Source organism: Lissotriton helveticus, chromosome 11 (assembly GCF_964261635.1).
Source record: "Lissotriton helveticus chromosome 11, aLisHel1.1, whole genome shotgun sequence".
Classification (NCBI taxonomy): Eukaryota; Metazoa; Chordata; class Amphibia; order Caudata; family Salamandridae; genus Lissotriton; species Lissotriton helveticus.
In genome coordinates this window covers 1,179,234,060-1,179,306,148 of record NC_136072.1, presented here as the reverse complement: position 1 = coordinate 1,179,306,148, position 72,089 = coordinate 1,179,234,060, and the positions used below count along the sequence as shown (strand labels likewise).

The 72,089-nt window shown below is 46.7% G+C and overlaps 1 long non-coding RNA gene across 1 annotated transcript; it reads right to left on the bottom strand.

Moving 5' to 3' along the window:
- Positions 1-35,809: 35,809 nt before the first annotated feature.
- LOC144792803 (uncharacterized) lies at positions 35,810-47,220 on the bottom strand. Its single transcript, XR_013602622.1, has 4 exons — positions 47,015-47,220; positions 43,052-43,241; positions 41,155-41,328; positions 35,810-36,432 (listed from the first exon to the last, which is right to left on the bottom strand). It is a non-coding gene; the product is annotated as an uncharacterized LOC144792803 (long non-coding RNA).
- Positions 47,221-72,089: the final 24,869 nt, after the last annotated feature.

Here is a 72,089-nt window from a genome sequence, read left to right as displayed (position 1 = left end):
ATGCAACAGTGGCACAAACGTGTTGCAAGGGGGTAGTAAATCTGCCCCTAGGAGCCTCGAGCACTTTGCAGTACAGCTTGTGAAATCGGCCATGGTTACTCCACATTATCAATGAATTTAAGGACCTGCAGAGAGTATTGCAGGACTACAACCCAATGAGTCTACAATGCCCGACTGTCTCTCTATGATCCATGCCTTTGTGGGACTACACATCTGCCATTTTTGGCCAAAAGGAACACAGAGATCTTCCTCATATGCCCATGTCTCAAGGCAATGTCCACTTGGCTGAAACCCAATGCTTTAAGCGCTGACTTAGGAACCAGTAGGATTTGATCTCCACTAAACTGCATGCCAGTGCCCCAGACACTGCCTATTGTTTCTCTGGCTTTTAAGAGGACGCAAAGACTCCTTCTGATTGTCAGAACTTTCCATTTGGCTCTCCAGGCTAAGTCATTTTGGGTAGCAGACCCTTGGGTGAATTCACTTTTGGTCCTCTTTTGCATATTCTCAGACTCCTGGTATAATATTTTTGACTCAGTTGATGAAAAGCTGGGACTAAGGGCATACGTATCATCACAAGCTCGATGATGTGTAATGCTCCGTCTTGTACCTTTACCGCATTGATTACCTACCGTACACAGAGTCCACAGTAGAAGACTTGAGACTTAGGAGATCCAAAGTCAACCTTTTCGCCATAGAATGAGATTGGACTCAAAATCCTTGTAATTGTGTGTGTTGTACAGTACTAGTGATTCAAACCCATACAGCCTACAGCCTTGATTGATTCTGATCACTAGGCTTGGTGAGTTAAGCAACTGCCTTGATGGTGCTCAGTAGCAGTGGACATATTAGGACTAGGTGATATGATCACTCTTCACATACAATCAGTAGCTACTCCAAGAATGTACACCTATTCACAGAAGCAGCACCACATCTCAGTACTCATCCTTGCACGTACAACCAAAACCCTCCAACAAGGATATCACACCTGTGTTCTCTGCTTTTTCACTAAGTGCCTGTCTAACTGGCACCTTGTCTGTAGCGAACACGTGTTGAGTGTGTGTCCTCATATCATCTGAAAGTCCTACTGGCATCTTCTGTGTCTTTGCTTTGTTACACTTAAAAAAAGTGGGTCACAAGGACACTGTCTTCTTGGTTTTATTCTTTATTGATTACCTTCTGATATTTATTGTCATTTTCCTCTTCAGCACCACCAGTGTCAGTGATGCAAATGCTCTGGAATGATGCTGTGTTATCAATCTAACTCAACTACTCTCAGGGAAAGGAACCCAAGGAAGGTCACCCAGCTCCCCATGATGGAAGCCTCACACTGTGCTAGATTGGCTGTTGTTCCAGCTCCTCCTATAACCATGGATCCTGCGATCCCATAACAGCATCCCATAAAAGACAAACTAGCATCTGTACTGAAGGAACTCTCATGGACAGATGTGGTGCGTGCATCATGCTATGAATTACTACAGAGTCCCTTTCATTCATACGTTGCTGTAAAACTCTCTGCAGTGTCCATTTCAAGCGGACAGAGGAAGGTCAGGAAAAAAAGTCTGTGTGGCTATTCCTAAACAGTGGTACCTTAAAGAAGGTTCTTAATGTAGCCAGTTCTCTATGTAAGCCTGTAAAGGGCTCTGGTGATATCAGAGACGTTTCTGGCACAATGTTTAGTGAGGCAGTATCAGGACTAATGAAGGGGACAACTGAGCAGTGATGGGTTCAGGGAACTAGGACATTTTGGCCAATTCGGTTTTGCATCTCAGAGGCTCAATGATGGTCAGTTCAAGGGGAAGGCGTATCTACAGACTAATTGGTGGTGTTAGTAGCTCAGATGACACTCACTAGAGGATTTCTGGTTGTGTCTGGAAGGGAGTTCTGAGGTCCAGCTCAGGATGCCTAACACACCACATGAAAAGAAAGAACTATGAAACCTTAGCCTCTCTCTCAATAGTTCAACTGTGATTATTCTTACAATTCAGCCTCTGCATGAGCATGCTTACTCAGAGCACACTACACCACATTCTCAGTGCTCAGCAGCCATCTTAAGTGTGTGGCTAGGGTAATTGCCCCGTCACAAAAAAGAAATAGGGAACTTTGACTTTCATGGGGGATTAGCCATGAACAAGAATCCCAAAAGAGTATTAATGCTAACAACAGCTCTGTCTTAATCTTCTACATGGAAACCATTGAAGAGAATGCATTCACCACTCATAAAGGATATGACGTTGAGAGTTCAACCGAACGACATTGGTGTAGATCAGAAAAATTCTCAGCAATCTTTTTATACCAAAGTTCTAGGTTTAGAGACCTGTTGCATTCTGATTTTTTTCTGTCTTTTCATATTACCAAATCTTCTTTCATGAAATCCTACTGGCATGATCTTTGGGGCCGATTCACAGAACTAACTTACGACAAAATCCTAAACTTACTACTTTTGGTATTCAGAGAAGTCATTTAGTAGTCTTAAGTTAGGATTATGTCTTAAATTAGGATTTTGTCTTAAATTAGGATTTTGTCTTAAGTTAGGATTTTGTCTTAAATTACGATTTTGTGTTAAATTTAACTTAAGACAAACTTAAAGTCAACTTAAGTTTAACTTAAGCCAAATCATAATTTAGGACAAAATCGTAACTTAAGATACAATCCTAACTTAAGACTACTAAATACCCTACTGTGAATACCAAAAGTAGTAAGTTTAGGATTTTGTCGTAAATTAGTTCTGTGAATAGGGCCCTTTGTGTGTGGCCATGGCGGTAGGAGGGATTTCCAAAGATATGTAGGTACTACTTATAAGCTCCCTTCTAAATGATCCTTGTCGCCCACTTTTTTAGCTTTTATCAGAGTCACGCCTTTGTTTGAGAACGGGTTATTGGTGAACTAAGGGTTCAGTCATAACCTTCATGAGTTAAAAAAAAAAACACTTCCAGAAATACCATTGTCTGGTCCCATGGTAACTCAAGTCATAGAAAATAGTGTCTTCTAGAACTAGAAGGCACATGGCAAAAACATTCTAAGTGCAAATCTTTTCACAGTAGTGCTGGAGTTGAACTTGTGTTTTTATTGAATGCAGTGACATTTGTTTTCCTTGAATGCAGTAACATCCAGAAGATCTACTTCAATGATTTAATACGGTTGGCACCGGGCAAATTCTCAGGCAGGATTGGGACAGTTTTTTACTATCAGAAATAACATGGGAGCCTGCAAGGAATCCTTGGTTCACCTTTTGTGAAATGACCTTCACGGATGCAGACTTGGTGGGACATAGCACCGCTGGTTTCTGAGGATACTCCTTCAGTTGTGTTCCCCCAAGATCTGGAACATCATCCCTACATTCATTAGGATTGCTCAAACTCAGCTCCAAGTAACACCATCGATCAAGCCACAAATGGAAGCAGAATGCTGTTCAAGGCAAGCTAGTACTGCATCAACCCCTGCCGGACCCACCTGGTCCTCACTTTACAGAGAAGTGCAATGTCATCAACCTCATCTTCAGTGATAAAATACAGAAAATGCAACAATACAGCGAAAACATCAAACCTGCTTCACTTCATGCATCAACCCCTTCTTGCAGAATCCCATAATATTCAGCCTTCAATTTCTCCCAGATATCGCTGACCATTTCAACTTCCTCAAAGTCACTTCCTATGAGGATCATGTCTCACCTCTGTCCTTCATCAGAGCTCTCTCTGGGTATATTCTCTTACTTTTACTTACCATTGTCAATCTCTCCTTCATTCAAGGCAACTTCCCAGAAGCTTCCAAGACATTCCACATCTTAACACTCCCAAAAAAAAACCTACTCTAAACCCTGATGGCCGTGTAAAGTACTGGTCCACATCTTACCTACCATTCATCAGCAAGATCATTGAAAAATCAGTCTATGTTCAACTTCAAGACCACATCAATTCGAACCATCTCCTGCATGACTACCAGTCTGGCATCCAATCCCACTGCAGCACAGAGATCACTACCTTACACATCATCGATGATACCCTCTTGAACACAGATGAAGATGACCTTTGTCTTGTGATATTCTGGACCTCTCAGCTCCTTCAACACGCTTGATCATACCACTCTCATACACACCCTGGAGTTTTGAATGGGATACACGGGCATTGTCCTTCATTGGTTTTCATCCTACATTTCAAACTGACACATGTTCACATGGGCACCTTCAAGTCACAAAATATTCCTATTATCTATGGAGTGCCCCAGGTTTCCCTACTGTCTACTGTCATCTTAAATCTTCACTTGGAGCCACTTGATGATTTTGTCACAGAAAACAGCATCAATATTCACCAATATGCCGATGATAAACAGCTCTTCTTGAAAGTCTGCTCTACTTCAGGCATTCAGCATTTCAAATACTGCTTACACATTATCCAGCCCTGGATGTCCAACACCTTCTCAAAGCTCAACCCAATCAAGACAGAATTTCTTGTATTTACGAAGAACAGCAAACAAGATACACTAAAAACCTGGCTCAATGACCTCGTCCTTCACAGTGTTAAATCCCAACTTTCTCAGATTGCCAAGTCACTTAGATTTAACCTGGACACCAAGGTAGCCTTCAAGGAACACACTACCAAAAAACCACACAGATGGTCTTGTACCAGCTTTCTCATGTAAAGGAGATCAAATTGTTTCTTCCAGAAAGTGACTTAAGAATTTCTGTTACAGTTCTCATATTCTCGCTACTGGATCTTGAAAATGCCCTACTCCATTGCCTTCCAGACTCTACACTGGCACCCGCTGGGGCATCCGTCCCACCACAGCACATCTCATCCAGGGCTCGAAAAAATATAATCACATCACTCCATCCTAATGGAACTCCATTAGGTCCATTTGCTGGCTTGCACCATCTTCGAAAGAAGCTGCATCATTTATAAAGCCATCATGAACTTATCTTGAAGACAAGCTCAACATCTCTGTGTCCAGCAAGACTGCCCCAATGCTCCTCCAGCTCAGGAAAGAGGTGAAAACTCACCTCTTTAAAGAACACTACATCACAATGCATTAACCATCCACAACTTAGCTTCCTCTCTTCTTACTTGTGGACCTAATCTTGTCTTTTACCATATACAGTGCTTGGTTGCCTTTTGGCTAGGATTTAAATATAGAAATACCATATACATACTGTGAAAATTTGGCCTGATATATGATGCTCACTAGTTCTAGTGATCACCTTGTATCATGCCAAGCAACCCTTATGGTGGAGGTTGTAAAGTCAACCTTATAGACAAGCTATCCTAGGGGTAGCATGGACTAAGCAGTCTTAGGCCAAACTCTGTAAAGGCATATGAAGCAAGGTGTTTTACCATACACAATCCCCTTGAATACCAAATGAAAGGACACCACACAGATATATATTGAAAATATATATAGATTTATTTCTACAAGTATCCCCTATACTCTTTATGAGCACAGAAGCAAATGCGTTAAAACAAAACACAGTTTAAATATACAAATGTTGCAAAAATATGGATGAGCCCTAGGGGCCACCTAAACCATATACTAAAATAGTGGTATAAGAACCACTATGGGGAAAATGAAGAGGCCTAGGGCCTGGGGAATCGGTGGAGCTGTTCGAGACTAGCAGTGATGAAGTTGGCAAAGGCCCGTGGGACTCGGGTGCAGTGCTCAAAGTGCACGCATGCACCAATGTTAAGTCAATGGTGCGTAAAAGTTACAAAGTTAGTGTTTAAGGAACCTTCCGATGGACCTATAAGGATAAAACTTTAGACACAGGCACTAGAGGTGTATACCAGAGTGGGAACACCGGCGTTGCTGAGTTACCTCACCCACAGGAAGCGGGTGCACAGGTGCGAAGTAGTGTCGGGTTTCGTCACGCAGGTCGATGGTGCTTGGAGCTGAAGATGCTGCAGGCGGGTCGTCGAGAAGAGTTCCGGTGGATCTGAAGAGGTGAAGACCTGAAAGCAGAGGGGACAATGTTCAAAGTCACTAGCCAGTGACTACCATGGAACCAGGATGGAACCAGGCAATGTCGGGTGCAAACAGGTGAAGAAGTGAAGATTGTCTCTGCAGCCACGTGGACACGAAGAGGTCAAGGACGTCCAGGAGTCGATCACGAGCTGTCCGACGATGGCTCTCGCTGATGGCGGTGTCGGCAACTTGATTGGAGCAAACACGCCTTGGCAAAAGCAAGTCACGCAGGAATCGATTCAAGCTTCTCACTCGGACCAGCAAGGTCAGAGCGGGTGCAAGTGGCCGGGATGGCGCGTCGAGTGGCAAAGTGCAAAAGGGCCCCACGCAGATCGTGGAGATGCTGGGGGGCTGATCTTCGGTGCAAATGCTGCTCGGTGTCGGGGCTTCTCAAACTCCAAAGCACAGTGTCAAGGGTGCTTCGGGTGCTGCGCAGTCAGCTTCTCGGGGGTTTTCCAAGATGTCCGGTCCTACGTCTCTCGGTACCTCCACGGGTCTCTTGGATCGAGCTCTGAGATGTCTGGGAGGTTGGGTCTTGTTGTCAGGCTCTGGGCTCAGGCTCCAGCGGGAGGCGGCGGCAAAGCAGACGTCGAGTTGCTGATTGGTGCCTGTATTCACAGGGTGGTCACTCCTTGGCCACAAGGGAGATTCTATTCAGTCTTCTGTGCAGCAGAATGTCGAAGTCCAAGTTTCTTCTGTATTTCAAGTCGAGTTCAGGATGATCTGAAGTCTAAGGACACAGCTCCTACTCTTATTCCAAATCTGGGGGCCGGATCACCTACTAGGTCCCTCCTCTGGGTGGGACCAGGAAGGGGGGTGGTTACACCCCCTTTCCTTTGTCTGTCCAGCTTCGCGCCAAGACTGGGGCTGGAAAGCCCCAGCACCGGTTTGAACTGGCATATGCACAGGGACACCTTGTGTGCCCCAGGCATGTCTGATTCTATTCTGCCCTGTCCTACCCAATACACAAAATCCTGTCTGGGGTGGTGCTAGCACCTCCCAAGGCAGGAAACCCTTTGTCCAAGCTGCCCTCACTGGAAGGACTCCCAGCAGCAGGAGGTCAGACTTGTGTCTGTGGTGGCAGCATCCATTTTGTGATGCTGAGGCTCTGTTTAACTTTAACCGGGGTTCAGGCTAGGTACATGTCGTGTCCCTCTAGAAGGGTGGAATTCTACCCCCGTCGCCAGAACTGGCGAGGGGGTAGTATTCCAGTTCGTATGACACCTTACTCGACATGTTTTGATAAAGCCAAACCAAAGATAGCATTTAACCGCGAGGATTATAATGCACTTAAGTGTATATGGTATGGCAGTATCATGGAACAGCTAAAGGACATGGTTCCGAAAGCTGCAGACAGGCTCAGCTCATGCCAGAGCACCATCTCACATATTTCCAAGCACTCTGCCTCTAGGATTGATGAGGCCTTCCATAGGAGTGGCTGATAGGAACATATGTGTCCATTTTGGGGTTAGGTATAAGCATACTACACCTAAGTAAGGGGTGGTTACACCGACTTACCCCAGCTGAGTTATCAGCCAGTTGTGTCAAATATGGAGGCCAGGCCAGGGGTGGCACAATACGTGCTGCAGCCCCTGGTAGGCCTTGGAAGCACCTATGCCCTGGGTACCTGGGGTACACTGTTACAGGGGCCAATAAGGTGAACCAGTTCCAATTGGGTATGTACCTAAGGTACATGGAGTCCATTTTAAGGGGAGAGCAATTAGCCTGGGGCCCTGAATAGCAGGATCCCAGGCCAACTAAGTCAAAAACCAGTTAAACACTAGGCAACAAGTTTGGGGGTAACCATAGTCAGATATCCACCTTCCTACACATACATACAACCCCCATTATGGTTTCAGGTAAACATGCCTACTAAACGGTGCAATAAAGATACTATGGGGGTGATTTCGATGTCGGGTGGAATCACTTCCGCCCGACTTCCACCCTTAAGTTTACTTGCCAGCTTCTGACTGGCAGATGGGCGCTCCGAGCCCACCAGAAGCCAGCCAGAATGACCGGCAGGTTTACTTTCCAACCGCCTCCAACATAATGAGGAGGTCAGAAAGTAAACCAAACGGCCCATTACGATGCAGCCCTAAAGGCTCTGACCACAGGTCAGAGCGTTAACAGGCTGTATTGTAATCGGCTCCTAAGTGTTCACCCTAAACCCTTATTACATTTTATTTTACAAGGTTATAATCCTTTGGCCAATGCCCAGCTGATCTGGTGAGAGTGAGAATTGAAATGCAGCAACGTGTTGGGCAGGTGCTGCCTTTTACCTTGAATCTTTCATGGAGGTGCGGGAGGGAGGCTCAGCTAGCTGGTGACATGAAACATCTGCTCCCTTTATCAAAGGCAAATGTGTCTTAGTGAGCACTTCTCTTTAGCGCAAATTTATAAATGTCTATTCCCTAATTTGCTCATTTGTCTAATTTAAAATGAATTTAGAATTAATTCTATCTTTCATAATAGCACGCTTGCTTCAAAATTCATGCAAATTTCCTTTTAATTTGAAATGTGTCGACAGCTGGAGAATAATGTATTTTTTATGTATTTCAGAATGCCTTTATGATTTGTGGGAGTGCTGGACCTTGATGGGATATTTTGTAATGAGATCCCAGTCAGGGATTTCCAGTGGGTTGTACAGAAGCACCGTGGTTTCAATATTTTAGGAGCACCGTGCGCTTTCTATATTTTAGGATACAGGATGCTCTGTGCCTCTGAATGTTCAAATAGGACTTGGCCAGAGCAATGGAGCCTTGAAGCATCAAGACAACAGCAATGCATGTGGCATGTCATGACGCCCTACCACAAAGATGCAGATGGAGCAGAGAAGGTTGGCAGTGATGTCATTCAGTGAGGCTCAGCCCAGAAACCTCTTTTACAGGCCTCCAGGAGGAGCCAGTTCATATGAAGAGGTGGGTTCAAACCAGCCTTGGTGGACTGGCACATCCAGGTAAGGTACCAGAAGATCCACATCAAAATGTAGTTGGACAGACATATTGTCTCCCAAATATCCTTTACTAATGCATATTGCCCCATTGAAGTTAATAATAGAAAGTCTACACCTAAAAGAACACTATTTTTGTAAATCATATTTAGTAAACAATATTTCTATTAGACCATATTTGTTACCAATATTCTGACATAGAACCCCTCCTTGGTCTAACTGGAGAATGAACAAATCCCAATGACTGTGTGTTCAAGTGGCAATGCCTCTGGAACAAAGAACTACACCCTCCAGGCAAGGAAGTTGGAAACATTTCTGACTCCCAAAATGGGATTAGTATATAAGAAAATAATATATATTGCAGTGTTTGTGACCATTAAAAGGTTATTACAATCTGGCCCCAAATCTTGTAAATAACTAGCATTCTCTAAGCAAAGATGGGAGTTTTGTCTCAGCATGGTCCCACAGAGATCTGCATCTGAGATCTGCATCACACAGGCATGCAGCAAAAACACATATATATTCTACATACACACTGTTGAGAGAAGAGACCAACCAAACCATGACAGGGTTTGAGGGCTAGAAGATTTTACACAAATATGGGCACTGCATCTCTTTCATAAAATCAGTTAATTTAAAAGTGATCTTTTCATTCATAAGTATGATTTAACCACACATGTTTAAATCACCTTCTATGCGTCTATGCTTCTATGGCAACCAGTATTGTTGTCATAGAAGCACCAGAAGTCAGTATTCTGATTGTTCCACTGAAGTCAGCTGAAGCTGGATCTGGGATGCTGATGGTATGTGGATGATGTGCTCTGAATAAAGGGCCTTCTAAATCTTTCCTGGGGTGGACATCTATTTCTAAAGAAGGTTTAAAATATATGCCTTTGGAAGCAACCCAAAGTTTCAAAACTGAAGAGTGCAGATGACCGTGTGATAGAGCAGTGAAAGCCAATCTAGCCAGTCTAAACACTACTTCCCCATTAGTAAAATGTACCATGGGCAAGACATCCTGAGCCAATAAATTCAAAGGACACCCAAGACAACCACAGTAAACTCTCCTTTAGCAGAATGAAGCCTTTTGAGGTAGCGGGGCGGTGCAAATGGTGGGGCGCGAGAATCAGGTTCTCAGTGGGAGCTCAGATCATAGCTGTTTGAAATGGGGTACCCATTATAAGTCAACTAGCAATGGGCAAATGCAGGGAATGTAGGAATTATTTGCCCACATGTGGAGGCCTAGTAAAGAGGGCATACAAATGCTGATAATACTGGAACCTCCCTGTTTAAAACTGTGTGAGTTTCATAAATTACAAAACTGAAAAGTTTTTTTTATTATTTCAAGAAAATGTTGTTTCACAAATCGAAGAGCTATGCACATCCCTACTATTTACTTATTAGAGTACGATAAGACAGATTCACAAAACCATTCACACATACTTTCTTACTCTGTATAGTGTCACATTATATTATTTCTTGATCCTGTTAAATAGCCTTTCCTGGGTTTGTAAAGGATATTATATTTTTCATGTTTATATTAAAACCAGCCCAAGATATGTTTCCAATGGAAACTCATATATTGACCCATATAATCGCCTTCCCACCCAATGGACCACAAGAACTTCAGAACCAGGCGTGTGTGAGGAGTTTGAAGTTGACTCTTTTGTTGACTGAGAGCTAGTGGAAGCATTCTGAATGTTCTGCAGTTTATTGAGGAATTTCTGGGTGATGCCGGCGTAGAGTGCATTGTCATAGTGGATTCTGCTACTGATGAGTACCTGGTTGACGGTCTTTATGGACTCTGTGGGGATCCACTTGATGATGAAGCAGGCGGTGCATGTAGAAGCAGGAGGATGAAACAGCATTCATTTGGTGTTTTTATTGAGAACGAAGAGTCCAGGATGATTTCAAGGCGTTGCGCATTGTCCTTGGGTAGGAGGGTGTTACGAGCGCTGCAGGCCTCCATTAGTCATCCCAGGCGGAAGTGGTGGAGCCCAGGATGAGACTTTGGTCTTGTCTGAGTTAAGCATGAGGGAGTTGTCCTTCATCCAGGTGGGGATTGCCTTCATCCCATTGTGAAAGTTGTTCTTGGTCTCTGTGGATTCGTCTGCGAGAGAGAGAAGGAGCTGGGTGTCGCCGGCGTAGGAGGCGATGCTGAGTACATGGATTTTGACGATGTCTGCAAGCAGGGCCAAGTAGATGTTGAAGAGGGTGGGACTCTGGGTGGATCTCTGTGGGTTCTGAATTGAATGGTGGAAGTCTGACTCTCTGTGTTTGGCCGGTGAGGAACAAGCAGATCCATTCTAGGGATTTGTTGCAGATGTCGGCATTAATGAGTCTTGCGCTGAGGGTGTGAGGGGAGACAGTGTTGAAGGCAGCTAATAGGTCCAGGAGGATGAGGGTTGTAGTTTTGCCTCGATCATGGAGGGTGCAAATGTCATCTTTAGTGCAGAGGAGAGTGGTCCCGGTGCTGTGGTTGCTTCTTAATCCCGATTAGGAGAGGTCTAGGATGTGGTTTGTTTCGATGAACTCAGAGAGTTGGGTGTTGATGGCTTTCTCAATGGCTTTGGCTGGGAGGGGTGCAGAGAAATGGGTCTGTAGTCCTTGAGGTCTGTTGAGTTGGCAGAGGGTGTAGTAAGCAAGGGTTTGATTGCTGCATTTTACTAGTCTTCCAGGACCGTGGCGGACTTGATGGAGCAGTTGATGGTGTGGCAGAGTTGAGGTGCAATGGAGGTTCCGGCACGGACGAAGATGTGATGAGGGCAGAGATCCGAGGGGGCTATGGAGTAGATGCTCTTCACGATCCTGAGGGTGTCATCAGAGGTGAGGGTGGTCCAGTTGAGTAAGGTCTGATGGGGTCTGGAGCCATTGGGTGTTGTGGTTGCGGGTAGAATGGGTGGGTTTTCGGTAGCAATGCTGTTGTAGATCTCTGTGATCTTGTGGTGGAAGAAGGTGGCGAGGTTGTCACAGAGGTCTTGAGAGGGGGGAATGTCTGTTGTCTCTTTGCTGGGTTTGGCAAATTCTTTGACCGCGAAGAAGAGTTGTTTGCTGTTGTGTACATTGGCGTTGATGTGTTCCTGGATGGCTGCTTTCTTTGTTGTTCTGCTGAGGTGGCGGTGTGTGGTGATGGCAGCTTTGAAAGTTGCGTGGTCTGCCAAGATCTTACTGCTCCTCCATCTTTTCGCGATCCATCTGCAGGTGCACCTGAACTCTTGGAAGGTGGGGGAGAACCAGCTGGCTTCCTTGGAAGGCTGCTCGCCTGAGGGTTCCCTGAGGGGAGCCAGCGTGTTGGCGCCGCCGGAGATCCAGCGGTGGAGGTTGCATGCTGAGGTGTTAGCGCCCATGTATGTCAGTGGTGGGCTTTTGCTGTGGTGAGCTGGTCTTGTTCCAGCTTCTACTAGGATTGTGGGGGGCATGGTGGCATATGATGGGTTAGGTGAGGAAGAAGTGGACGCAGTGGTGGTCAGTCCAGTGCGGTCGGAGGAGTGGCTGAAGGTGATTTAATTGTTTGTGGAGAAGATAGGGTCATGCATGTTTCCTGCTGAGTGGGTTGGCATTATGACTAGTTGTTTGAGTCCGATGGTGGCGAGGCTCTGCGGTAGGGATGAGGTGTTGTGGCCATCCAGGTTGCACAAATAGGGTCGTTTCCAAAGCATGTTACAGATGTGAAGCTTTGAATTTTAGATGTAATCTAAGGTGGACCCAGTCGGATTTCCTTCTCACAAAGTAATTACTCTCTAAGCATGAATATGCATGTAGATAATAAAGCATAAACCCAGTGCTCAGCTAAGTAACCCCTCTCCTGAGTTTAATCTGTATGTTCTCCCGAAAGGCAGGCAAATCCTCAATATTTTTTCATGTGAATATTTTACTAATCTCAATGTGAGTTCATCAATTGCAACGAGAGACAAATCTTCGATTCACCTTGCATTGAAGAGTACAGCTTCAAAATCTCTCACTTCAAGAGGCAAATGTCTTCTGTTGCTCATTCTGAATGACGTCACGGAACAGCTTCCAATTTTTAAGAGGTAATCAACCAGAAAAGTCCATTATTTAACCTGCTGTTTTCCCTGAGTATGTACCTGTTTGGAAGCATGCATTTTTAAAGGTCATTGCACCACAATAAACATGTTATATATGCAATAGTTAACATAATGTAGAACACCCCAGGGCTCTGCTCACGTCGACTCCCCGCTCTGCACTGGGGTTGGGCTGCCTCTGAGAAGGCGCGTCGGGCTTTGCATTGAATTATTTCAGCCCTAAAGGAGAACTGAAGGTCAAATGAACGGTATCAGAGGAGAACAAAGGCAGGTGGGACCCCAGGGAGCGGCTTCCAGACTCCATCATTGATTCCCTCTCTTTGTGGTACTCCTTCGGAGCCTGCCTCTTTGAAAACGTCATCACCACCTCTGGGACCCTGCTCTGATGGAAAACGTAAAGCAAGGGGGGGGAGGGGGAGAAGAGGGTCAGTGCTGCCTGAATGACCTTGTGAAACTGGTGACCTAGAAAAGCACCAAGTAATCATATAATAAATCTATGTATTCATTCACACAATCATTCACCTTATGAGGTCATATTAATGGCATTACAACAGATATGTTACATAATTCTATTTGAGTTATACGATTAAAAAGGGGAACATCCTTTGCAACGTAACTTTTACAACGCACTACCATTACGACACAACTTTTACAACGCAAGTTATTACAACGCATTGCGCTGGGGGGCGCTCTAGGATAGGGAATAGTTTTAATTTACTATCCAACACCTTCTCTACTATCCACGGGGACTGGAGTTGGAATAGTAAATTAAACTATTCACTATCCAGCGCCCCCCAACACAAGTCGTTTTAATGACTTGCGTTGTAAAACCTGCGTCGTAATGGCATACGTTGTAAAAGCATGCGTTGAAATGTCATACATCCGATTAAAAACAATTAAAACAAGTACAGAAATCAAATGGGAAGTTTCTAGGTGGCCAGGACAAAAAGGCTTAAATTGCCATGGAACACAGGAGAAAAAGATTAGGGTTTGGTTTTCTTGATCTATATTATTACAAGTGATTATTTGCTCTAAAAAAGTTTTCAAAATGGTTTTCTGGGAGCAAATGCAATAATTATAACTGTATGAAATAAATCATATACAATGAAATAAACTTCCTTAGTCATATATTTCTGCAGTATTAAATTCAGGTAAACTATATTCCACACTAGGCGGACTGTATGGGGCATCTTTACATGGAGAGTGAATCGATCGAGAAACATGCTTCCATCGCCTACATCTTAATAACAAGGCATTGGGTGAATGAGTGATACAATGTTACCCATATCATATTGCATACATTAATCTTTGGAGTTACACAAAAAAGCTGTGGCTGTATCCTGTAAAATCATAGATGGGCTCGAACTGTGTGATTTTCCTTCAGAGAAATATGCTTTTTTTTCATTAAATTAAACATATATGAAATATGTGTTACCCGTATCACGAGTCACTGTGCTTTTTTAGTGTATACCTCGGATTTTTTTTTAATCCTGTTATGTAATCTCAATATTTTTGTTGCTACACACAGTAGATTAATTGTAGCCTGGAAGGGATTCACGTTATTTGTCAATGGAGAGGAAAGTAGTGTGGCTCACTGGTTAGAGGCGGCAGACCCGAGAGCAGAGGACGGCCCGGGACCAGGGTTCGATTCCCGACGCGGCAGGTTTCTGGACCAGGGTCAGCGGACTCGATAATTCTCTCGCCTCGGTGCCCACTCTGATCAGCGATCACACTCGGCAACTCTGGGCACTAGCTTGCCTCCTCTTCACTAACGGCCCCACCAGACCGCCGGGGATGCCTGGTCTCACCCTGGAGATACCCATTAAGGGACCATCTCTCAGGGAAGCCAGGAAGGGTTTCGCAGCGGTCGAAGCGCGGAGGTACCCCTTCGGGAGTGATTCCAGCGCTATATAAGCACATAATTAATTAATTTAAAAAAAAAAAAGCTGCCAGGCGTCCCTCATCCCTCCCACAGAGTTGAGCACAAAGTAAATAGGGGAGTTAGGAGTGAGACAGCCCAGTAAGACAATGTCTTGCATCTGTGGGCGATATTACAGAGCACACACCGGAACCCTAGAATTAGTATGCACACGAAGAATAGTGTTCTATAAAATATTGGAAATCATGATGTCTTTCTTGCATAACGCGTGCAAAGCAGAATTACCAACACAATGATACACATCTCAGCCCCTAAAAAAAGAAAGAAGGGTGAAAGCTGGATGCAGCCCAAACACTGTTCATACTCATCACACAAACCTAACCTATCAACATCTCCGCGATCTCCACAGGCTCTGCAACAAAATAGAATAACCTTCAAGCTCCTCAACCCGCTCACAAGACCCTCCACAACATAGGACCAACAGACCTAAAGAACCGCCTCGCCTTCCACGCACCCAAGAGACACCTCCGATCAGCTGACCTCTCTCTGGCCACCATCCCACGCATCTACAAGACCAGAACGGGAGGGAAGTCCTTCTACATCGCAGCCAAGGCCTGGAATGACCTACACCCCTGGCAAACCCCCACACTCCCCCAGTTCAGGAAAGACCTCAAGACCTGGCTCTTCGGATGACCCCAGCGCACTACAGAGCCCGCCCTCCTTTTTACAACACCTTGATTGATTGCACATATCTTCTATCTATATTAGATTCACCTGACTCGCAGTTAGATGAATTAATTTATCATATCATTTGTCATTTAATGTCCCCTGAATTCCTGTATCCCATTAGGCCTCAGCTAAGGACTCCAGTGTTCTGCATGCTGGCGCTGACCTCAGACGAAGGAGACGCATGATGACGCGTGGGAGGAGGCGGGGCAACTCAGCGAGTAGGTGAGCCAGCAGGTCGGCAGAGGAGCCATGCACACCCAGACATCACCAAGCCTTTGAGGAGTCGGCCATTTGGGCTCCGACCCTGCTGCAGCCCACTGCTGCCCACTGCTACCACTAACCCGTCACACCTCCAGACCTTTAGTCGGCGGCGCTGAGAGAGGTCCAAGGTGTCCTACGGAGGCGGCCTGGGTAGTTCCGGGTGCAGCCTGCAGTTCAAACCTGGTGGCCCCACTCAAATACTCAGCCCCAAGAAGCACCTGGTGTGCACAAGAAGTGCAAGGATAACAACGGGCACATCACCCTCTGCCCCCACCATTTTACCACTTCACCATTCCCTTCCCAGCCCCTCCCTAGCACCTCACCTCCTCACCCACCAGGCACAAGGCAGAGTGCTGCAGATGGGAACAAAGAGGACCAGGGGGTATGGAGGTAGGGAAAGAGGGGCTGGGGCAGGTTGAGCGGAGGACCAGGATAAAGACCGAAGGCATGTTCAGTGTCCAGTCTCTGCCATCACCACCCCTTGTTGTAAATAATTTTGTCCACCCTAAGCGTGGAAGGGTATACTCAGATGTGAGTCCCTTGCTCATTGCACCATCAGGATTCAAGCAAGCCGGGCCGAAGACGCCTGAAATGGCAGAAACCGGTCCCCGGAAGCTTGTTTCCTTCCCAGTGTAAGAATTGGCTTTTGTAGTCTGGTCTGCCCTGTTCCCATGATGCACTGGGCCAGGGACAGACTAATTTGCATACAGCCAGGTTCTGAACTGGGATGGTGCAATGAGCTAAAAAACGGTGTTGGATCTAGCCCTGATCTCTTGACTGGGTGAGAGTACTCTGCTTAATTCAGAGACTCTGTCCATCACCACCCCTTGTTGTAAATAATTTTGTCCACCCTAAGCGTGGAAGGGTATACTCAGATGGAGTCCCTTGCTCATCGCACCATCAGGATTCAAGCAAGCCGGGCCGAAGACGCCTGAAATGGCAGAAACCGGTCCCCGGAAGCTTGTTTCCTTCCCAGTGTAAGAATTGGCTTTTGTAGTCTGGTCTGCCCTGTTCCCATGATGCACTGTGCCAGGGACAGACTAATTTGCATACAGCCAGGTTCTGAAACTGGGATGGTGCAATGAGCTAAAAAACGGTGTTGGATCTAGCCCTGATCTCTTGACTGGGTGAGAGTACTCTGCTTAATTCAGAGACTCTGTCCATCACCACCCCTTGTTGTAAATAATCAGTCTCTGCCCAAGGCACACTGGGTCTGGGACCAAGAACAACAGGAAAGACCCGCGGAGCCCTAATAAGCCCATCAGCACCAGTAAGTGCCACAACAATGCACATGTAACACACCTGCAACAAAACTGACCTAACCCCGGCCGAAGAGGACCTCAGGACTTGGGAGCAGAGCAGAGCGGAACAGAGGAGGGCAAAGGGGAGGGACACAGGAACACAGAAACTCAGACACAAAGTTTGTGGGCACCAGTCTTCCTCCCAGGGCGCTAGAGAAGGTGAAGAGCGGTATCGAAGCAGAAAACAATAGCCATCGAACAGGCCTATACAGGGGGGCAAAGAGACAGAGAGTCACATAATATCAGTCGCCGGCCTAAGTAAGCAGGGAACCACAGTTTGCCCTAGCTCCATCTGCAAGAGAAGAGTTTGGTGGGGAAACACACTCTAAGACCCAGAAGAGCAAGGGCCAACACCGCAGACTCAATGGAGCCCAAGTACCAGAAGACCCAGTCCGACTCGGATGTAGATGCAAACCAGGACGCAAACCAGGAGAAACAACCCAACTCTGCGACTCCCTGCTCCCCAGAGGCTTCAGTTGACCCTCAGAGTTTTCCAGCAGAAAACCATCAGCTTGCCCTCAAAATAAGGATCAAGGATTGCTTCCAACGCTCTGCAACCCAAGCTTTAGTCAGGAACCCAAAGATCCCAAAACCAGACGCCGCAGAAAACACCAACCACCTCAGCTATCATGTTGATTCCAGCTACACCAGCACCTCGGGCCCTGGCACTTCCATCTGGCCTAATCTTAGCATTAGCTCTGGAACAAACCGACCCTCCGATGGATGGCCCTCTGGCTACATGAAGTAGTATATATCCTCAGCCACTGGAGCAAGATTCGAGCACACCATCCCAGGTAGGGCTAACAGCTGTCATGCCAACCTCCCAGCCGGGAACTCTAATTTCATTGTCAAGCAACGAGGACTGAATGCTACTAAACGGCCCCTCGGATCCACGGGTACATCACCAGTAGCACCTACAGCTCACCCAGTTAATGTGAACAGAAGATGTGCACCAGACACTTTTTGATCAACGGGCCAAACAGCCCTATCAGGCCACACGTCTCGATCCAACTCAGACATGGAACTCTTAGACTACAGCAACAACCTACATGCAACAAACTAATTGCCTCAAGTCAAGCCAGCCCAGCAGGCCCTGGCAAAAGCAAAGTCAGAAAGAATCTACAACATGAGGAAGCCCAGAATCAGGCTCTACAGGTGAGCATGCAAATGTTCACCAGACCTCAGAGAGGAAAGGTGTGAGTGCAAATGATGCACAAAAGGCGAATACCTCACGATCAAACTCATGATCTCCCAGCTCAACCCATCAGTCATACGCTCCAGGCTCCCCCTTATCCGCATCAAGCCCCCTTGAACAAGTAGAGTTTGGATCAGGCTTTCGGAAGCCCATACAAACTAAGGGGCCGATTAGGATGGCGGACGGATCGCCACTGCCATGCAGGAGGTGGCGATCCGTCCACCATCCGCCACCTATTTCCCCCCTGCCATATTAAAATGGTGGGGGGACCGTGGCCGACGGAAACACCGTCCGCCGCTTTTCCACCCCAGTCGCCTTGCGGCCGGGGTGGAAAAGGGTTTATATGGCTGGCGGTGTCTTCCAGACACCGCCAGCCATATTAGGATGGCCTTATGCAGATGCCTTTCCGTGGCGGCAATGCAACCACGGAAAGGCATTCGGTCTTTACTTTGGGGGCCCCCTGCGGGCCCCCATGGTGAAGGCAAGAGTGGGGGTGGACATGGGGGGTACCTGTGGTACCCCCCTCCATTTGCATACAAAAAGCGACAGGCACCGCACGGTGCCTGCTGCTTTGTGTATGCAAATACATGCCTGCATTTTTTACATTGCGGCGGGCGGTGCTTTCAGCACCGTCCGCCGCAATATTAAAAATGCCTGATGCGCCTGCCAGTGTGGTGGGCGCATCATAATTGGCATGGCAGGACCACCGCCCACGTGGCGGATGGTCCTGTTTTCCACAGGGATGGCGGACGGTCAAAGTCCGTCCGCCATCCTAATCGGCCCCTAACTTCGGAAACCAACGGCCCTCCAACAAGGTCAGATGCCACAGCCAAAGACCAGCACGCAACTTTATTTAATGTAATGCCTAAGACACCACAGGTAAGCGTGGTATGGACCTTCTTGAGTACGATAAATGTTAGGTCTGCAGCACTATCCTACCACTCAGACAAGCGAGATATTCTTGTCTCTGTAGCTACTCTCATTACTGGGCATAGACAGTAAATTAGATGCCTTGAACAAACTGATAAAGGGAGCACAAACTGCCGTTGAATCGGCCCCCACTGTAACAGGAGGTGACTGTCTGTTCTCTCCGATTGTAGACAAGCTGGACTTACATTGGAATTTCCTGCCACAAACGGCACAGAAAAGGTCCACATTTCTTAGTCTTGTCTTGAGGACCTGGACAAAGTGCAAGAAGCTTCAAAACACTCCCTAACATCTCACAAACAGATTACAACAGCAACTTGTGCTCTAGACTCAGGCGGACTCATATTCTACAGACCTTCTCCAATCGTTAAACCTCGTACAGCCAATCAAACTAAGCAAACATTCCCACAAACGACTAAGGAAGCAAAGGAACCAAACTCAACAAAACGTGCCTTAGTAAAACAGGAAAGGCTGTACTCCATCTTTACTAAAACAAAACCAGTACAAGGACCTCAATGCCTTAACAAAACAATACATACAACAGATTTGTCCTCAGTTTTGCAAAGATTAGACCAGTCTACACCGAACCAATAAGCGGAACAACTAAATGAAGCAAAGGTGGCAGTCCATGGTAATAACCAGCTCTTAATACCAGACCAAAAGCAGCCCAAGGGTCAAACTACATTCATGGACCAAGTAGAGTATTCTCACTTGCTTATGCCAATGACCACCCACACAGGCTGACCAACCAACTCAGATATTAACTCAAAACAATTGCCTGACATTAACGTGGCCTGCTGGAATCCTGCAACCCATTCAAGCACAAATCTTGAAACGCAAAACATGACATGCCACAGCAAAATGACTCAATAAAATCCCCGCACTCTCAGACTCAATTGCCTGGAAAGAACAGAGATCCCGATAGTAGGGAATGTGGTGATTCTAGTCAACTACGCAAATGTCTTAAGCAACTCCCTGACAGAGTGAAATACGGAGACCGAAATCAATCAAAAGATTCCCCGACACAAAGCAAGGGGTCATAAGGCACAATCATCTCCATCACAGCTTGCCCAGGGCTGACTAAGCTAGTTTTTGTCCCGGAATACCAATCATGGGAGACCAACAACATTCTAAATAGTGACAACCTGATCTTCCTGTTTCAGTCAATTCTGGATCTAGAGGACATAATATCAGAAGACAGTTTGGCAACCGGGATGGGCTCAAGAGCCAGATCAACATCCTTGACACTGAGTACGGCCTATCAATGCAAAATCTTTCCCCAACTCCACAGCGGAACACCACTGCAGGAAGCTTTGTAAACAAATGCTATGCTCTGGGCCTTAGGCTTATTAATGGCTGCTTTCATGGACTCTCCACCTGGCTGGAGAAGAACAGCGGGCAACTCCGTTTTTTTAGTTTGTGCTCAGTCGGCCTTTTTAAACACTTTGGAAACTTCTCCCTAAGCGAATGCTTAGACAGTGACCACCAGGCCACAAAACATCAATTTCAATATAATTCCCCAAAAATTGAAAGCAGCTCCACACACCAGCATTGGTGTGGGGACAGAAAACCTAAAACAGCTAAAATGAGAATATGTAATCGGCCAAGAAATATCGATACAGATACAAGACCTTCTAAAGAAGGAACAAACAGAAGGCAGCACACCCATTTTACAGTGGACCGACCTCATACAACATATCCTGCAGGACTACCAAGGCACACTACTATCATGGTCTAAAGTACGCGCCCAATCCTCAACTAAATTCAGACTGACGTAAAACCTAAAGTCTCTGAAAAGAAACATTAACCACAAATTATGAGTTTTTGTAAACCGACCGTCACAGCCTGAGCAAAGCAAGATCACAGTTTAGGGAAGCCATTTGGTGTGCTAGAAGGGAAAACAATTAGGACTTTTGGGTGCAACTGCTAAAAGCCCGCAAAAGGAAAAAAAGCAAAAGAAGTCTGGTCACTAACCAATCGCGTTACAATTGGTCCCAGAAGAACCGTGAGAGCAAACATCTCAGAGCCTATGTGGGCCTCGAACCTTATGGCTCACTTCTCCACACAATCGATACGTCAATTGCCTCCCGGCACATTGCCAAGAAAACCATGCTCAAATCAGAATGTAAGCTACTCACCGAACGCACCAACTTCTGTCATGATCAACATCAGCATGGAAGCGCGTTGCACCAGCAAACTAAGACGACTACGGAAAGACGGTGCCCATGACCCCAATGGGCTTCTCACAGCTCTGTTTGCCTACAAGCCTGAACTATGGTCCGAGATACTAACTCCACCGTTCAAATACTGCCGAACAGCTAACACCATACCGGACTCATGAGGAGGCTCCATTATTCAACCAATTTTCAAAAGAGGCTCCAATGTAGATCCCTGTAGCTACCAGTTGATTGCACTAACCGACAACCATGCCATAACACATGGAAGCCTGCTCCTCCATGACCTAAGATTATGGGTGAAAGAACAGAGGGTCTTCCCCGTGAATCAATGCGGCTTTAGAGACAGCTGCGGCACCACTATGAATCTAATGGCCCTTGCCCTAATTTGTGACAAAGCTATCAGATGGAAAGGAACACCCTCCACTTGCTTCGTGGACTTTAAGGCCGCATTTGATAGCATCTTTAAAAGTTGGTTGTGGTGCAAGTTGTGGGACTGGGGCTTATAGGACATCTTTCTGAGGGCAATAATAGACCTATACTCACACATCTGGCTGCAGATCAAGCTGGGGGATGGCCATAGTGTGTCAAGGACTTTTTAAACAAACTTTGGCCTAAAACAAGGCTGTGTGTGGGCACCCTTGCTCTTCAACCTTTTTTATAGCAGCCATGTCCAACCATCTCAATGAAGCAAATTTCCACCCACCCAAGCTCAGAGGGCAAAGAATGACTCACCTATCATACGCAAATGACTTAGTGCTCCTCAGATAGACAAATATAGGTCTACAACAACGACTATCAACGCTTCTGGACTACACAGACACAAACATGCTTGGCATCAATCAATCTAAAACCAAAATCATAGCCTTTTTCCTAACATCCGGCTTGACGAACAGGTGGTATCTTAATGGCCACACCCTAGAACACAGCAAAGAATACAAGTACTTGGGAATCTTCTTAGACAGCAGGTGGTCTTTTGCCACATTTATTAAACCAACACTAAAGGCTGTGGCCTACTGTTCGCATCCACGTCTATTGCCCTGAGGCCACAAGGCCCTAGTCTCCACCCTCTGCTCTAGGTAATGAAGGGAAAAATTGGCGCTACTCTAACTTATGGCAGTGAAGTTACTCAACGAATGAAATCGGGCCTACTGACAAACTACTCACAAGAATCTATAAATCAGCCCTACGCCTGCCAAAAGGCACATCTCCGGCCCAAGTGAGACTAGAATTCGCCATCACCAAGCAGTCCTGGGCATCTGGCCGTTGCTTTCTCAACTTCTGCCACCGGTTTAGATCAGCGCCACTTCTATGCCCACCCTGGTCCGAACTGGAGCACTCAGGACAACAATCGGCATATAAGCCCCAACTAGACAACCTTCTGAGGGACTTCTCATTAATAGAAGCCTGGGGCAAATACCTTTCCCAACAAGCATTTAAAAAAGGGACTTCTGCCACGGCCCAAAAAATGTCGACACTAGAGGACAAGGCAGGTTTGTGTGAATACGCGCACGCATGGTCAGTGAGGAACTCGTGCTCCACAAAAACACAACAGAGCTACATAACCAATATTTATACACTTTGGATTAAATGCAGACTGGTGACACTAAGAATGGGGGAGTGGAATCTCTTGGACCACCGTCTGCCCTGGCTCTGCCAACCATGATACTAGCTGCCGCCTTTGTGGACTCGGAAAATAAACCCTATTCCACGTCCTATGTTTTTGCCCTCAGCTCTTACCGCAAAGGAAATTGCGGCTTCGTGTAGATTTTATCAGCCTAGGCATAAGCACATGCCGGCAAGCAGCAATCACCAGCCAGAATCTGCAGATTTGCAAACTCAATATAAAAACCATGAAATATCTCCAAATAGTAGATACTAAACTAGGTACAAGAAGTACAACAAGCAGCATGTGGAAAATCTGCCTGGATCAAAAGTGATTGGAACACTCTGAGGAGGAGAAAAACTATTTATGACCTGCACCCCTTAGACTCTAAGCACTGCTTGCACCTTAGAAATTGAAGCATATCAGAGTCACAATTTCAAAACATTTTAAGGAAATGCCTTGAGGAAGGCCGGAGCACAGGCAGAAGGCACCGAGCCTCAAAACTTGCTTTCTGAATATGAACTGCCTGAACCTACCAACCAGATGCCGGACTGCATTGTGCAATCTTGTTACAAGGCTGCAACACTTCAGGACACCGACTGCTGCAAAGAAGGCCGGTGTTCTGAGAAGCGCTGTACCCCCATGACTGGCTGTACCCCCTACGTCACGGGGGTGCAGCAAATCTCAGCACCGAGCTATTCGCCATCGTCCCCCCATGGCGCTTTGTACCCCCTACGTCATGGGGGAGGAGCTGTTCAGGTGCTTTAGTGTATTCAGAAAAAAAGGCAGGCGCGCGTCGCCTTGATTCAAACAAGCCTCAATAGCTCAGTTGGGAGAGCGTTGTACTGCAGAGCTGGAGGACACTGGTTCAATCCCGGGTTTCGGCATAGATGCAACTTGTGCTTTTATTTTTATTTTATTTCTGTATTTATTTATTTATGCGATTTTATATAGCGCGGACTTTACCCGAAGGTGTCAGAGCGCTTCACAATAGGACCAGTAATGATACAAGAGGAAACAATTGCAAATTAACAAATTACAAAAGCAAACGTTAAGTTACATGATCAAAAGTGACAATAGTGAGCAACCAAAATACATGAGGTAGCAATCGGTACATTAGAGGAGAAAAAAGTGATATGTGTGCAGGTTACAAAAGCACACAAAGTACAAGTAGAGGTATAATACTGCAATAAATGGCAGACACTCCAGCACAAGAACAAACGTTACGTAGGCAATGGTGGCACTTGTGCAAGTATCTAAAGCAAACAAAAGTGAGAGGTAGCATACAGTGTGTTACAAGAGAAAAGTGACATGTTCAAGTTACAAAAGGGTACCATAACAGGTACAAGGATAATACTGGAAAAAATGGTAAACATTCAAACTACCAGAACACACTCGGAAGGAACTTCCATAGTCCTGGACAATAGACTTTTCAATAATGGGAGGTCTTCCTTCAGATGATAGCGAGGGTGTGAATTAGATTTGGAGGTGTCTTTGGGGGAGGAGTTGTAACGTAGTGGTTACCATAAATGAAGACACTGCAAGTGTAGAGGGTTTGCGTCAGGTTTATTTAATTTATAACCTCTAAAGAGCGCCGAGCCGATGGTGCACCGCTCTCGGCTTTCGCGCTAATCCTGGCGCCTGTGTGCGCGCAGCCAGAACATGGCCGCCTGCACGTCACGTCGGTACGTGACGTGCATACACTAGACTGCACCACCACATATCTCGCCCTTTTTCCCAATACAGAAACTGTTAACTCACAGTCCGCCGTTCATGTCAAAGTCTCTGAACCAGGCTGTTTTGACCACCGCTCTCCCCCTCCGGGTCAGTCTCACCGGGGTGGATGGGGTACCTCCTTCCTGAGTCCTTTCATCGCTCCTTCCACTTCCAAATGCAGCCTCACTATTTTCTCTTCTATTCACGTTACCTTCACTAGCCAACGCTTGGTTGGCACCACCGGGTATCTCTTCCTGCTGCTCTCGGCTCTTCTCATCCGGATGCATCTCAGAATGTTCTTGCTCTGCAGCTCCTTCCTCCTTGTCTTCCAGGTCTGCTCCAACCTGGTCCCAACGTAGTACTTTGTTGCATCTTGCCATGCCGTCCAGTGACCACACGTTTCCGTCACTTAGCAGAGCTGCTCTGCCCATCACTTCCTTGACCTGCATAGGCTTGATATACTTGCTGTCTCCTTTCTTTTGCAGCGTTGCCAACTTTACTCGCACCCATTCTCCTTTTTCCAATCTTGTCTCCTTCACGTTTTTCCGGTTGTTGTAGTGCTTTGAGTAAATGGCTTGCGCCCTTTCCAAGTTGGCTCGCACCACTGCAGGGGACCATTCGCTCACTATAGTCTTTTCCTTCCACACTCTATTGTCTTGAGTGAATGGTTCGCGGCCTCTTAATATCTGGAAGGGGCTGTACCCTGTCCCTGTAGGGGTGATCCTGTACGCCCATACCAAGTGCCATATCTCCTTTTCCCAATCCTTGTTGTTGGAGATAGCTGCTTGAACGGACCCCGTCACCACTCTATTAAATCTCTCCACCAGTCCGTTTCCTGCGGGGTGATATATTGACGTGTGCTTGACCAGTATGCCATTTCTCTGCATGAAATTGTTCCATTTCTCTGACCTGAATTGGGGACCATTGTCGCTCAGGATGGACTTAGGGATGCCTTCCCTCACAAATGTGTCGGCCAGGAACTTAATAATGGTCTCCGCATCCATCGCCTCATCTATTTTCAGCTCAGGCCACTTGGAGTACCTATCCATAAGAACACATACATACTTTTGGACTCCGTGTATGTCCAGTATCGGGCCCAGAATATCCGCTGATAACTCTTCCCATGGGTTCCTAGGGGGATCGAACTTGCCGAGAGCCGGGCGTAGTGGTTTAAGTGTCTTATCCGCCCCTTGGCACTGTGAGCAGTCCCTGACATGCCTCTCAGCCTTTACGTCCATCCCTGGCCACCAGTAGTTTTGCTTGGCTCTCAATTTCAATTTCCCTATCCCCAAGTGTCCTTCATGGAGAATGTCCAATAGTTTGGGGATGATTCCTGCCGGGGGGATGACTTTCTCCCCTCTGTATACAAACACTCCTAGGTCGTCCATCGACAACTCTTCTCTGACTTCGAAGTATGGGTTGAGGTCCCCACGGGTTTGTATTTTGTCTGGCCATCCCTTCGTGATGTATGATTTTACTTTTTCTAGGATCTGGTCTTCTCCATATGCTTCCTTCCATTCCTGATGTTCTATGGTTTTCTCTTGGTCTTCTGTGAGTGCCACCATTTCTTCCGCCCCTGCTTGGTCTTCTCCACTCTGATCCATGGCCACTGCTCTACTCAGATAGTCTGCCACCCTGTTCCTACTGCCGGGGATGTGTTCGACATCGTATCTAAATTCTAGCAGTTTGAGAGTCATCTTTGAGATTCTGGGCGTAGCACTTGCGTGTCCGCTGGACGTTAGTACCTTCAGTAAGGGTTTATGATCTGTTTTCAATAGGAAACGTGTGCCCCACAAAAACTGCCTGAATCTGGTCATGGCCCATACGACCGCTAGCATTTCTTTTTCAATTACGCTGTACTTCTTTTCAGTTTCACTCAGTGCGCGGGATGCGAAGCTGAGCGTTTCCATTCTCCCCTGACCTCGGTCTTGCATCAGGACGGCAACCAGCCCCTTGTCGCTGGCATCGGTGGTGAGCACTGTGTTACCTTAGGGGTCATATCCTTGGAGTGGTACTGCTCCTGCCACCTCTCTCTTGATGACTTCAAATTTGCCTTGCGCTTCCTCCGTCCAGCAGAATTCTGTGTTGTCTCTCGTCAGTTGCCTCATGTGGTGGGTCTTGGAGGCGAAGTGCTGCACGAACTTACTATAATATTCCGCCATTCCAATGAACGATCGGACTTCTTCTTTGTTGGAGGGCGGTGGTGCTTCGCAAATGGCTCTCACGTTGTCTGCTTTCGGGGTAACCCCTCGCACCTCTATCTCGTGTCCTAGGTACGTCACGGACTCCATCCCTATCCGGCACTTGGTCCATTCAGCTGTGAGGCCCTTACCCTCAAGGATCTTTAGTACTTTTCCGAGTTTGTTGTCATGATCCTGTCTGTCCCATCCCATTACCAGGATGTCGTCCTGGAAGTATTGGACTCCATCTGTGTCTTTGAATAGTTGGTGCATCAGCTTTTGGAACACCGCAGCCGCTGATGCTAGCCCGAACGGCATGCGGCGGAACTGATAGCACCCAAATGGGGTGATACACGAGGTTAGTTTGCGGCTCTCCGGGTGCAGGGAAATCTGGTGGTAGGCGGAGGTCAAATCTATGGTTGAGTACCATTTGACCCCCCTTGTGCTGGCCAGCATTTCCTTGATCCTGGGCAAGGGAAATTTCCCCACCACAATGTTCTTGTTCAGTTCGCGTAGGTCGACACACAACCTGACCTTCCCGCTTGGCTTCATCACTACTACCAAGGGCGCGAGCCACTCCGCGCATGTGATGGGTTCGATGATCCCTTTCCTCTCCAGATCCTGTAGTTCCTCTTGCACTGCGTCTCTCACCGCCAATGGCACATTCCTCACCTTGTGGGCGACCGGTATGGCATCTTCCTTCAGGATTATCTTGTGCGCGAACTTCTCCATCCTTCCAACTGTGCCTCCGAAAACCTTAGGGTACTCACTTTTCCATTTGTCCAGGTCCGGCCATGTTCCCGGTTCCGTGAGTAGTATCTGTTCTTTGCCCCCTGGATCCAACTTGATGCCCAGGTCGCCTTGGTCAAGCCATCCTAGGACCGAGGGTCCTCTCTCTGATATGTAGAGTTTGCAGAACGCAGATCGGCCTCTGAACTCGAAATGTAATGGTCTGAACCCAGCCATGGGTATTCGGTCCCCATTGTACGTCACTGGTCGGATGTCCAGCTTTTCCAGTTCTGGGCCTAGGTGTGGTGCAAAGCTCTCCTCCCATACTGCTCTCTGAATGATGGTGTAAGGTGAACCCGTGTCAGCCACCACGTTTATCGGTATTCCTCCAATCGACATCTCCAGGACGGGTTTCATTGTTCTCTTGCCGTCAACACTCGGTACTTGACCATCTACGCCTAGTACTTGATCCTCGATATAAATGACTGTGACGACATCTTCCTCCGTGCCCTCTTCTTGTTCTTCACTGTCCTGTCCGATGTATTTCACCACGCTCTTCGCGGCCTTTCTCCGACACACCTTCTCATAGTGGCCCACTATCCCGCAGTACATACATTTTGCGCGTAATGCTGGGCACTTCCTGTCGTGCGCCTCGTGGGACCAGCTCCCGCACCGGTAGCATGACTTCTTGTTGCTTCCCGCTTCTTTACCCGGAGGGCCTGGGTTGCCTTGCCATCTGTTGGGTCCCTTCGCCGCCGACCCCTTGTACTTGTGGTCCCGGCGCGGTTCCTCATCGTCTACTCTGTTCACCATGGCGGTGGGTGCCGTCTCCTTCCTCGTTGCTTCCGCACACCTGCGCGCCAGTTCTGCTCTTTTGACAATCACCATCACTTCCTTCAGGGTGGTGTCTCCGCTGGCCCACAGCTTGTCCTGCACTGCTGTGCTCGTGGTGTGCATCACCACCTGGTCCTTGATGAACTCTTCTTCCCAATTATCGTACTTGCACGTGGACGCCAGTCTCTTCAGGGCTGCAACATATTCCTCCCCTGTCTCGCCTGGACGTTGTTTCCTCTGCTGGAAATTAAATCTGTCTACCGACACACACACCGCCGGTCTGTAGTGTTCATTTAGGTCATCGATGGCATTGGCATGCACGTTGTCGTCCGTGCTTCCTCTTTCCTTTGGCACCAGGCTCTTGTATATTCTCAGACCTTCTGGGCCTAGGTTGAGTAATAGGATACGTTTTTTTCTTTTAGGATTGAACACCTCCTCGCTCTCGTCTTCCAATACTTCTATAAAATTGTCTATGTATTCTCTCCAGTCCTCCCACTTCATTAGTGGTTCCCCTGGCCTGGGTAGAAATTGTACTGGCGCCATCGCGTATCCCGCCTGCGCACTCATCTTCTCACTCTTGATCGCGGAGGGCGTGCTCCCTTGGTTCCTGGGACTGCCTGGTGTGTTGTCTTGCTCTTCCTTGCTTGTGTGAGACTGGGGACTACTTGCGTCCGCCCCCTCGCTCTTCGGTGGGGGATCCAGCGCTGTCTCTCTGTCTCGCCGGTTGCTGTTTGGTTTGGCGCGCTTTGCCTTGGGCTTGCTTGGTTTGGCGCGCTATCTTGTGGGCTTCTGGGTAGTGCCCTGTCCCTTCGGTAGGTTTGTTCTGCCTTTCTGGGCGATCCTGGGCTCTGCCACGCTCTTTAGGGCTGGTACCTGTGTGTTTGATTCTGGCTAGTCTCGCCCCGACCTCCAGCTCTCTTGACCTTTCAGCGCTGTGGTCCTGCTCCTCTGCCACGTGTCTTCTGTACACCGGTGTGGTTGTTGGTTCCCTCGGTGGCTCCTGCTCGTGTCGTTCCTCGTGGTGGGTGGATCTAACATCCCACCCTCGTCGCCATTGTAACGTAGTGGTTACCATAAATGAAGACACTGCAAGTGTAGAGGATTTGCGTCAGGTTTATTTAATTTATAACCTCTAAAGAGCACCGAGCCGATGGTGCACCGCTCTCGGCTTTCACGCTAATCCCGGCGCCTGTACGTCACGTCGGTACGTGACGTGCATAAACTAGACTGCGCCACCACAGGAGTCAGTCTTAAGTCAAAATCAAAATCAAATTAAGATCAAAATACGGCGGTCTATCCGCAACGCGGGTGGCCTTATTAGACTTAGTTTTTATACCCGTTTACACCCCTTTTACAATAAAGGCCTGACGGATCTCTGTTCTATGTGTTCATATGTACTTCCACCTGTTATAGAAGGGATCTTGCAGCTTTTCTGTATTATTTACTGTCCCTTGGTTTCTCACGCTTACTAAGTGTTCCCGCCAGGAATTGTTTTCGCCCACGGGCGGGATACTTGAAATGTTCCTTGACCGGTGGGGTTTTACCAATGTGCGCTTCTAGTTGCAATGCCTGTGCAATTTGCATATACGCTTCATGCCTCAACTGCCTAGACGATGTCTTTGTATCATAACACGAAATGGTTAACACTTCCGGTCACGCAGCCTTAAGACGCTCACGTTGGTGTGGAGATGGCGTGCTCTCATTTTATAGATTGACTCTACATACGTTGGCCCAACTGGACGCTAAATCCAGACGGGGCTGGGAGAGCTTGGCCCCGCTCTGGGGTTCCAGCGTTACTACTACGCCACTGTCGGTGGTGGTAAGGTATCTTACTAATGCCAAGGGTTCCGTATTCAGTGCAGGTAGGTACTATATATTGTCCCAAACTAGTACCTTCACAATGTACTTCCATGGGTACGTCGGGGACTACTTCCTATCATGGGGCAGTTTCGCGCTTATCCGCTACAGGCCTTCCCAAGTGGCTGAGTGCGGATTAGAGCCGATTACGAGCCGGGGGGCGTAACCCAATCAGGTTCCACTTATACCAGTTTGGATTACGCCCTTCGCTTGTGTTCCCAAATTGCTCCTAGGCTCTTAATGCCTCAAGGTCAGACGGAGCAATTTTTTGACTTACGCCTTACCGGCTGTAACAACAAGAGGGCCCTCGGAGTGCGCACACGCTCCTTATAACTAGACATGGCTCTTACGCCTTTGTGGGCTGCAATGATTTGGACTACAGCTCAGCTCAGGAGCCGGTTATATTTTTAATTTCACTTCTGGTGTGCAAAGGGTTGGCTCCCCCTCTTACTCCTCCGTGATTGGTGCCTTGCACTACAATATTACATTCTGACACCCTTACACGGGCGTGATTGGTGCTTGGCACTACAATATTACATTCGGACACCCTTACAAGGCTGGGTGAGTTACAAGGAGGATCAAACGTACATTAAAGGAGCATTCGCTCCAGAATGCACTCGGTGCCAATCGGGATTTTTCCGTCCCAGTGTCGGTCACCAGGGCCCCAGGTATACAGTCCTCAACACGGTGTGGTAAGCCCTATGACCGCCCATCATTATCTGGATGCTCCTCTCACAGCGGAAGAACTGGGAGATGCTCTGGGACAGCTTAACGCGGGCAAAGCCCCCGGACCGAGCGGTTACCCTTGTGAATTCTATAAAAAGTTCCACACGCAACTAGGGCCCCACTTTCGGCGTGCGGTTTCCAGAAACCGGGTAGGCCCCCTGATAGGCACGACTCTTATCGCCCTATCTCGCTGCTTAACATAGAAGCCAAAATACTGGCCAAGGCCCTGGCTAATCGGTTGCTTCCGTATATCACGGAACTGGTACACCCCGATCAATCGGGCTTTATGCCCGGTAGGGCTACACGCCATAATATTCGGCACGCGTGGGCTGCGATTGATGCCATGGGGGCCACAGGTGAGCAGGCGGCCTTGTTGCTTGCTGATATTAACAAAGCGTTTGACTTGGTGAGCTGGACGTTTCTGTTCGCGCTCCTGCCCCGTCTTAACCTGGGCCCCGTATTTCTATCATATATTACGCTGCTCTATACGGACATCACAGCTACTGTGCGTGTTGCCGGGGCGGTGTCAGAGACCTTCCACATTGGCCGGGGGACCCGGCAGGGATGCCCTTTATCCCCGTACCTCTTTGCCCTTGCTATGGAGCCGTTGGCCGCCTGGGTCCGTATGGACGCGCAGATGCGTGGCTTTGTGTGGCCCTGGGGCCTCTCTGATAGGATCGCGTTATACGCTGATGACGTTCTCTTCTTCCTTACGGACCTGCGACGCTCCGGGCCGCGAGTGTTGGAAATTATGCGGGTCTTTGGAGAGGTCTCGGCCTATATTTGAACATGGGTAAATCTACCCTGTGGGTCCTTGGAGGTGGCACAGTGTCGGACCCTTGGACATTGGACCTGCAGGTGGCGACCACTGGCTTGCAATACCTGGGAGTGTTCCTGTCGGAATCTGCGACCCTCACGTGGGAACGTTCTGTACTTCCGGTCTGGGAGCGGGTGCAAGCCGACGTGAAAACTTGGTCCCGAATGCCCCTTAATATCTTTGGCCGATCCGCCATCTTTAAGATGGTAGCGCTTCCACGCCTTCTGTATCAACTGCAAAATTATCCCCATCCGGTCCCGACCTCATGGTTTCGGCAGGTGAATTCGGTCTTGGGGCGGTTCCTATGGGCTGGGGGTTCTGCCCGGGTGGCGCTACGTACGTGCTTTTTATCTACGTACTGTGGGGGCCTCGCCACCTCGGACCTCCTGTCCTACTACCAAGCAGCTCACCTGCTCATCCTAAATGACTGGCAGTGCTCTTAAATCGTTCCAGGACCTCAGTGCGGAGTTCCACATGCCACGGTCCCAATTCTTCCGGTATTTACAGCTCCGGCATGCGCTAACACCATACATTGCCGATCTTGACTCGCTCCCCGAATTCAGCCCTATTGAGGCGAAGTTGTTCATGGGTGATCTCGGTGACAAAAAAGTATCCCGGATATACCAAACGGTGGTCACTCATTGCGCTTCTGATTTACTTCCCCTGCGGACGGCCTGGGAGGCAGATGTTGGTCCCATGGACGAGGATGATTGGCGAGAGGCCCTGGAATCCCCACGAGACACTGCCATCGCAATGAGGCTCAGGTTTATTCAATTTAAAATTCTCCACAGGGCTTATTTTACCCGTGAACGCCTCTGGAAGGCGGGACTGATTGAATCGTCGGAATGCCTGCGTTGTGGGATGGAGATGGGCTCGCTGCTTCATACGGTGTGGCTGTGTCCTGGGATAGCTGGCTTTTGGAGAGGTGTGTGGAATTGCCTGTCTGAGGTACTACACTGGGATCTACCCCGCACCCACCGGCTGGGATTGCTCCATATTCTTGCAGGAATGGGGGGGAATTGCTATAAGCGCCATCTATTGCTGTTGGGACTTGTATTAGCCAAAAGAGACCTAGCCAAGAGACCATGGAAAGACGAACGGGCACCTCCTTTGTGTGTATGGAAAGCGGGACTAGACTTCTGTATGGGTCTGGAGCGCCCGATCTTTGAAGCGCGAGGGTGCCCTCGCAAGCACTTTAAGATATGGAAAAGATGGGCCGATTACAGGGACTTGCCACTGGACCCCCCGATCGACCCCGAAGAGGAGCCCTAAGCTCCCCCATTGCATGGGCCTGTGTCTTGCGCCTTGGCGGATACACTATACTCACACAACGCTGTTTCCCCCTTTTTACACGTGCACAGGGTTAGGGTGGGACTGCGGGGTGGAATTAGTTGAGGGTGGTGGGGAGTTGGGATGGGATGGGGTGGGGGGTTGTTTCTATTAAATAAGATTTGTGATGATTTCATTTCGACCTTCGATCCTGCTAGATGTAATGTATCCAAATGCTTGGTGGTTTCTCCTGATTGTGGGGTGCCACATTGATTGCCTTGCTTGAATTCCTTAATAAAATCGGTTGTGAAAAAAAAAAAATTGGATTGGGAAGTGAAGAACAAATTTATTCGGATAATGCTTCCTCTTCCAACATTAAAAATAGTCAAGACAGGTAAAGATATACACTGTCTAATGGTGGAACGTGGTCAACATGTTTCAGCAATTCACGGCCATTATGCCTTGCTTTCTTCAGGACCTATTTGACGACTATGGCTACTGCAGCAAATGAATACCAAAACGTGTAATCAAATTGTGAAATAAATAAACAAATAGTGAATCAATAGACAGACTGGCACAAATATCACCTGGAACTCCTAGGTGCAATGTCCCGTCTCCTCTTACAATTTCAGTTATTCACCGAATTGTAAGGTGTGAAGACCTCACCCCACCTGGCAGCGGCTCAGGGCAAAAGTGAAGCACCGCTCTTTCAGTCGGTACTTCAAACCGGCATCTGTGCCGACTGGGGAGGGACCAATGGTCATCTGCTCGGCCCATTCCTGTTTGTGATAAGACATCTTGGTGTGTGTGTGTGTGGGGGTCTCTCACGGAACCCCAAATGATGACGGGCGGTTCCGAGTGGTGACTGATGGGTGTTCAAGACCATCCACAGGTTTGGCTTATCTTACTAGTTTTATAAGAGTCAGGGTGTAGCTGCTGGTATCAGTATCTAGTCCCAGTCCGAGTACACTTGCCACTATTTGACCCTCTGGTACCTTTGTTGTTATGAGTATACTGTAGGGAATGTATCCAGAGCTCGGTCGTTAAACTTTCCCTTGGGTCCCCTCCTAATTGTGTTTGTGTAGTTGTTCCGAAAAGTCTCCCCAAACTGCAGATTCAATTCAGTTCATGTGAGCCAGGCGCGTGCACATCACCAGCCACATCCCACACCATGCCTCGGCATCAGACTTGAAAGGAAGCCGCTCCCCCGCCCCACTCCGCGCAATGCCAGAGCTAGTTTTTCTCGCTTTTTATTTGGTGTTCTTTGCGGCCCATGCTTCATTCCACCTACCACTTTACACTGACTTGTTCACTTTCCTCCCATTTCTATCACCTTCCCTCAGTCTCCTCCTTCATGTATTCCTCTTTGTCAATCTCCGTCTCCCATTCTTCATCTTCGATGCATCTTTTATTTTCTTACATGCTTTGGTGTACTTTTTCCTTTCTTCCCCTTCCTCCATATTTTCTACAACTTCATCACCTGTATTCTCATATCTTCTTTATTACTGCCTTCCTTATTTGATTTCCTCTTCTTCATTCAACCTTCCTTGTTCTCGCTCCGGTTTTCTCTTTCTTACCTCATTCCTCGTTCTTTCCAACATTGCCCCATCCTCTTCAGTCTCTTTCTCTGTGCTTCTGCTTTTCTCTGTCTCTACTTCTGCTCATTATTTCTTGTGTCCCCAATGTGCAGCTTTCCAGCTTTATTCCTTCCATTCTCTTCTTTCTATCCTGTTGATCTTTCCCCTCTACTCCTTCCACCCTGCATGCCTGCCTCAACTGCTTCCTTCGTTTTCGCGCTTTATTTCCGTAGTCTGTATTCTGTCAATCCACTTCTGTTCTCCTCCCTCATAACCCCCTCCTCCGTTTATCCCTCTCTTCGCCCCTCCTCCTTCTTCCTTATCATATTATTTTCTTCCTCCTCTCCTTTCCTTCCTAGTCTTTCCCGCTCTTTCTTGCTTCCTTTGTTCCTCCGTCCCTGTCTGTGTCCAGCCCCCTCTCCCTGGTACCTCAGACCTTTCCAGCTGCCTCCCGACCACCCTGACAGTCGGGAGCTGGTGCCTGTGGGTACAGAGTCTGGCTTGGCGTGATTTATGCCATTGGTATAACAGCAGACACACTGCAGTCCATCACTGCAGTCCCCCCCCCGATTAAAATTCAGCTCCGGCCCGACTGCAGCACTCCACAAAAGGAATATTCTACATAATTTCCGAAAATGCTTGTTTATCTGGTTTAAAAAGTGACCTTGTGTGATGTAACTAGTGTTCATTTAAAGCGCTGCAATACCTTCCGATAGGGTTCGCGCTAAATAAAAGTGCAGAAAAAACACAAGACAAATCGAACGCTTTAAAGCAAGAAAGGAACACCTCGGTGGGTGAATCACCCAGCTGGTGTCACAAGGCCCCCATAGGCAGAGCGGATATTTCTTGCCATCCCCACCTCTGCTCATTATCCAGAGGCTACCAGGCCTTACAGTAACACCTCGTCACCCAGAATACCCTCGGCCCCCCTCTCCAATCTCACACCTCAGCAAAGAGCCTTTGATCAGCATTAAACAGGCAAGTGCTCCCCCCTGGGGCGCTACCTCCGGGCATAAAACACATTATACACCACCTTGAGTGTACCCGTTCTTTGAGGTAGACAGTACCATATAGGAGAGGTGCAAAATAAGTGTATAATCTTGTTGTAAGCCTTTATTACTGCAGGACATAATCAGGGTTTCTTTGCTACAACAGCTTGAATTATATACAACACTACATTGGGCGCTAAAAACTGAGAAAAAAAAATCACATTGGAATGTTTAGAACCCAAACTGCTCAAATTTCCTCAAAACGTAACCATGAACAAATCAATTTACACTGGAAGAATACTGACGCATTTGCTGTGCTTAATACAAGCTTTAGTTTAATAAAAAAACTAAACTTAAAACCGGTTTGCCCATAGGCAATTAAAACAGAAGTGGAATGCATGCAGGGTGAACGAACTGCTCAACTTTGCGGAAAATTGTTCTTAAAGTCCACCAATGCAGTGTGCTAAAGTGTTTGGTCTTTCAGGGCAGTTTCTCAACTACTTTTCATCAGTGGTTGTTAAGTCCCCAGAGTAATCATTTGGGTCAGCAGCATCATCCGCATCTGCACTTTCTGCCTCCACATTATCTGCTCCTCATTTTCATCGTTTTCACCATCAATGTCCTCCTTTTCGTTTTGGTCATTGTCTTCATCATTCGCATCAGTTGTTTCCTCAACTACCGATTCTCCCGTTTGTTCAACGATTTCAAAGGGATTCTCACCCTAAAAGTAAACACAAGTTTTAAACCATCTTTAGCAAAATTCTCAAGAACAAATGCACACCAACTATTACAAAAGTAACAGCAAAAGTCTTGTGTACAGTGCAAGTAAAGAAATCAGATTTCAGATCACAAAAAAGCAGAAAGAATATATTATTAGAAAAGGCATCTTACAACGGGGAGAACATATGCAGGACTTCTAAATTTTAGAGTATGTCCAGACAGACCATAGGATGGAAAAATCCATGCCAGGTCTATGAACGCCCATGAGCTCCGAGGAGTCCTTGTACAGAGGGGGCGATGACTGGAATATTGAGGGTGGGCATCACATTTCCAAGAAATTCATTTCCTGCGAAACTACAATTTTTTGGGTGAAACTCAGTACGGAAGAAGTGTTATTTGCAAAGCTGAGGAAGGAGTACACAGATCTGAACATTCAATATGCAGTGTGAGCCCTGGTGGCAGGAAGGGTGCAAGTGCATCCACAGCATTACAGGCTGCAAGCTAATTGTTGATAGTAACTAACTTATCCGTTTGCAGCATGTGTACCTGTTTAATTTAATTAATGATTTTATTTAATGTGTATAGCGCTTGAATCACCCCCAGGGGGGTATCTCAGCGCTTGGAAGCACAGCATAGGTCATGGGTACTCACAAACGTTCTCTCAGGGGCCAAATTTACACTGTGGTTTGTGCCTGAGGGCCGCACCAGTGGGGTCAGTGGGGTGTAGTGTAGTTCCAATATTCCCAATAGGCTCTGAGCATTCGAATAATATCTTCAATAGTATAGACGTAGGACAGAGGGTAACTAGGTCTTCTACGGACTATATTAGACTTAAATTTTGTGTGCCAGCTAGCTCAGAGTTCACTAGAAACTTTCTCGAATAGGCGAGGAGGATTTTAACCTCCCTGGATAGACAAGAAGGGATTTAGTTTCTGACAACCATAGAACATGACAACTTTGCTCTCCCTGATCAAGAGTACATCTCTAGAGTCGTGTGAAAACAAAAGACAGCTATTTTACTCAGTCAATACGTGCATTCTTAGTTTCACCAGATTGTAGAGAAAAAAAGAGACGGGCGTTTTCAATAAAAGGTGTTATTTATTGATCAGTCTCTTTTCTCATACAAGAGAAATGAATCGCTACAATTGCAATACTTAGGGTTAAGTAGAATGCATATAGTAAAAGCAGGATTATAAAATAATACTGTAAAAGCATTGATATGGTTTCTTAGCCATATGATACTTTAAAATGGATAAAAGATATACATACATATATACATTGACTAATCGTCAATGGTGCTTCTAACTACACCTACCCCGGTGTACCTGACCTAAGCCTAATACGTGGGAGGGAGTAAGTAAGTAGCAGTTTAAGTTAAGTTTGTTTTGCCAAGAATCTGACTCAAGAATTCTCTATACGGTTTTAGTCAGTTCAGTACTTGGGATTTAGAATGCTGGAGGGCTGGTATCTCTCTCTCAGGACTCGGTATCCCAGTCACCCACGAGGGCAAGCTGAAAACGCACCAGGACTTGACTGTTGGGTTGTTTAGGATACTTGTAGCAATGAGTACGCTCTCCCTTTTTATTTGTTCCTTGTAAGCCTGGAATTTTTTTTAGATAAATAAACGTTAATTTATACACATACTGCTAGTTCAACTACAATAACTTGGTTGGAACCTAGAAGAGAAGGCCTTCAATGTGGACAGAAACCCTTTAGAAACTACTCTGCCACCAGGGTGTGCCAGATAAGCGTTTAAAAAACACCAGGGACTCTTATTAGGGAATGACCCGCAATCTCGCTCCCTCCACAAGCAAGCAATCAAACCCCACCAAGCAGGCCGTGACCTGAAACCCTCAAGGGAAAAGAGCACAGCCAAGAGACAAGGCGAGCAGGACTCCAAGGCAGACTGCAAGGCAACGGGTTACACCGAGTCTGATTGAATGGTTTGAAAAACCTCTGGTAGATTTTCTGAAGACAAATAAAAAAACATTGTCATTTACAATGCAAATAGATCAAAGTCTCTCAAATGCGAGACCTTTGACGCACTCGTGCTTTAGCTGTAAACATCGTAAGATAAAGACAAGGAGGTGCAATTGCTTCAAAAGCAAAGCTATATAAAATAAGCATTTGCAATGCAATAGGTCTCGCAGCATTTAAGTTTGAGTTACTGGCATTGTAAAGGACAATGTTTTGCATAAATTCTTTTTTGGTGTCCGTGTGTGCATGGCAGTGGTGGTGTGTGTGTGCATGGCAGTGGTGGTGCAGAGATGCAAATCAAAGTATCATGAAACAGCAGCCTCTGAATTTAATGGAATGTCGGCAGATAACAGAACATAGCCAGAGATGAACTGCCAGCAGTGTTTGGTCCACCAGCCATGTTTAGAGGCAATGTATTCAGGTTTACTCAAGAGAAGTGCCTTGTAGCTCACACAACACACTTCGAGGTGGATTATGAAATGGAGAGGGAACTCATGTAATTATTTCAAAGAAGGGCAAACAAGCTCACATTGTCTGTTGTTGGCGATTAGAAAAGCGACCGCGTAAGAGAAACTTTGACAGGTGTTAATGAGAACTGTGGGAGAGTAGTGTGGGGCCTCATTGGGCAAATGATAAGACAAGTTCCTGGAACGTGAACCACAAATGTTTAAGATGAAGGGCAAGCTTTATAATGTGCTTTAATGTAAGCTGGGACTCAGAAGTCTGTGCTCTTTTCTGGACATGCCCTTTGAAGGACACAGATTGGTCAATGAGAGAGCCGAAGGATTTGGAAAAAAATGAAATAGGGAGAAGAGGCCATCCAATTCCAAAGACATGCCCTTCACATTGACAAAGCCTTTATTTTGAGATACCCATAATTAATATTATAACCACCACACTGCCCAATTATTTCAACTATCAAACCAATGCCAAGGTGTTGGCGATGTGAAGGTCTGTAATTGTTAATGACGTGATGGATTGCACTGACATTCATATAGAGCCACTCTCACACAGACAGAGCGCCCCACACAGACAGAGCGCCCCACACAGACAGAGCGCCCCACACAGACAGAGCGCCCCACACAGACAGAGCGCCCCACACAGACAGAGCGCCCCACACAGACAGAGCGCCCCACACAGACAGAGCGCCCCACACAGACAGAGCGCCCCACACAGACACAGCCGCGCACACAGACACAGCCGCGCACACAGACACAGCCACACAGCCACACACACACAGACACAGCCACACACACACAGACACAGCCACACACACACAGACACAGCCACACACACACAGACACAGCCACACACACACAGACACAGCCACACACACACAGACACAGACACACACAGACACAGCCACACACACACAGACACAGCCACACACAGACACAGCCACAGCCACACACACACAGACACAGCCACACACACACACAGACACAGCCACACACACACACAGACACAGCCACACACACACACAGCCACACACACACAGACACAGCCACACACACACAGACACAGCCACACACACACAGACACAGCCACACACACACAGACACAGCCACACACACACAGACACAGCCACACACACACAGACACAGCCACACACACACAGACACAGCCACACACACACAGACACAGACACACACACACACACACAGACACAGACACACACACACACAGCCACACACACACACAGCCACACACACACACAGCCACACACACACACAGCCACACACACACACAGCCACACACACACACAGCCACACACACACACAGCCACACACACACACAGCCACACACACACACAGCCACACACACACACAGCCACACACACACACAGCCACACACACACACAGCCACACACACACACAGCCACACACACACACACACACAGACACAGCCACACACACAGACACAGCCACACACACAGACACAGCCACAGCCACACACACAGACACAGCCACACACACAGACACAGCCACAGCCACACACAGACACAGCCACAGCCACACACAGACACAGCCACAGCCACACACAGACACAGCCACAGCCACACACAGACACAGCCACACACACAGACACAGCCACACACACAGACACAGCCACACACACAGACACAGCCACACACACAGACACAGCCACACACACAGACACAGCCACACACACAGACACAGCCACACACACATCTTCTCACCTGCACAATGGAAAGGACAAAAATGCACACAGGCTTCGATCAAACACCTTCCAGATTAACTGCCCAGAATGCAGCAGCACGCACAGCTTCAGACCCAGCACTTACCCACCAAATACACTTCCGCCACAGAAGCAGCACTGGCTGATGAGACTAGCCAGCCACCAGGGTAAAACCAGACAGAGCAGATGTTCTGAAGTGGCCGCTACCCACAAGACAAGGAGGCCACCAATTTCCAGGACATGGCTCACCAAGACTAACTATTAGTCAGTCAAAGCTCTAGCCTGTAGAAGGGGCAATCCAAAAACCACTTGTAACCCAACCGTGTCCCCGTCCTCCCTCGCCCCAAAAGAATGTACAGTTAAATGAGATTGATAGGACACTTTGTTAGGCTGAAACAGGGCACATTAACTGTAATATCCAGACGCGGGTAGAAATCTAAGCTCGGAATCAGAAAGGGGGGCCCTGAACACTGCAGGGGGGCTGGGGAGTTCAGCAGTCAATTATACTCTGCCTTGAAAATAGTACTGTGCCAAAATGGCCTCTTACCCAGAGTGACTAGTACATGTCGCAACTCAGCGCCCATCACAGAGCCATTGGCTTCTTTGTCGAAGACCCTCAGCCCCTCCACAAAGTCATCGTAGGTACCCTAGTCCTTGTTCTTCGCAATTGTCTGCAGCATGGGCAAGAACTCGTCAAAGCCAATCATCTTGGTGTTAAGCTCTGGGAAAGAGAGAAGAGTTCAGAGGAGCAGTCACCGGCTGCAGCAGCGTGCCAGGCTGGCGAGTACACATTAACAGTGACAAACTTTAAACAATGTGATCGTCCAAGTTCCCCAAAACCCCCCTACCACCTCCAGTCAGGTTTTTGTCCCATCCCAGACTGCCAATGAATATTACTGATATGGTCCATCTATCAACTGTGAACGAGGCAGAGATCTCCAATTCAATGTGTGGCACAGGGTAAGAGCTGAGGGCAGAGGGGTAAGAGCTGAGGGGTAAGAGCTGAGGGCACAGGGGTAAGAGCTGAGGGCACAGGGGTAAGAGCTGAGGGCACAGGGGTAAGAGCTGAGGGCACAGGGGTAAGAGCTGAGGGCACAGGGGTAAGAGCTGAGGGCACAGGTGTAAGAGCTGAGGGCACAGGTGTAAGAGCTGAGGGCACAGGTGTAAGAGCTGAGGGCACAGGTGTAAGAGCTGAGGGCACAGGTAAGAGCTGAGGGCACAGGTAAGAGCTGAGGGCACAGGTAAGAGCTGAGGGCACAGGTAAGAGCTGATCTGCCACGATTGTCACATTTTATGTAATATCCTAAATCAGATACAAGCAACACGTTGCGTCCAAGTGAAAGGGGCCCATTAGACTCTAATGGAAGCCTAAGGTTTAGTAATAATAGCCAACTAGGATATAGTGAGCACTTCTGACTTGCCCCCTAGGTTCAATGCACCACAGACCTAATAAGCCCCTGGGTCTCATCGTAACAGACTTTGCACTCTGAAATACACCTTAAAATGTAGCTCCTTCAGATTCACCCAAGTTAATTTTCAACTGGGGGGTGCTCTGGTCCACGGATGAGTGGCGTGTGCTCAGATCCAGGGGTGAGTGGCGGGTGCTCTGGCCAGGGGTGCGTGGCGGGTGCTCTGGCCAGGGGTGCGTGGCGGGTGCTCTGGTTCAGGGGTGCGTGGCGGGTGCTCAGATCTAGGGGTGAGTGGGGGTACTCTGGTCCAGGGGTGAGTGGCGGGTGCTCAGGTCCAGGGGTGAGTGGCGGGTGCTCAGGTCCAGGGCTGAGTGGCGGGTGCTCAGGTCCAGGGCTGAGTGGCGGGTGCTCAGGTCCAGGGCTGAGTGGCGGGTGCTCAGGTCCAGGGCTGAGTGGCGGGTGCTCAGGTCCAGGGCTGAGTGGCGGGTGCTCAGGTCCAGGGCTGAGTGGCGGGTGCTCAGGTCCAGGGCTGAGTGGCGGGTGCTCAGGTCCAGGGCTGAGTGGCGGGTGCTCAGGTCCAGGGCTGAGTGGCGGGTGCTCAGGTCCAGGGCTGAGTGGCGGGTGCTCAGGTCCAGGGCTGAGTGGCGGGTGCTCAGGTCCAGGGCTGAGTGGCGGGTGCTCAGGTCCAGGGCTGAGTGGCGGGTGCTCAGGTCCAGGGCTGAGTGGCGGGTGCTCAGGTCCAGGGCTGAGTGGCGGGTGCTCAGGTCCAGGGCTGAGTAGCGGGTGCTCAGGTCCAGGGGTGAGTAGCGGGTGCTCAGGTCCAGGGGTGAGTAGCGGGTGCTCAGGTCCAGGGGTGAGTAGCGGGTGCTCAGGTCCAGGGGTGAGTAGCGGGTGCTCAGGTCCAGGGGTGAGTAGCGGGTGCTCAGGTCCAGGGGTGAGTAGCGGGTGCTCAGATCTAGGGGTGAGTAGGGGTACTCTGGTCCAGGGGTGAGAGGCGAAACCTAAAAAACAGAAGCTGTCTATCTAGAAACATACCTTTTTTGACCGCATTGCCATTTGATCCAGGTTTTCTCAATTTAGGTTTTTTGTCGACAAACGCCCCTCCAATGGGTTTATTAAGCGATTGCATCATCTTTCTTTTCATCCACCTTCCAGCAGGCCGACCAAATACCAGATTTGTCTGGTAGTCGACAACAATTCCAGGTCTCTGCATACCGCCATAATCCTGCAAATTGATAACATAAAATTAGCAGAGAGTATGCAGATAAGGCAAGTTACATGGTGTGCAAAAATGTGTTAACAGTTTTATAATAATGGCAGGCATAATCCAAGAACCAATGTTGGGTGGTCAAGGAATTCGTCGGCTAAGCAGCAATTGTTGCCATTCTGGTAGGTGTAGATACTTCTTGGCTACAATTCTGAAAACTGCAGTAAGGACACTGCTGTACAGGTTTTCATTTGCATTAGTGAGCTTGAGAAATAAAGAAGATAAAATGCTTATAAACATGTGTGTGGTTGTGTCTGGTTGCGCGTGTGGTTTGGTTGTGTGTGGTGTGGTTGTGTCTGAGAGAACCGGGAGTTAGAGAAGGAGGCGGGGTGAAAGAGAAAAGCAGATAAGCACAGTAAAAGAGAACAGGGAGTTAAAGAAGGAGGTGTGGTGGAAGAGAGCAGCAGATCAGCACGTGAGAAGAGAAGAGAACAGGGAGTTAGAGAAGGAGGCGGGGTGGAAGAGAGCAGCAGTTCAGCACGTGAGATGACAAGAGAACAGGGAGTTAGAGAAGGAGGCAGGGTGGAAGAGAGCAGCAGTTCAGCACGTGAGATGACAAGAGAACAGGGAGTTAGAGAAGGAGGCAGGGTGGAAGAGAGCAGCAGATCAGCACTTGAGAAGAGAAGAGAACAGGGCGCTAGAGAGAGGGAGGGCGATAGAGAGAGATGGGAGGGCGATAGAGAGAGAGAGGGAGGGCGATAGAGAGAGAGAGAGGGCGATAGAGAGAGAGAGAGGGCGATAGAGAGAGGGGGCGATAGAGAGAGGGAGGGAGGGCGATAGAGAGAGGGAGGGAGGGCGATAGAGAGAGGGAGGGAGGGCGATAGAGAGAGGGAGGGAGGGCGATAGAGAGAGGGAGGGAGGGCGATAGAGAGAGGGAGGGAGGGCGATAGAGAGAGGGAGGGAGGGCGATGGAGAGAGGGAGGGAGGGCGATAGAGAGAGAGAGGGAGGGCGATAGAGAGAGAGAGGGAGGGCGATAGAGAGAGAGAGGGAGGGCGATAGAGAGAGAGAGGGAGGGCGATAGAGAGAGAGAGAGGGCGATAGAGAGAGAGAGAGGGCGATAGAGAGAGAGAGAGGGCGATAGAGAGAGAGAGAGGGCGATAGAGAGAGAGAGGGCGATAGAGAGAGAGAGGGCGATAGAGAGAGAGAGGGCGATAGAGAGAGAGAGGGCGATAGAGAGAGAGAGGGCGATAGAGAGAGAGAGGGCGATAGAGAGAGAGAGGGCGATAGAGAGAGAGAGGGCGATAGAGAGAGGGAGGGCGATAGAGAGAGGGAGGGCGATAGAGAGAGGGAGGGCGATAGAGAGAGGGAGGGCGATAGAGAGAGGGAGGGCGATAGAGAGAGGGAGGGCGATAGAGAGAGGGAGGGCGATAGAGAGAGGGAGAGAGGGCGATAGAGAGAGGGAGAGAGGGAGAGGGGGAGAGAGGGCGATAGAGAGAGGGCGATAGAGAGAGGGCGATAGAGAGAGGGCGATAGAGAGAGGGCGATAGAGAGAGGGCGATAGAGAGAGGGCGATAGAGAGAGGGCGATAGAGAGAGGGCGATAGAGAGAGGGCGATAGAGAGAGGGAGAGAGAGAGAGGGCGATAGAGAGAGGGCGATAGAGAGAGGGCGAGAGAGAGAGGGAGAGAGAGAGGGCGATAGAGAGAGGGAGGGCGATAGAGAGAGGGAGGGCGATAGAGAGAGGGAGGGCGATAGAGAGAGGGAGGGCGATAGAGAGAGGGAGGGCGATAGAGAGAGGGAGGGCGATAGAGAGAGGGAGGGCGATAGAGAGAGAGAGGGCGATAGAGAGAGGGCGATAGAGAGAGGGCGATAGAGAGAGGGCGATAGAGAGAGGGCGATAGAGAGAGGGCGATAGAGAGAGGGCGATAGAGAGAGGGCGAGAGAGAGAGGGAGAGAGAGAGGGCGATAGAGGGAGGGAGAGAGGGCGATAGAGAGAGGGAGGGCGATAGAGAGAGGGAGAGAGGGCGATAGGGAGAGAGGGCGATAGAGAGAGGGAGAGAGGGCGATAGAGAGAGGGAGAGAGGGCGATAGAGAGAGGGAGAGAGGGCGATAGAGAGAGGGAGAGAGGGCGATAGAGAGAGAGGGCGATAGAGAGAGAGAGAGGGCGATAGAGAGAGAGAGAGGGCGATAGAGAGAGAGAGAGGGCGATAGAGAGAGAGAGAGGGCGATAGAGAGAGAGAGAGGGCGATAGAGAGAGAGAGAGGGCGATAGAGAGAGAGAGAGGGCGAGAGAGAGAGAGAGGGCGAGAGGGGGAGAGAGGGGCGATAGAGAGGGGGAGAGAGGGCGATAGAGAGGGGGAGAGAGGGCGATAGGGAGAGGGAGAGAGGGCGATAGAGAGAGGGAGAGAGGGCGAGAGGGGGAGAGAGGGCGATAGAGAGGGGGAGAGAGGGCGATAGAGAGGGGGAGAGAGGGCGATAGAGAGAGGGAGAGAGGGCGCTAGAGAGAGGGAGAGAGGGCGATAGAGAGAGGGAGAGAGGGCGATAGAGAGAGCGATAGAGGGAGAGAGGGCGATAGAGAGAGAGAGAGAGCGATAGAGAGAGAGAGAGGGCGATAGAGAGAGAGGGGGCGATAGAGAGAGAGGGGGCGATAGAGAGAGGGAGAGAGGGCGATAGAGAGAGGGAGAGAGGGCGATAGAGAGGGGGAGAGAGGGCGATAGAGAGAGGGAGAGAGGGCGATAGAGAGAGGGAGAGAGGGCGAGAGGGGGAGAGAGGGCGATAGAGAGGGGGAGAGAGGGCGATAGAGAGGGGGAGAGAGGGCGATAGAGAGAGGGAGAGAGGGCGATAGAGAGAGGGAGAGAGGGCGATAGAGAGAGGGAGAGAGGGCGATAGAGAGAGCGATAGAGGGAGAGAGGGCGATAGAGAGAGAGAGAGAGCGATAGAGAGAGAGAGAGGGCGATAGAGAGAGAGGGGGCGATAGAGAGAGAGGGGGCGATAAGAGAGAGAGAGAGAGAGGGCGATAGAGAGAGAGAGAGAGGGCGATAGAAAGAGAGGGCGATAGAGAGACCCCCAATTCTACTACTCTCTTGTAGCCCAACAAACAAATCATCAGAAAATGAAGCAGAGTTGAGGGGCATGCCAGGTAGAGATCCATGCCACACAAGCGTCCGGTGGGGATGTATGGCATAATTACAGCACCAGGACTCCTCAGCGACCTATCATATTCAGAACACTGGTACTCACAACAGCAAGGAGGTAGGGAGACGGTGGGACGGTAACTACTTCACACAAGTCTGTCTTCGTTTTGAACAAGAGATCGGCTTCTTTTTAGACAAGCAACCATCCTCAACTTGTCCCAAGTACAATATCACTCCTAATTGGAGTCCAAGGAGAAATAAAGTTGGTTGTGTCTCGGTTGCAAATTCGCAACCTTGACCGCCCCCCAAACTTGGGGGCTTATTTACAAGCCCCTTGCGCCACTTTTGCGTCATTTTTAACATAGGAAAAGTGACGCAAAAGTGGCGCAAGGGGCTTTTAAATCTGTCCCTTGGTATTTAAGTCACCTGCACTTCTGTTGAACGTTGTAATACCTAAGAAAGGAATTCTACTCTAATATGAATTAAAATCTCCAGAGCTGATGCCGCAGCCATTCCTTTGAAGGGGAGGCTGAGGTCAGTCAGGAGAGCTGCTGGTTGCGCCCGGTGCCGCCTGCACAGCCAGTGACCGTAGCCGGTGCGTCGGACCCTGGCTCCCCGCTTCCCACAGGCCCCTCCCGGCGCGGCGCCGCTGCACTCACCGGTGTCCAGACGCACTACCTGGGGCAGCCGCCAGCCTGTAGGAGCTGATGAGCTGGTCCAGGGGCAGCGAGGCCGAACTCCAGTGCACCTCCTTGAGCGGGGGCACGGCGGCGGCGGGCTCCATGCTCACGGGCGGGGGTCGGCGGAGAGGTGGCGGCAGCCCCGGGCTCCCCCGTCAGCCGCAGCGGGATATGCTGCTGCTGCCGCCGGTCAAAGCAGGGTCGCCTCAGGCGCGTCCGCCCGCAGCGCTGCCCCTCTGCCGCCGAGGCTGCCTCTGGTAGGAAGCGCCATCGCAGCGCCTGCCAGAGCTGACTAATCACAGCGGCGGAGGAGCTCGCGCGCGCGACGGGCAACATAGAACTGGCCCCACCCACACTTGCGTAAATGTGTGCACAAACAGGGGGTACAGTCCCTGATGGGCGGGGTAGTGAGACGTCATGAAAATTAAAATGCGCATGCGCACCATTAGTGCGCATGCGCACAACGATGAGGGGACACTGCCACATGGGGGACAGTGGATTATAGAACACCGGCTGTAACAAACCTCACCATGGACTAAGTGCAACAATGTTTAGCAGCTCTTAGCACTTTATTACCATTTGGATTTGAAAAGGCTTCTTTACCAGTACTTAGCATTTTAAATATCTGCTTTTTTTTGTGAAGATTTTTATTAACTGTACAATAAAGATGACTATGACAGTGTTCAGTCTGTCTCCCAGCAACAGTCAGCTACAAACCCCGCCCCATGTCTAGAGTCTTTTACACCTTTTTCTTACCTTAATGCTTATGTGCAAAGGAGGGCAATGTTTGCCTTCAGGCCCTCCATTTACTTCCCAGATTAGAACTAATACATGTGTTAATACCCAGGAAGCATCTGTCACTTCCTTCTGCACAGAGCTTGTACAAGGCCACCACACCACAGAGACTAAAGCATTCGCTGAAATTTATGAAAACGACCAGCAGAAAATGTGAAAAATTAAGATGTGACACCTGAGTACATGCAACCCAGATCAACTACATCATGAATGAATCTGCACAGCTCAAACTAGTAAAGGCCGGCATCACGTCTTCAAACTAGTCAGTGTATGAACTAGACTGTGTTAACAAAATATAGAAAAATCATTCAAACATGCAGCACCAACAAAAAACACAAAAATATGCGTGTCAAGTAATGCGCAGTTTGGAAATGTTGTACATTATTCTATGGAATGAGAATTTCACACAATCCTGGTTTTGGTCACACCCCAAGTTACTCAGGGAAAAATTGCAAGGAGCTGGTGCATTTCAATGTGGGGAGGGTTGTTTCGGTTTGCAGCTCAGAAGGTTTGGAAAATATCAGTGTTGACCTCTAAGTATTACGGCATATTTATTCAGATAAAGACCTAGGGGCCAGATGTATCAACATTGAATTTTGCGAGTCCATAATAGCGAATTTGACTGATTCTCTGTTATAGAATCGCCAAATGCAAAGTATGTAGATTTCGCAAAAAAGTTGCAATTCTTACAGGCCCATAGGAATGAAATGGAAGACATACACAATTTGTGATTAGCAAATTGGTAATCGCCAATTGCTAATGCAATTACAAGGGTGAAATGGGGGCCAAAAGGCCACATTGATGCACCCTCAAAAAAGGTAAGTGTGCACATGTGGCGCACATGTATGTGGTCCATATGGCACTTAGAAAAATGATAAAATGTGCATTTTTCTAGTAATTTGCGAATTATCACCAACTTGAAGTTGGTGGTAATTTGCGATTCCTTAAAGCAAGATCACAATTTTTACCTGCTTCCTGCATAGCATTTAGGGGATTGCAAATTGCAATTCCCTAAATGAAGTTGCTAAATAGGTAATCGCAAAAATTGTGATTTCCTGTGTTGCGAATGCCTTTTGGGCTGATACATCCCAAATGGCCTTTTACCTTTTGCAAACGGGCGGATTCTGCGAATCGGCCCATTCGTGACCGGTAAAAGGCTTGATACATCTGGCCTAAAATTCTTACATGGATTCAAAAGCTAAGCCGTCTTGTGTATTTACTCCAAATATAAGAACACTGGACAAAAAGCAAGTCAGCTGGAGGTGATCCATGCTTTTGTTAGCGTTTGACAACAGCGTGCTAGGTGTTGTGGGTCAAGACATTCACTCACAGTGTACCACTCACAGTGTACATGCTTTTTTTAGCGTTTGACAACAGCGTGCTAGCCATTGGCGGTCAAGACATTCACTCAGAGTACCACTCACAGTGAACATGCTTTTTTTAGTGTTTGACAACAGCACACTAGGCATTGTCGGTCAGGACATTCACTCACAGTGTACCCCTTGTGTCACTTAATCACAGGCTGCTGGGATAGGTGACTGCAGTTAGGAGGTCAGGCGCACAATCCTTTTAACTTGTATCATTGTGAAGAGATGGCCCCTCTATCTCTCCTCTTAAAGGTTCACACAGTCCATCACAACTGAGGTATTTGTATTTGCCTCATGATGTGTCTGCAGTGTGTTGTGCCCACGGCATTTTAGATAAAGGGAGGACCCTGCGTGCCACATGATGTTCTATTGAGGACACAGAGAATGGGCTGTAAGAGTTATGGTTTGTGTATTTAGTAGCCAGAGAGCTGGAGAGTAGATTTCATGGATGGAATGTTGATGGTTGGACCAATGTTTCTGTTCTTCTCCACTGTCAAGGGTACACTGAATTATCTTTGAATAAAATATAAACAACAACACCAAAGCACTCAATAGAAGTCCAAACAAAATCAATGAAAAAAATTGAGATTCTTGTAGAGTCTTTGATTTATTGAGGACAAAAGCCAGGAAACTGGAATCTGTAAATGCATGTTATTGAGTGCTTGGGTGTTGTAGTTTACATTGTTTACACAGAGGAACTTTTGGACCAATGTTTGTTGGCATCTTTGGTAGAAGGATGCGGGGTACCATCATAGCACCAACATTATTGAACTCACTATTGTTTAGCTATTAGACACGTCCACTTAGATTTGTTGTAAGAGGTGCCATCTGTAAAACCATGACTACCAATCATTGTTATATTCTTAAATAGAATGCTTGCATAAAATGAGGCTTTCCTGTAGGTTGTCTTCTTCTTTCGGCTACAAGTGACACTCTAAATGCTATGGACCGAATGACTCTCTCCCAGATAACATGTAGATACCTGGGTGTCTGAGGGAATATCCATCTTCTTTTGTTACCTGGTCAGAATTTTAAATTCCACTTGCAGAAGTGGAGAAATTTGACAAATCTGCCTTACTCTTGTAGCACGAAGTCCCCATCACATCCCGTCAAAAATATTTTGCCCGTTCCATCAACCCTACCAAAATGGGAACAATGTGAGACTTCACAATGAGAACTGGTGAGTGCGAGCACGATTTGGCATCCCCAAGCATGATTTCCAGTCTCTAGAAGGAATTTGCACAACATTTTCTAATGCAGGCCAGGAACTAAGCCTGGGCATAGTTTGCAGAGTTTTGCTACGTGGAACTCCGCAAAGTTACAAAAAAAGTAAAAAACTCAGTGAAGTTCCGCGAGTGGTGGAGTGGAGTGCAAACTGCTGTTAGCGCTGGTATTCCTGCCACTCGGGTAGAAATTCCACCCGAGCAGCAGTTTTCAAACTTACCATTTGTGAACACAAGCGGGAAAAAAACTCTGCTGCACTACACGAAACATAGTTTTCTGCTCTCCCTGAGCTCCGGAGAGCGCGGAGTGCAGAAAACTTTGCAAACTCCGCGAACAGATCGGAGTTCACTGTAGAGGCCTATCAAGAACAAGATATTCCTTTCCCCGCCAGTCTCCTGAAACAGAATGGTATCTTAAATAATCTTCTACGCCGATGATATACAATTGATTTTTACTTGTGAAAAGGAGCTGATTTTGTCAGAGACTGTATTAGACTCTGCCTCACGAAGGTTCTCAACTGGCTTAAAATTTTTCAATTAAAAAGCAATCTGGACACATCAGAGATGGTTTTCTTTGGACAACTGGCAGTGGATAACTGGAGCGAATGGTGGCCAATGGAGCTGTCTTCCCCTCAGTCTGCCCAAGAAAAGGTTAAAAACCTGGGCGATGTCATTGATAACATCCTTTCCATGGGCCCCCAGATTCAAACGCTGATTGGCTCATGTTTTGGCATACTCCGCATGCTATAATAAGTCTCCCTCTGTTGTCAGTGGACACTAGGAAGACCGTAGTTCAGGTCTTAATGATATCAAAATTGGACTATGCTAATAGCCTGTACCTTGACCTCATTCAGGTCTACAATAGTGCAGAACGCAGCGGCTAGAGCAATGCTTAGGCCAAAGCCTCGATCCCATATGACTAATATTCTCAAATCATTGCACTGGTTCTGAATGAAAGAAATAATTAAGTATGAAGCCATAGTGATATTCCTTAGAGCCCTCCAGGAAGCGTGTTATCCACTACATTCCAACAATGAACTTAGGATTCTCTACTGTAGATATTGTATGTCTCCTCAAAGTACGATTAGCGTGCATATCACATTTGAAGATGCGGAAAGACCCTATTCCTATATCCCAGGTCCCAAGTCAAAACTGGGGAACCTATGAATCTATCAGATGCCACTGTCCCATCTGTGCCTCTTTATGTGAAATTTGCTACTTTGACCAGTGGTATTCATGCTTGGAGCCCTTGAGGTTTTGGTACCCATGCAGTAATCAGGTTGTTTGCTAGCCCTACCCTGAAATTTCCCTGTAATCAACTATCCCTGTTTAACCAGGTCAGACCACAAATGTTATCTCCTCTAGAGCAAACAATGGAATACTTATATTTTGTCAGCTGTCTCACTGGCATCCTAAACAGCACTGTGGACACTGGTGGGGATCGATTTGTGGAAGCAAATTCTACACTGATTATTTTCTGCCTTAATCATAACTAGAGAATCACAAATGCAATGTTTGAGGCATATCAGCAACAAATTGCGATAATGATCGCAAAGCGTGCATATCGCTGTTTTTCCTATCGTCGGCTATCTCTGGATTTCTTCGCCGAGTTAGCGCAGTATTACCAACGCATTTCCCAAGGCGATAAGAAATCCAGCGATAGCTGCTAAAAGGGCTGATATATATAGTGTGAAAAACAGCGATAACTTGAGAGCGCTAATGATGAGCCTGTAAATATGGGCTTCAATAAGGTGGAATGAAGCTAAATACATTTAAGCAGGCTCTGTTCTTTACTGTCACGTAGACAGCACAACCTTACTATATAGCCATATTGGTATATGGCCAACTTAGAAGAATAATTTACTTTAGACCAGAGAGGGTCAGACCATTCATAAATAAAAAAACTTTTTCGAGTTCAAAATTTTCGTAAATCGTTTTAAAATTTAATTAGTTATCATTGCAATCGCATATAATAATTGCAACACGGATTTGACTATCCTGGGTACTGTTTTATAAGTAACGCGCTAAATTACGCTAAGCCCTACACAAGATGGCTGCCAAAATATACAGTACAACAACATTCACTATAAAGTATATAATGTTAGAACTATATATAGGAGCACATTAACTTCGCTACTATTTGCATTAGAAAGTTACAATGAAAGGTATTATGCGGCTTAAACTGTCTGATTTTAGATATACATGTAGCGCTCCTAATCACGCTACTACTTACACAAGATGGCCGCACAATACATCGATACGCGGTACATACTTGCAATATATTTACTTAAACAAGATGGCGCTCGGAACAAACGCCGGTACGCGAGCAGATGGGAAGAAGTAAGAGAAGATAGACACTCTTACTAGGTGAGTGCAAATGATTTCACCGATCGTTTATCTAATCGAGATACTTTGGCATACACAACGAATTTTAAGACAACTAATGCTGTTAAAAATATTCTCTTGTAGATATTGACAGACGATTAAGAAGTGGATAATAATACTAGAATCACAGATTTCGTTAGAGGTAAGGACTATTGCTAAAATAGTTGCAAAAAATCGTTAAGCATTAAAATGGATATAGGGGTGAATTATGATTTTAATTTACTCCCTTATAGCTTAAACAAAGTTATCGGTACCGCGCTTATAAGAGTAATAGGCGAACTCTGGACATTTGACTGGTAAGACCTATTCCAAGTTATGAATAACATTTATTTTGAGTAAACTGAGGACACATATATATAGTCATGTCCCTCTCTTTACAGAACCTGCATAATAAAATCGAAAATTTTACTTTAAAGAAACGGAAGGAACATATCATTGAATTGAGAACTGAGACTTAGAGAAAGGTAAAAAAACTTCATCTCAAATTGTAGGGAAATGGACTTTGAGCAGATATGTAGAGTAATACAATTGCTTCTGGGGTTGAAGTGGCGGTGATCAACAGGACGAAGCGGGGGGCTCCATACCACTCCATAGATTAAGATAGATGAGTAAATAAAAAATTTTTGTAAGAATATTTTTTTGAAAATGTAAGTATAAGTGTACAAATTGTGTACAGAAGGCAAAAGATCCGAATGATTTTGATGTGTACTACTCTATGACACCGGGAATCACCAATTTATAAATTCGAGACACGAATGTATTGGGAATTCTATGCCTGTCTTTCACTCAGGTGGTGTTAGATTAATTAATATTAATATTTTCAAATTACTACAGTTGGTTGTAAATAGTTAAGTATACAAGGTTTTTATTTTATTTTATATATTCATTCTGGTTTGCAGCCCTGATGAAGTTGTTTTAAACAACGAAACACGTGTCGGCTGACCTGCTTATAAGGCTGATCTGACCACAGAAAATATTGAAATTGATGAATTGAATCAAGAGAAGTGAAAAAAGAAGTGAAAAATAAATATGGACTAATCTATACTGGATTCTGGTGTCTAACTAGTTAATGTATTCAATGGACAATATAAGAATATTGTGATTAAGAAATTTGAGAGTGTTGCTATTTAATATAATTTTTGCTCGGCAGAAAACCTTTTGAATTATTTAAATACCTGGGATCAGTGTATTAGCAAGGGAGATAGGTAACCTCCCTATTCTGCCTAGTAGCAAGAGGAGTTACACGTCAATTGAAAATAGCCTAAATTATTAGCTGTGCGCCCTATCACCTGTTGCCTTTCTTTATTACCTGTAAATATGGGAGTGTGGATTTAACCTGCCAATTCACCTCCCATACACTGCAGGCCCAATTCACAGAACTAACTTAAGACAAAATCCTAAACTTACTACTTTTGGTATTCACAGAAGTTAGGATTTTCTCTTAAGTTTGTCCTAAGACAAACTTAAGACAGACGTAAGACAGACTGAAGACAGACTTAAGACAAACTTAACAAAGACTTAAGACAGACTTAAGACAGACTTCAGTTAGGATTTTGTCTTAAGTTTGTCTTAAGTTTGTCTTAAGTCTGTCTTAAGTCTGTTTTAGGTTTGTCTTAAGTTTGTCTTAAGTCTGTCTTAAGTCTGTCTTAAGTGTGTCTTAAGACAAACTTAGGACAAAATCCTAACTTCTGTGAATACCAAAAGAAGTAAGTTTAGGATTTTGTCTTAAGTTAGTTCTGTGAATCGGCCCCTACATGCTTAAGTCAGATTTTAAGGAGATGTAAGGATCCGGCGATACCCGCGGTTAGCGGGAGTTTCAAAATCGCCTTGCAAATTTTGTTAATACAGCGCTGTTGTGTTAGTGGTGTCTTACATGGTGTAACTTTGAAGGCACACCTCCTTTGCATCTCATTAGCGATGTTCATCGCTGGAATGAGATGCGTTACAAAAACGTCTGCTAACATGCGTTAATGCATGTTAGAGCCACATTGTAAATAGGGAGATGAAATTATCCTGAATTGACACTTGATAATATGCCCCTTTGTACAGTAAATAAAACAAGGTTTTATAATAGACATGACTGGACCAAGTCATTGTTTTTTCAATTACAGTTTTGAAATGTGGTGGAATGTACAGCATCAGAGAGTGTATTCATGTTGTCTCTTTCCCTGCCTGCACACCGAAGAACATCAGACGGGACCCTCTGGAGATCATTTATTTCATTTAATTGTACAAAACTCAGTCAGCTCTGCCGTCTTACTTGCACTGTAACCTTTTTAAATGTATTTTTTTCTGTCCTGTTGTTCCTGAGGAAAGGACAGATATCAACTGCATACAATTGAAGGTCACTTCCTGTGCCAGAACAAAGATGCAGTTTATATTTTGAATGTGCCTTTGTGTCTGTTGTCGAGCATGATGCAGGATTATTCAATAGCTGCAGAGTTGAAGTCATTTTACCATGTGATGCATTTTCTGTTTAGACTATTGTTTAATTCTATGTAACATTTCTATCAAACCTCAGTAACTGTACAGTTTTGCTGCCTTATGAGTTTATGAAAGCTCTTCATTTGGGAAATGAGCCAGGCTCCTTCATGGTCCCCTTACAGAGCAGACTCCATGTTGGTCTGTTTAGCAATCTGTACTCGGAATAGTTTTCTTGTTCCTTCTTTCCTGCTGGCTGAGCATTGCAAATGCTCTTTAATTTTCGCTAAGTATGGTTAGCGGCAATATTTTTATCGCCGCGCATCACCGGTTTTTATCGCTGAGATAACTTGCTATTAGCAAGGTTTATCTCAAAAGCGATAAAAATCCAGGCGATAGCAGCGAAATGCATGAATATCGCTGAGAATACAGCGATATTCACGCATTAGTGACAAAATGCTCTTAGCCATGTTATCCACCTCCCATTGGATAACATGGCTAAGAACTGGTCTGGGTAGGTGTTAGTATTTGGAGACATTCGTGCTTAGCGTGAATATTTCCATCGCTACGCCTGCCTTGCTAATAGGCGTTAGCGACTGCTGTCAGTCGCTAACGGGTTGGGTACGCCCACTTTGCATGTCATTAGCGATAAATATCGCTGACATGCAAAGCGGGCCCCAAACCATTCGCTATCGCCTACAAGCTGTCGATAACTGCTGTTAGTGAAAGCTTGTTAATAGGGCGATAGAATTATCGCCGCTTAGCGGCCCAAAATGGCCGCTAACACGGCGATATTCGCCTATCGCCCTCCTTGGCTATATGCGCCTCAGTTTCTACTGCCAAATGTCGAGATATGATTATTTGTATTTTCAGTATTTTTACTTGCTTGACTAACCATTGCCTTTTGCCTTCTGGATTGATTTTAAAATTGTAAATAAACATTCATGGATTGCACTTTGACCCTTGTCCCATGTGGATTTTCCTATGTGATTTCTCTGGGTTTATATGAATTTGTGTTTAGCGCTCCCATCTTTAAAGATTCACATATAACCGTGATCCATCAATTGGCCTTTTAATGCTGAAAAGCGGCAACATGTGTTTAATGTAATCCTGGGTATTGGGTTAAAGGACTACCTGGAAAGTTGTACCATTTTACTGATGTTCATCTATCTGAGCTGAAATTGAGTGAGCTGTTCAGCATTGGTCGAGGGGCTTCTGAGACAGTAGGAGAGAGCGCAGAAATGACAAAAAATACAAATGTTACAGACCAGAGAAGATTCAAGGGACAGAGTAGAACACAAGGCAACATTTTTCAAACTTATCAAATTGATCAAATAAATGTTAGCATGATCAAGACGGATGTAAAACGTGTTCAGCACTGAAATGTAAACAACCTTGCCTGTACATGATATCTCGAAATGATAATTTCCATCTTCACCCAGAGCAACAAAACCAGTATTTGTTTTATGGCATCAGAAAAGACTCTAATTTCCCATAGGACAAGTCCCTATGACCAAATCTGATATTGGAATATAGAGCTTGCAGGTAGAAAATACTCTGACCGCAAGACAGAAAATATTGTCTTTCGACTAGCTTGGTATAAAGCCAACCAACTGACGCTTTTCATACTTATATGACTTTGCTGAGATGAAGTTTTAAAAAAACACATTTTGAAATTCATGCTGGTTGGAACATTTTTGAAAGTTTAAGCAATCAACAGGTTGATATGTCTACCAGTTCTTACCTGGTACTGTTCATAGGAAGCAGTGTTATTTCTATATAAAGTTGGAAAAAATCTGTTGCAAGAAGTAAGAAATTAAGCAAAGGGGGTCGATTAAAACCCAGGACAAATGGAAATGATGAGGAAAAATCAGCTTTGTCAATGAAGACATGGAGTTTGTGAATGTTTACTTCCATCTATGGTTTCCGGGTGGAATGCTTTCTTGTCGAAATGTGTGACAGCAAGTTAACACACTTAGATGTCTTGCCAGCTTTCTAACTCTGTTACCAGCTTTTCTCCTCTTCTTCTTTCCACTGTGGACTCACCATGACGGCAGGGGCATTTCGTCATCAGAAGGGGGAAAGGACAAAAAGGCCATTATTCCCCATTCCCTGTGGTTTTTCATGGACAATTTGTGTATTGATTTGAAGCAAGTCTACTGGATTCATTAATGGTGAACAAGATATCAGGGCTATACCACTGGATGGTGGCAGGGACTGGGAGTGCTATGGTTTCTCTTCCCATCCCTGTAGACTATTTGTTTCACTCACAAATGGGTGCTTGTGCTCTGTGGGGCCCACATGAAACATATGACTCAGGGCCACAATGGATTCTGACATGCCTACATGTGCATCAACACAAGTGACTGTGCAAATGCATAGAGATGATTCATGATGCGTGTCAATGTATCTGGCCATGTGTGTCAGTGTGGATCTAAGTCTGTACACATTGGCTTATACTCAGACATTTGTGTATATATTTGCCCTAGACATCTGCATGTGTGCTATTCCAACAAAGCATTGTTTAAAGAATATTGTGTGACACAAATATTGCCAAAATGATTGCGATATCAAAAACTTTGTGGGCCAGAATATAGATGGTAAGTATGTTGTGTTTTGTTATTTATTATAGTTTTTAAAATAAAGTTGAATATAATATAGTTTTTTATATATAGTGGGAAACAATTGTTTTTAGATATTTTAGTATTATAATTTATTAGCATTGTAATAATATTTATGTTTAATTTGTTTTACTATATTTTCCATATTATTTGCCATGGACAGACGAAACAGGACATCGTAATCACTATGGCGGTACCTCGGGGGCACCGCCACCATTCTAGAGACTGCAAGCCCCACCACCGCACAAGTGGCATCAAGGAGCCTGTCCGATATATGGTGGTCAGTCTTTACGACTGCCACAAGTCTGCTCGCCATCATAATATGGCGGGCAGGAAAGTTGGTTCCGATGGTGGTGAGACCGCCACTGACAGCTTTCCGGTGGCGGTCCCACCGCCATCGTAATCAGGCCTAAATCCCTTATCAAGGTACAATGGGGTAATAATATGCATGCTACTAGGCCTAATAAATTGTGGCATAACTTGAGGATCAAATAAAAAAAAGAATGCTTGAGCATCTTACACCACACACTCCCTATTATTTTTATTTGTAACAGATTGGTATATACTTCTGCTGTGCTAAGTTACATAAACATTCTTTGCTGGAGGTGGTTCATGCGGGACAAGTACCACTGTAAATTATAACCTTATATGTATGCTGTTTTTCTGATAGTGTTCAGCATTTTTTTTAAATAATATTTGATGAATGATATTATAAAATGAAATTTACCTCTAACAATTACATTGTTTTTTCTTTTCTTCCAAGCACATTAATAGTATTTTAAGATGCTAAACTTGATTATTTCTGTAAATTTTCCGCAAATTGTCTTGTTTTTTTGGATGGTATTGCAGAATTTTTGTATGTTTCCTCCAGTCATCAAACTATGAAGTGAGATGTTTTCAAATATTTCAGACCAAATGCAATCGTATGCTAAGATCCAGCCTTGCTAAAGTTTCCTTCTTCCTTCTTCATTGCTGTCTGCATTTTGTTTCTCTCTCCTTTCGCTGTATAGTGTCCATTATTTTTAACTTTTACTAAGGATTTACTTTATTACATATATACACACACACACACACACACACAATTCTTCTCCAAACGAGTAAGAAATACTCAGACTTTCCTGCATGCCTAATGATCAATTTAATGACAATAAGACGCATTTCAGCATTACGCCTTGCTCACGGTCATACGTTATACAACACAAGTTTCCACTTTAAATTAATACAGAAAGTGACAACTGACTCAACCCCTCATTCCTGTGCAATGACAGAGAAAAAAGCGAGAGAAGTGTCGACTATTTTAACACAGTTCCGTTTTCCTTCAAGAGATATCTATTTACAGGTGAAATACACTCCTGCATGTAAAATTCTCTTGCTTACTTGAAGCAGAGCAGAATAGCTTTTGGGCAGAGGGAACTGTATGTTAGCTAGCATGAACCACAGGAGCCTTCAGGCTCCCCCCGCAGTCCACACCGTGAATAACTGGGTGCCCTGAGTGGGACCGGAACGGAATAGCAGCTTGGCTAGGATGGGCCCCAAGAACGCCAGCACCAATGTGGTTACTAAGGGTCCAAAGACTCGTGCTGCGGCTGCTGCAAACACACCGTTAATAGTGTCCCCGGTATCCCAAGCCCAAGTCTCTCAGAACGGAGCGCAGAATGGAGCGCGGACAGTCACGCAGCGAGCTGTGTCCGGAAACACTTGAAATCGTCGTCGAGGCACAGTGGGACCTAGTCCTGGCCCCCGGTGCCGTGGAGTTGGCAGGATCAAAGGTAACACTTGCCGGGATTTTTTTTTTTAAATCGTCTAGTAAAACAAAGGCGGATCAAACGCTCATAACAACACCTTTGAACAGCAGCAGCACCTCCCCCGGCATATTACATGTGGCTCCTAATTCTTTAAAGATTCCTCCCTGAACACAGGGCACCCTCTCCCCTAGTAATAAATCGAACTTTGTTGGCAAAAGAAGGGGAAATGAGCAGGTTAACATTTTAGATGATTTAGACTCGGCTGCGTTGAATGCTGCTCTTCCCCAAACTGTAGGTGAGGGTGCACCTGATAATCAAAATGGCTTGTTCTCAGATCTTACTGCAGCTGGCTTTAGTGCCCCTTGTGCCGACCTGTCTCAAGGGACTGTGACTGGTAGTGGAAACCTCTCTGGAGAAGCGGTTATCGAGGTGGACTCTTGTGACTCAGGTGGAAAATTGTATTCCATGTCCGACGTCTCCATTGCCTTGGAGGGTGAAAGTGTGGATCTTGACTGGGCGGATGATAGAAGCCTAGCCAGTTCTGCTCCTCTTGAGGAAGAGGAGAACAGCTTATTATTTTCAGGAGAAAAAAGTACGGTTCGAAAAGCGCAGGAGGTAAATCATTTGTTCAAGGCATTGCCAGGCCGGGCAATAAGCAACGACGGGTCACCCATTCTAGATCCCTCTACATTACCTCAATCTGATGGGACGAATGATAGTAGAGGGGGCCCAGGTGCCAACCATGGTGAAACTTACAATGACCTCTCCCTCACTACCATATACCAGCCCATCATGTCGCACCGTGAGGAGACAAAGGCGGAAAGCCTGCGGGTCCAGGGTGCAGTGCGTAAATTACAAAACACGTTGCGGCATGTGGCTATGTCCTGTCCTGTACCGAGCTGTCAGTAAGGATTGGAGAAGCCGAGGGAAGAATCTCTTCAATGGAGGATGAATTTGCTTAGCAGAAGGTTGACGTCTCTTCCCTTCATTCGATCCGTGATGATGTAAACTGGAAATTAATTGACATTGAAAACAGGTCAAGGAGAAATAATTTGCATATACTGGGCATCTCTGAAGGACTAGAAGGGAAAGACATTCGCCAATTTGTGTGCATAGATTTCCTTTTCAGCTGCTGGGGGGGGGAGCGGGGGGCCAGAGGGGCAGAAGCCAAACCTAGGGCAATATTGATTTGCTTGCGTAATTTTTTCCTCCGTGAGCACCTATATGATTTAGCGCGGCCGGATCGTAAGCGGAGAGCAAAGGGCTGTGAGTTCTTTGTGCGCCCTGACTATTGTCAGGCTACTGTCCAACAAAGGTGGCACCTGCGTCAACTGATTTCGCTGTTTCAAGCGAAAGGGGCACAAGCCTTCTTATTAAACCCCTCTAAGCTCAAGGTTATTTACAAAGAAAAAACACTATTCTTTACCTCTGAGGTAGCTGCAAAGGATTTTTTGGGGACACTCTAACGGATAATGTGCCACGGTTGTAGCACATGGTGGGGTGGGTGTACTTGAAAGGTAGTAAGGCATGGTCTCATAAATGTATTTCAGCTATATTTTGTTTTCTTGAGTCTATAGCGGCAGCAAGCAATGCATCTAATAACATGTTGGGATGGAAATCGTGGAGTTTTTCAGTTATGATAAAAACGATTTTTATTTAAGGATGGGTAAACTGGCCATTTGCTTGTGGAATATATGTGGTTTGAATAACAGAAAAAAAGGAGGGATCGTGGCTCAGATCCTCAAAACAATGAGGGTAGAAATGTTGTGTGTTCAGGAAACGCATATTGCTTGGAATAACAGGGCATGGTTCAAAGATCTGGGTTTGGAACTTGTGTGTTGCACAGGGCAAGGATCGACCACAACAGGGGTTGCTATTTTGAAGAAATATGGGTGGGGCGAGTGCAAGAGCGTTAAGGCAGATCAACACGGTCGGTGGGTGATAATTGAGCTGACAATAGATGGCCTTTTGGTGACTTTCTTCTCGTTGTATGATCCTAATTCTGATGACCCTGATATGTTGAATGATCTTAGCATCGAACTGGCTACCTGGCCATCTCCATTAATCCTATGCGGGGATTTCAATCCTCACACGGGAGGAGATGTAGATATACGGAGTAATCATCGGTAAAAAGTCTTTAAGGCTATCAAGGGTCTTCTTAAGGATTTTGGTTTAATAGATGTCTGGTGGTTGAAAGGACGGGGTGCCCCAGGTAATACATTTTATTCTGTCCCTCATAAAAACATGTACGATTGGATTACTTTTTTACATCCATAGAACTTTCAACTAAAGCTAAGTTTGACATCCACCCTAAAATAATCTCGGACCATAATCCGATTATTTTGGAATTAGAAACTGAAACGCTGTACAGATCCCACAAAAAACCATGGACATTTGAGCGTCAACTCTTAGTAGACACTGGCTATCATGAACAAATGACTAAGTGGATAGCTGAGTTTTTTAAATATAACTCTGGGTCTGCCCCAGTGTGTATGGTATGGGACGCTTTTAAGTTTGGAGTCCGGGGAGAGACCCTTAGATATTCCATTAATAAACAACGCAGATTAAGGGCAGAACATGGTGATGAGATGTACAAGCTTCGGCTTTTAGAAACTAACTTGATGCTCGCAGTCAGTAGTAGTCAGGATTATGACCAAATCTCGACGGATCTTGCTGTTCAGAAAATGAGGGTGTATCAAATTTTTGCTACTGCAAGTTGCAGTACATCGATCTGCCGTTTATGAGGTGGGGGAGAACTTGAGTCGGTTACTTGCTAAAAGGCTATGGTAGAAAGAGGTAGCTAGGAGGATTGACTCAATTCAGGACGAGCAGGGGCAACTCCACTTGGAACCTGCGAAAGTGTTGGAGATCTTTCGCAATTTTTATAGTCATCTTTACTTGAATGAGGACACCATGGAAGTAGAAGGGAAAGTTGCAGAGTTCTTGGGGGATAAGGAGTTTCCTAAGTTAACTACCGAACAAAACGAAGAGCTTGATGCCGATATTACTTGTGAGGAACTTCAGGCAGCAATACTATCGCTTGCTGTAGATAAGTTGTTGGGACCAGATGGGATCCCGCTTGAATTTTTTAGAACTTTTCTGTCGGTCTTAAAAGAGCAAATGTTGGTGATGTTTTTGCATGCGCAAAGGGGAATAGCCCCACTGTCTTGGGGGAAATCTATAATTACGGTATTTCTAAAAAAAGATAAACCACCCTCTTACCATCTTCTTACAGACCTATCTTCTTAATTAACGCTGACAGTAAAATATATTCCAAAAGTTTAGCTGGGCGCCTATCGAGCATCATCTCAACCTTGGTTTCACCATTTCAGCATGGATTCATTCCCGGCCGGGACACTCCTGACCACGTTCGGCGGGTGATAGCGTTGATGGACTGGGCAGAAGCTGCAAAGAATACAATGGGAATCACCCTGTTGGATGCCGAGCAGGCATTCAACAGGGTGTCTTGGCCATATTTGTGGGAGGTTCTATGTTTGAAGGGGTTTTGTCCTGGTATGCTGCAAGCAGTGAAGTCCTTATATCACCTCCGTACTGCTTGTATACGTCTAGCAGGTAGAGAATCTGATTTCTTTACAATCAGCCGTGGAACACGACAAGGTTGCCCGAGCTCACCCTTATTATTTGCCTTATATATGGATTTGGTTCATCCAAATTAAACCACTCTATTGATGTTAAACCAATCAAAGTGTGCAACATCGAGTATAGAGCTCTGGCCTATGCGGACGATATTGTCATTGTCACCACTGAGCTGGCTTCCGCACTGTCAATAATTGAAGGTATGCCTCAACGTTTGGGCTCCTGTCCTGGTATAAGCTAAACTTAACTAAAACACAGATTCTATGAGTCGGGGGCAACCCTCCTGATGATATATCTACCGTCTCGGAAGCCACTTATCTGGGAATTAAGCTCTGCTCATCAATTAATAGGATCCCTGAAATAAATATGAATCCTGTATTAAATAAAGTGAACCTAACGTTAGAGCAAATAAATCACCTTCACTTATCGCTGCGTGGGAGGTCAAATGTTTTAAAGATGCTTGTGCTCCCCAAATTTCTTTACATGTTTAGAACCATCCCCATCAAATTTCCAGTATCCTGCTTTAAAAGACTTGAGAATCTAAGCTCTAGATTCTTGTGGGGCTACAAAAGGCACAGAAGGGCGTACAAAAAGATGGTACTCCCTAGAACTTGTGGGGGTTGGGGCATCCCGTATTTTTTGTTTTATTACTGGGCGGCAGTTTTGCAATTATTTCCCCTTTAGTTGTTTGGTGACCGCCTGGACCCTCCTTCAGCACGGTTTCTCCCCCACGCTCCAGCCTGGTATCGTTTGACCGCCTGCTCTTGAGCTACTAGCGCTGCATTGACGTAGCTATTCATTCATTTGATAGCGCTACACGATCGCTTCATAGCGCTGCGCTGTCGGATTTATTTATTTAATTGTGCTGCACTGTCTAAATCACTTATTTAATCTGCGCCGCACTGTCGCTTTTATTTAATTATTAACGCGACGTCGCTGAGGCAGTTACTCTGTAGTTAAATACAATACAGCTGATAGTGCGTGTAAGGCTCTTCCCTTTAACACGCTGTGCATTTGATGCCCCTGGCTGTGCTCGCCTTTGACCCTCCATTTTGTGTTGTTGTTGTTGTTGCCGCCCCTCCTCCCGCCACCGCCTCCCAGCTGCTGCCCCTCCCACCCACGATTAGTATCCTTCCTTGCTCCCGAGATCACTGTGACCGCCTGGACCCTCCTTCAGCACGGTTGCTCCCCCACGCTCCAGCCTGGTATCGTTTGACCGCCTGCTCTTGAGCTACTAGCGCTGCATTGACTTAGCTATTCATTCATTTGATAGCGCTATACGATCGCTTCATAGCGCTGCACTGTCGGATTTATTTATTTAATTGTGCTGCACTGTCTAAATCACTTATTTAATCTGCGCCGCACTGTCGCTTTTATTTAATTATTAACGCGACGTCGCTGAGGCAGTTACTCTTTATTTAAATACAATACAGCTGATAGTGCGTGTAAGGCTCTTCCCTTTAACACGCTGTGCATTTGATGCCCCTGGCTGTGCTCGCCTTTGACCCGCCATTTTGTGTTGTTGTTGTTGTTGCCACCCCTCCTCCCGCCACCGCCTCCCAGCTGCTGCCCCTCCCACCCACGATTAGTATCCTTCCTTGCTCCCGAGATCACTGTGACCGCCTGGACCCTCCTTCAGCACGGTTGCTCCCCCACGCTCCAGCCTGGTATCGTTTGACCGCCTGCTCTTGAGCTACTAGCGCTGCATTGACTTAGCTATTCATTCATTTGATAGCGCTACACGATCGCTTCATAGCGCTGCACTGTCGGATTTATTTATTTAATTGTGCTGCACTGTCTAAATCACTTATTTAATCTGCGCCGCACTGTCGCTTTTATTTAATTATTAACGCGACGTCGCTGAGGCAGTTACTCTGTATTTAAATACAATGCAGCTGATAGTGCGTGTAAGGCTCTTCCCTTTAACACGCTGTGCATTTGATGCCCCTGGCTGTGCTCGCCTTTGACCCTCCATTTTGTGTTGTTGTTGTTGTTGCCGCCCCTCCTCCCGCCACCGCCTCCCAGCTGCTGCCCCTCCCACGCTCCGCCCCCTCCACCATCCATTTATGACCAATGACCTAACGCGCAGCGACCGCGCCCAATCCGCACCGAAGGTGCGCCAAAGGTAAGCCCGTCTACGCCCGTCCGCGCCTGGCCCGCGCCCAGCGCCATAGCCCCTGCTCCTCGTATTGCCCACCCCTCCCGCATTACTTACGATGCCACCACCCTCCTAGCCCTCAACTCCGGCCGTACCCTCAACTGCGTCCAAGCCGCCCCTGGACACACCCATGGACCCTTTTCCTGCAACTCCTGCAAGTTCGACGCCACCAAGAACAACTCCTCATCTACGAACACACAACAGATACCCGACCCCAACCACCTACAATGCATCCTGCTCAACACCCGCTCGGTCCACAGACACGCCATCGACCTTTGGAATCTACTAGACACCATCTCTCCGGACGTCGCCTTCCTAACAGAAACATGGATGAACGCCACATCAGCCCCAGACATCACCATTGCCATCCCGGAAGACTATAAGATCATTCGCAAGGACCGTACCGGCCACACAGGAGGAGGCATCGCCATCGTCCATAAGAAATCCATCCGCATCTCAACCAGCTCAGACGTCAATCTCGCCAACTCTGAACACCTTCACTTCCAGATCCACATTGACCCCAAAACCACACTCAGAGGCACCCTCCTTTACAGGCCACCAGGACCCCGCGCACAGTTTAGTGAAGACATCACGGACTTCATCACTCCACACGCGCTCCCCTCCAAGGATTACATCCTTTTGGGAGACCTCAACTTTCACCTTGAAAAGAACAACGACCGCAACACCACCACCCTTTTGGACAACCTCGCCAACCTCGGACTCAAACAACTTGTCACCACCTCCACCCACATCGCAGGTCACACACTCGACCCTATCTTCACTTCCAGCAAACATGTCTCCTTCAGCCACAACACAGCTCTCCTTTGGACTGACCACAACTGCGTTCACTTCACCTACAACAAGCCCACACCCAACAACCACCCCAACCCACTCTGCAAAGAAACTGGAACAAAATCACAATCGACCAGATCTCCACATCGCTTCTTCAAAACCCCCCAGCCCACTCCTCTAACCCAGACCAAGCAGCCACCAACCTCACCCAATGGTTATCCAACAGCGCCGACATCTTAGCACCACTGAAAAAACGACAAATCAAACTAGGCATCAAAAAGGCCTCCTGGTTCAACGATGATCTTAAGAAATCCAAGAAACTCTGCCGCTCCCTTGAGAAGGCCTGGAAAAAAGACCCAACCACCAGCACCAAGGACGCCTTCAAAAACGCCACCCGTATACATCACCAACTGATCCGGAATGCCAAGAAAGCCGCTTTCAAGGACCGACTAGATAACAACGCCCACAACAGCAAGGAATTATTCAACATCGTCAAGGAATTTACCAACCCCTCGGCCAACTCCAACGACATCACCCCCTCTCAAGCCCTCTGCGACTCCCTAGCCTCATTCTTCCACAACAAAATCGCAGACATCCACAACAGCTTCGACAACAGACCCGAAGACCAACCCACCCAACCCCCTGCAGGACCCCCACCCCCTAGACACCCTCAATGACTGGAAGCCAATCTCCACTGAGGACACCATCCGTCTGATGAACTCTATCCACTCAGGATCCCCCACAGACCCATGCCCTCACCACATCTTTAACAAAGCAAACTCCATTATAGCACCGCACCTCCGAGACGTCATCAACTGCTCCCTCAACTCCGCAACCTTCCCGGAAAGCTGGAAACATGCCGAACTCAGCGCCCTCCTGAAGAAACCCACAGCTGACCCCACCGAACTCAAAAACTACCGCCCTATCTCACTCCTACCATTCCCGGCCAAAGTCATCGAGAAAGCGGTCAACAACCAGCTCGCCGCATTCCTCGAAACCAACAAATCACTCGACTCCTCACAATCCGGCTTCCGAGCCAAGCACAGCACGGAAACCGCCCTCATCGCAGCTACAGACGACATTCGAACTCTACTGGACAATGGAGACACAGTCGCCCTCATCCTCCTCGACCTCTCCGCAGCCTTCGACGCGGTCTGTCATAGCACCCTTTTACAACGCCTCAGAAACGTCGGAATCCACGGAAAAGCACTAGATTGGATCACCTCGTTCCTCACCGGAAGAACCCAGAGAGTCCGCCTCCCACCTTTCAAGTCAGAGGCCACTGAAGTCATCTGCGGCGTACCCCAAGGGTCCTCACTCAGCCCCACCCTCTTCAACGTATACATGAGCCCCCTCGCGGCCATCGCACGCCAACACAACCTCAACATCATCTCCTACGCCGACGACACTCAACTGATCCTATCACTCACCAAAGACCCGAACACGGCCAAAACCAACCTGCATGAAGGAATGAAAGAAGTAGCCGAATGGATGAAGCACAGCCGTCTGAAACTGAACTCAGACAAAACAGAAGTCCTCATCCTAGGCACCTCCCCCTCCGCTTGGGATGACTCTTGGTGGCCAGAGGCCCTTGGAAAAGCACCTATCCCGACGGACCACGCACGCAACCTGGGCGTCATCCTGGATTCCTCACTCTCGATGAACAGACAAGTCAACGCCGTCTCTTCATCTTGCTTCAACATTCTTCGCATGCTCAAGAAAACATTTCGCTGGATCCCCACTGAAACTAGAAAAACAGTCACTCACGCTCTGGTCACGAGCCGACTGGACTACGGAAACACCCTCTACGCCGGTACTACAGCAAAAACCCAGAAAAAACTCCAACGCATCCAGAACGCTTCTGCCAGGCTCATATTAGACATACCACGTAACGAACACATCTCTGGCCACCTGAAAAACCTCCACTGGCTCCCCGTCAATAAGAGGATTACTTTCCGGCTCCTAACCCACGCACACAAAGCACTCTACGAAATCGGACCCGAATGCCTCAACACACGACTGTCCTTCTACACCCCCCCCGCCAGCTACGATCCTCCAACCAAGCCCTTGCCACTGTACCTCGCATCAACAAAACGACCATGGGAGGTAGATCCTTCTCCTACCTGGCAGCTAAAACATGGAACTCACTTCCCACTCATCTTCGCCTTACTCAGAACCACCTAGCATTCAGGAAGCAACTTAAAACGTGGATATTTGATAAATAATTCCCCACCCTTCCTCAAGCGCCTTGAGACCCTCTGGGTATGTAGCGCGCTATACATATTTATTGACTTGACTTGACTTGAGTTGTTGGAGATAGGGCTAGGCCTTTGCCTTGCCATAGCCCTTTGATTTATGCGTTTGGGCTGGGTGAAAAGGCTAACAGCTTCTTGGTTAAAGTCTTGGAACCCAGTTATTTAAAAAAATAATTCTAATTCAGAAAGCCGCCTATGCTGTGTGGAGGCGGGTCAAGCGGCATCTGGGCCTGCCTGTCGAAAATAAATGTCTATACTTCTTTGGAAGCCGGGGGTGTAATTCCTCTTATCTTTCGCGACAAAACTGTAGTTAGATGGCGTCAGAAGGGAATTCGTTGTTAAGGAGATCTTTGCCAGGACAATCAACTTCCTTCGTTCACAGAGTTACAAGTACAATATGGTTTGCCAAAAAATGATTTTTTAAAAATTTGCAAATTCGCCATTTTTTTAGCACACTAGGCCCCAGTGTAATGTCTCAATTAAGAAATTTTTCTTTAATAGAATGGATGGGGAAAGGAAAGCCCATAGGCCTTTTCTACTCTGACTTGATAAAGGTATTCACTAATCAAAAATAGAATGGACACTAGTTTCTACAAAACCATTGGTTTGTACTTCGGGAACCCTCATAGACGACCTGATTTACTGTGGTGCGGTATATCTTTTATCCGCCTCATCAGGTGTCGTGGCGTATTCATCGGGTAACCGAATAACGTGCTGGGTGCCAAGCCTCACCCGAGGCTGCCTCCGGTATAGGTAGAAGTGTCCAGAAATGTTACCATAGGAGGTTTAGAAAAGTAGATAAAAATAGTGGCTAGTGCAGAAAAAATTTTTTATTAAGAGATAGTTTCTAGACACTATAGATAAAATTAAATCGATATAGAGGTAATCGAGTAACTGGATTACCATATGTCTTTAGGAAAAAAGGTCTACATGTTTCAGCTCTCTTGGCCCAGCCGGGTCTACAGAGCTTTCGTCAGGACAGGGACATATACGAATACACAAATAGATGAAACACTATCACAATTTGTGTAGTGATCGTTGATAAGTGTCAATGACTTATCCTCTGAATACCAACGCTGTGGAAACAAAACCAACAATGCATATTTTAACATTTGGCTACAAGCTCAAGATTAGGCAGGCACGCATGTAACAATGACATGGAAGGCACGTACACCCCGTATTTGGAGTCGCTACCATATAAGTGGTTGTAAAGCTACAACGAGGAAGAAAGGGGGAATCGGAAGAAGAGATCAAGTCTAAGTATGTTCATACAGTCTGTGATAGATAACTTGAATTGAAACAGTTATAATATTCTCTCTCCTACAAAACAACATAATCGTAGGGAGACAGTGTTAACAGCAAAGTAAAACGCACTAGCAAAAAACCTAAACTTAAGGCCTAACTACTGACAAATTAATAAAGGGACATTAATTCCAAGATGTGGTCCGACCCTTTTGCTGAGGTCATATACCACGTCAGTTTAGACTCAAAGTGTTGGCCCCTCAAAAAACCAAAACCATTCTAGTAGAGTTACCTGTATTTAGCTTGTTGTTCGCTTCAACAGGGAACAGGGAGTCGCTTTGTGGTCTTTTTGCTGTCAGGGTTACAAGTAAGTTTCGCGTATTACTCGCGCTGCTAAGACACTTACCGGGTTTGAAGACGAAAAAGACAAACGCTGCCATTCTTTTTCGTCTTCAAACCCGGTAAGTGTCTTAGTTAGTAGTTAGGCCTTAAGTTTAGGTTTTTTGCTAGTGCGTTTTACTTTGCTGTTAACACTGTCTCCCTACGATTATGTTGTTTTGTAGGAGAGAGAATATTATAACTGTTTCAATTCAAGTTATCTATCACAGACTGTATGAACATACTTAGACTTGATCTCTTCTTCCGATTCCCCCTTTCTTCCTCGTTGTAGCTTTACAACCACTTATATGGTAGCGACTCCAAATACGGGGTGTACGTGCCTTCCATGTCATTGTTACATGCGTGCCTGCCTAATCTTGAGCTTGTAGCCAAATGTTAAAATATGCATTGTTGGTTTTGTTTCCACAGCGTTGGTATTCAGAGGATAAGTCATTGACACTTATCAACGATCACTACACAAATTGTGATAGTGTTTCATCTATTTGTGTATTCGTATATGTCCCTGTCCTGACGAAAGCTCTGTAGACCCGGCTGGGCCAAGAGAGCTGAAACATGTAGACCTTTTTTCCTAAAGACATATGGTAATCCAGTTACTCGATTACCTCTATATCGATTTAATTTTATCTATAGTGTCTAGAAACTATCTCTTAATAAAAAAAATTTTCTGCACTAGCCACTATTTTTATCTACTTTTCTAAACCTCCTATGGTAACATTTCTGGACACTTCTACCTATACCGGAGGCAGCCTCGGGTGAGGCTTGGCACCCAGCACGTTATTCGGTTACCCGATGAATACGCCACGACACCTGATGAGGCGGATAAAAGATATACCGCACCACAGTAAATCAGGTCGTCTATGAGGGTTCCCGAAGTACAAACCAATGGTTTTGTAGAAACTAGTGTCCATTCTATTTTTGATTAGTGTATATCTGTCCAGGGGAACTGAATGGACCCAGAATCCTCTTCCCTCAATTTTGATATTAGTTGATAAAGGTATTACCAGATGATTTAGAGCAATGTCAAGAGAAGTGGGCAAGGAAGCTAAATACAGAGGGAATTGATTTAAATACTTCTATTTCCTTGGCAAACGAAGTCTTGATGATGGGTAGGATGCGTGCACAGCATTATATGGCTATTTATGACATGTACTGTACCCCTATTCTAAATGGGGCACAGGAGCTGGAGCTAAATGTAATAGGTTTGGCTCTTTTGCCGCAGATGCAGTGCATACGTTCTATTCATGCTCCAAACTGGCTGACTTGTTTTTGTCTATTGAATGCTTTCTTGCATTAATAATTGGATTACCAGTCTTTATCACCGGGGAACTGGTGTTGATAGGAGTCAATTTAGACTCTAATGCACAAATAAGATCTAAAGCTGCGATTTCTTTTGTGTTCATTTGTATGGCGATTGTGCGTGCCTGTATTACGAAAGATTGGATTTCCCCTGACCCTCTGTCATTCACTTCTTGGCGGGCTAGACTTCTGGCGATGTATAATTTTGAAGCAGCAATTTATAGGACCAAGGGGAACAGGAAGAGAGTAATGGGGCAAAGATTTGGGCTCCTGTGACAGAATGGATTTAAGAGACTATCGGGCACATGCATCAAAGGAAATTGCATTCTCAAACGGTGCGAATCGCAAAATTCGTCCGTTTGCGAATGCAATTTCCATTTTTGGGATGCATTATGCATTTTGTTGTTCTCACAATTTAAGAAATCGCGAAACTGCGATTTCTTAAATTGCGATTGCATTTAAGGAATCTCAAATTGAGATTCCTTAAGGATTCCTTAAATGCAATGCATCATACTTTTAAAATTTGCGAATTCGCAAATAAGGGGTGCAAATTACCATGAAGTTGACCTTCATGGTAATTTGCGAAAACTTTTAAAAATGCACAAAAGTGCATTTTTCAAAGTGCCACTTTACACACACACATGCCCTTGGGGCATGTGTGTGTGAAAAATGTACTTAATGGCACATTTCAGGGGTGCAACAGGGTGTCCTTTGGACCCCCCCTGCACCCTTGAAATTGGATTCTCATTTTGCGATTC